At 41.6% G+C, this 71,688-nt stretch overlaps 3 protein-coding genes across 6 annotated transcripts in view; all 3 read right to left on the reverse strand.

The window, feature by feature from the left end:
- Positions 1-7,697: 7,697 nt before the first annotated feature.
- Tysnd1 (trypsin like peroxisomal matrix peptidase 1) lies at positions 7,698-15,883 on the reverse strand. 2 transcript variants are annotated; one of them, XM_047554221.1, is made up of 4 exons: positions 14,580-15,879; positions 12,798-12,928; positions 11,698-11,883; positions 7,698-8,452 (listed from the first exon to the last, which is right to left on the reverse strand). In XM_047554221.1, the coding sequence occupies exons 1-4, from the start codon at positions 15,740-15,742 to the stop codon at positions 8,235-8,237; spliced, it is 1,698 nt and encodes a 565-aa protein (XP_047410177.1). In that variant the 5' UTR covers positions 15,743-15,879; the 3' UTR covers positions 7,698-8,234. The 2 variants fall into 2 exon arrangements, with proteins under 2 accessions (XP_047410177.1, XP_047410178.1); XM_047554222.1 differs by lacking the exons at positions 7,698-8,452; positions 11,698-11,883 and adding an exon at positions 11,961-12,281 and having other exon boundaries at positions 14,580-15,883.
- A 2,883-nt stretch (positions 15,884-18,766) lies between these two features.
- Positions 18,767-35,677, reverse strand: Sar1a (secretion associated Ras related GTPase 1A). Of its 3 annotated transcripts, none has more exons than XM_047553340.1 (7): positions 35,577-35,677; positions 30,432-30,505; positions 30,187-30,306; positions 29,702-29,767; positions 26,173-26,276; positions 22,032-22,163; positions 18,767-21,212 (listed from the first exon to the last, which is right to left on the reverse strand). In XM_047553340.1, exons 2-7 carry the CDS (start codon positions 30,487-30,489, stop codon positions 21,096-21,098), a joined length of 597 nt encoding a protein of 198 aa, XP_047409296.1. In that variant the 5' UTR covers positions 30,490-30,505; positions 35,577-35,677; the 3' UTR covers positions 18,767-21,095. The 3 variants fall into 3 exon arrangements, with proteins under 3 accessions (XP_047409296.1, XP_047409295.1, XP_047409297.1); XM_047553339.1 differs by having other exon boundaries at positions 35,567-35,674; XM_047553341.1 differs by having other exon boundaries at positions 35,581-35,669.
- Positions 35,678-52,826: 17,149 nt separating this feature from the next.
- Ppa1 (inorganic pyrophosphatase 1) overlaps positions 52,827-71,688 on the reverse strand; it is a 25,659-nt gene continuing 6,797 nt past the window's right edge. The window contains exons 3-11 of the mRNA XM_047553963.1: positions 68,664-68,717; positions 67,353-67,472; positions 65,585-65,671; positions 63,459-63,585; positions 59,748-59,875; positions 59,014-59,099; positions 55,766-55,835; positions 54,322-54,364; positions 52,827-53,184 (exon numbers count right to left, since the gene is read on the reverse strand). Of these exons, the coding sequence (XP_047409919.1) occupies positions 53,153-53,184; positions 54,322-54,364; positions 55,766-55,835; positions 59,014-59,099; positions 59,748-59,875; positions 63,459-63,585; positions 65,585-65,671; positions 67,353-67,472; positions 68,664-68,717 (747 nt within the window). The 3' untranslated portion in view covers positions 52,827-53,152. The remainder of the gene's footprint in view (positions 53,185-54,321; positions 54,365-55,765; positions 55,836-59,013; positions 59,100-59,747; positions 59,876-63,458; positions 63,586-65,584; positions 65,672-67,352; positions 67,473-68,663; positions 68,718-71,688) is intronic.

Consider the following 71,688-nt stretch of genomic DNA (forward strand, 5'->3'; position numbering starts at 1 on the left):
GTAGTACTAATTTGCAGTACCACCAGTAATGTGTGAGTGTACCTTTTTCCCTATATCTTCAAGGACACACAATTCTTTGGCAATCTCCTCAATGATAGCCCAACATTCATTTCTCTCTCTCTCTTTCTTCTCTCTCTCTCTCTCTCTCTCTCTCTCTCTCTCTCTCTCTCTCTCTCTCTTTGTCTGGTACTGGAGATTAAACACGGGGATGCTTTATCACTGAGCTACATCCCCAACCCTTTTTTAAATTTTATTTTGAGACAGATTCTTCCTAAATTTTTGAGACTAGCCTTGAACTTGTGATCTTTCTGCTTCAGTCTTTGGAATCACTGAAAACCAGGTGTGCAATACCTTGTGTTACGGTTTGGATGTAACACAAAAGCTCATGTGTGAGACAGTGGAAGAAGGTTCTGAGGAGAAATGACTGGGTTGTAAGAGTCTTAACACAATCAGTGAATTAATCCCTGATGGGATTACCTGAAATTGTAGGGTGTGGCTGGAGGAGGTGGGAATTGGGGTGTGGCTATGGGGTACGTGTTTTTATCTGGGATGGAGTGTCTCTCTTTTCTGATCACCATGTGAACTGCTTCCCTCTGCCACATTCTTCCACCATGATGTTCAGCCTCACCTTGAGCCCCAAGGAGTGGAGATGGCCTTCTATGAACTAAGAGCTCTGAAACTGTGAGCCCTCAACTAAACCTCTCCTCCTCTATAATTGTTCTGATTGACTCTTTTAGTCACCACAGTAAAATAGCTGACTAAAACACCTTGCCTGGCTCCAACGTTCTGAATACCCTCACCTGCCCAGTTTCCATTGACAGTAACACAAAGGTCACCATTTCTCTATCTTTACTAAAAACTGTGGTCAAAAACCTTCATATCCTATACTCCTGACATAGGGAGTGATGAGACCAACTCCACCTAGGAGATGCTGGTGCTGGGAATCATCTCTGTATGGGAAGGAGGTGGGTCTTTCCACCAGCAACTGGTTCTCACAAGCCCAGGCTGCATCGTCCAGTTCTCTGGAATCCCTGCCTCGCTTCCTTTACTGGTTATACCCTGCCTTCTTCTCTAAACCCTGGAGCCACAGAGAAACCAATGGCAAAGTGTGAGTGTAGAGAGCCGTAGGCCTCACCTGTTCTAATGCTGTCTAGTAGGGAATTATCAGGAAGCCGGTGGCTGGATATGGGATTCCACTGGGTGTAGCGAGTCTTGCATTTGTCCTGGACTTTGCTAATTTCCAAAAACATTTTATTTTCCTACTGGGGATTGAACTCAGGGACTTTTTACCACTGAGCTATATCCCCAGCATTTCCAGCCCTTTTTATTTTGAGACAGGATCTCCCTAAATTGTTGAGGCTGGTTTTGAACTTGCAATCCTCCTGTTTCAGCCTCCCAAGTCACTGGAATGACAGGCATGCACCACCACACCCAGTCCAAATCATTTCTATCTCCTTTTTCCTTCCTTAAACTCTGAGGAAATTGTGCAGAAAACAAGAACATCTCAGACTAGCTCTCTAGAGAAGAGTCCTCACTTGGCTGGACTGTGTGTTCCCAGTGTCTGGCATTGACCCCGCCACCTGGTTCCCTAGGCAATCACTGATGTTTGCTAAATGAATGATTTTTTTAAATTAAAATATGATTCACATGCCATGAAATTCACCCTTTCGACAATACAATCATGAGCCTGGCACAGTGGCGCATGCCTATAATCCCAGCGGCTCTGGAGGCTGAGGCAGGAGGATCACAAGTTCAAAGCCAGCTTCAGCAACTTAGTGAGGCCCTAAGCAACTCAGTGAGACCCTGTCTCTAAAATATAAAAAAGGGCCGGGGCGCCCCTGAGTTCAATCCCCAGAGAAATCCCATTCCCATTAGCAGGCACGCCCCATCCTCCCTCCCCTGGCCTCAGCCTCTGACAACCAGAGTGTTTCTGTTGAAACAGTTCAACCAGTACTCTTAGAAAAATAGTGTCTAATGTTAATGGACACAAATGAAGTGCTCTGGATGCCTTTTCAAGTTTATCTTTCACATGGGTTTTGCAAGATATGTCTTATTCATTTCCATTTTACAGATAAGGAAATAGAGGCCCCGTAGGCTAAAAGACATAGGAAAAGTCACTCAGCTAATAAAGCAGAGTAGCTGAGCCTTGAACAATAGGTGGGAATCGTGACCACAAAGCCAGGAAATCTTCTAGTAGGGCAGCATCCCTAAGGGAGCTGGAGGTCACTGAGCCGGCAAAACAGTCTCAACTGTGGCATTAAGCAAGCATGGGAAATTCACTGGGTGCATGCCCAGTAACATGTGACACAGATAATAGAAACTCTGTGGACTTCCCTGGGGCTTAGGAAGGCTTCCTGAAGCGGAGGGGGCTGGGCCTGGATGGAAGAGGATTCCACCCGGCAGGTTGCACAGGAAGTACTCAAAAGCACAGTAGGAAGGTAAAGATGGAAGGGTGCAGAGGGAGGTGGAAGGGTAAGACAGGCGTGGGCACGGCACGGTGGAGCTGGTGTGACCCATCTCTAAGGATCTGCTCAGACCATGGACATCAAGGAGGTGTCCTCTTTGTCACTCAACATCTTGGCATGCAGAAGACACCAGATCCAGGAGAGGGGACAGGTTCTCATGCAACCCCTCTTGTGCCCTTCCCAAGGCAGTTCATGACATACCTCCCTGCTCGTCTAGCAGTGCCAAAGTTTTGAAACTGAAGCTCAGGGCTTGGCCCTAACAAAGACCTTTATCTTTGAAGGTTTGGTGGTTTGGATACCGAAACGCTGGCATTTCCAGTCCACAGAAATTACTTGATGACTGGTGGGGACAGCAGACAAATTGTCTGACATCACAGAATCGAAGAGGAGGAAGAGGTGCTGATCTCAGCGACAGGGAACCTGGGCCTGAGGACCTTCCACCCAGGGTCACAGGAGGTCCAAGACACAGGGTCAACTGAGGAGCCTGGGAAGAGGCAGTAACCCCCCTGGGAAAGAGGCAGCCATCAAGTCTGAGGAACCTGGGAAATGCTCTCCTTTTCTGCCTGTAGTTCCAGCTGAATTGGTGAGACTCGACGGACAGAGGGCTAGGCCCTGCAGCATCACCTTCCCCTCCAGCCTCCTGTCGTCCCCAGTCATGTCCTAGCCCAGAGGGACCCACCCCACCACAGCTCCACAGAAAGGGCAGCCCCAGCGCAGCACGCCACAGGAAGATGAGGAGGCCCAATTAGCTCTTTGTTCTCTTGGGCATTTGTGTGGGACATCTGAGAGGGCTTCCTTCCCTCTTCCTAATGACGAAAAATTGTCACTGGGCAAGCATCAGGTACGGCGGCCCAGGCCTGTAATCTCAGGGACTCTGGAGGCTGAGGCAAGAGGATGGCAAGTTCAAGGCCAGCCTGGGCAACTTAGTGAAAATAAAAAGGGCTGGGGCTACAGTTCAGTGGTGGAGTGGCCCTGGGTTCATCCTAGTCCAGAAAGAAAGAAAAAAACCACCGGGCAGGCTTGGCTGGAGCAGCTAGGGTGGCCCCTGTGAGGTCAGCATTAGAACACGGTGACTGGTACAGCCCAGAGAGGTCAGGTCAGGACATGGCCATGTGCTGGCAATGGCGCAAAGTCAACGGAGAGGACAAGCGAGCCAGGCTCCTCTCCGATGGAGGGAGGTGGAAGTCTGAAAAGCTTCACACACTCAGTAGCCTCCAAACTGAAGCTGTCGGAGTGAGCACATGGCAAACGACAGAGAGAACACAATAGGAAGGAACACAGGTGTCAAGAGGGCCCGGGAGCAGCAACGCCCGTAGAGGAAGCACACCTGGTGCCCAGACTTTGGTTTCCAGATGCCACCCTCCACTAAGACCCCTGCAGGAAAGGACAAAGTGGCCTAGAGCATTTTGTTATGAGGGGTATGCTGAAATAATGATGGGGAGAAGCCAGCTTGAAGGCAGGCCCTCTGGCCAGACAGAGCAATGCAAACCTCAAAATAAAACTGACATTTAACCCACCCAATAAAATATGAATCCCTCAGTCCACACAGATACAGAGAGCAGACAGAATGCCACCTCATACTGCAGGAGGAGAGACAGAATACAAAGTTACCACTTGGCAACCAGCACAGTTAATCGGCAAACGGCAATAGACGAGACACCTAATAGGTGGAATAAGGAAGAGTGTATTTAAATAGTCTCCAAGTACCTCTGCACAAATTTTGGGAGGTGGGGGACTAGGAACTGAACCCAAGGATGTCATGCATGCTAGGCAAGTGCTCTACCCCTGAGCTACCTCACCTGCCCTTTTCATATTATTTTGAGACAGGGTCTCACTAAGTTGCCCAGACTGAACTTGAACTCATGATCCTCCTGCCTCAGCCTCCCAAGTTGCTGGGATGAGGCCTGTGCCTCTATGCCCAGCTCAATTTATTTTTTTTATTAAAATGAAAAATGGGAACTTCACAATGGAGAAAGTTGTAATCAATGTTAATATCATCATTGGGACAAATAAACACTGAGTGCTACCCAAGAGGACACAACGAGAAGATGACACTTCTGTGATTACCCTGCCGAAGATGCTCGGACAAACCCAAGTGAGGAGCCATTCCATGAAATGACAGTTATCTTCAGAAAGGCCAAGGGCATGAAGTTCAAGGAGAGGTCAAGGGGCTGTTCCGATTCGGGGGTGAACAGAAACATGGCAAGTGGGTGCGATCAGTGATCCAAGTTAGACCTTCTTGTTACAAAGAATACCACCCAGGCATGTTGAGATTGGGTGGGGTCTCTGGGCAAAGAATGTATGGGAATTCTGTGACTCTTCTGTGAGTCTGAAGTCATCTCAAAATATAGTATGTATGTTTGACTGTGTGTGTATATATATGATATATATATATATATATATATATGGGGGGGCCTAGGAATTGAACCCAGAATCACTTTACCACTGAGCTACATCCCCAGTCCTTTATAATTTTTCCAATAAAATCTCTTTATTCTTATGTATCAAGATCATAACACAGAATGTCTGTATGATTAAAATATTCTTTCTTCCCATCGACACAGTTGGCAGTTTTAACAGAATGACAGGATACATGTTTTTAGCAATACAAAAAATCAACATTTGGGCTGGGGCTATGGCTCAGTGGCAGAGCACTTGCCTGGCACACGTGAGGCACAGTGTTCCATCCTCAGTACTGCATAAAAATAAGTGAATAAATAAAGGTCCATCAACAACTAAAAATATGTATAAAATATTTTTAAATAAGAAATTGAGGGGCTGGGGAGATAGCTCAGTCAGTAGAGTGCTTGCCTTGTAAGCATAAGGCCTTGGGTTCAATCCCCAGCACCACAAAAAAAAAAAAAAAAAAAAAAAAAAAAAAAGAAAAGAAAAAAGAAATTGATCAGGCTGGGGTTGTGGCTCAGCGGCAGAGCACTTGCCTAGCACCTGTGAGGCACTGGGTTGGATTTTCAGCACCACATAAAAATAAATAAATAAAATAACCATCTACAACTAGAAAAAGTTTTTAAAAATCAACTTTTAACAATAACTATTTGGAGATGGTTTAAAGATGCCTATCACGAGGTTTGCAGGTAGGTGTATTTTCTGGGGTTTTCGAAAGTTCCTTCTGATCCTTGCATGCCTAGAAAAGCTCAGCTAAAGGTAGTTTGATATAAATGAGGCTGTGAACACAGACTTCCAAGGTGGTTACATGTTCAGATGAGGGTCTGGATGCTCGGGGACACCACAGAAGGATGTCAGAAGAAGGACTGAGACAAGATCTCGACCCTAGAAAACTCCCCTTTATAAGACAGGGTCTTGCTGAATTGCTGAGGCTGACCTCAAACTTGTCATCCTCCTGCCTCAGCCTCCTAAGTTTCTGAGATGACTGGTGTGCACCATCATGCCCAGATCAAGATATAATTCTTTAAAAAGCAATAGCAGGGGAAAAGGATAAAAAGAAAAAAAAAAAAAAAAAAAAAAGAAGCAGGGATCCTTTCTCCTCTTTCCCATCCAACAGGTACAGAGGATCTGGTAGAGGACTCTAGGCCCCAGACCCGGTCCCTCCATCACTATTGCACAGGGGCCAACCTTCCCTTCTCGGTCAGGCACTACTTTTATCTTTACACGAACAATAAACTATGAAGCACTGAGATAGGGGTGCATCTTCTGCCTGTCCTACCTCACGTGCTATCCAGCAGCCTGAATTTGGCAGACCCCTATCTGAGGGCTCGGAGCCCTAAACTTGTCAATCACCTTGTCGTTATCCCAGCCAGAAATCCAGGCACCACTGGACCTTCCTCTCTGAGACTCAGTCCCCCATCTGGTCAGTGCCACCTCTTGTGCAGCTTGATCCTCCCATGCCCTGGGAGGACGTCCTGCCTGCCACCTTGCTTTCACCAAGCCATTGTAACGGGTCCTGGCGCCTCAGCCCTTCTCCTTCCCAATTCTCTGTAGGGGGCATTCCCAGAACAAGGCGTGGTTTCACACTTCCGCTTCCCACTCTTCTTGGCTGCAACGCTGTCCCCATTTCCAGTCCACTTGGTACACCCTGAACTCACAGAACAACACCTGAGTCGCCTTGATGAAGTCCCTCTCTGGTCCCCACCCTCTGGTCCCCAGGACATATTCTTCCGTGGACACTGCTCTGCACACTGCACTATGGGCCAACACACATCTCCCAGGAACAGGGCCCACCCTCCCACCCACACGATCATGCTGTTCCCTGCGGGTACTGGGTGCCTGACCTGATGGGCTCCACCTCCTGATGCCAGCAGTATTCGTTAGCCAGCTTGCAGTAGAGCTGACCATTTCCACATTGAACATGTATAAAACTGGCTACTTCTATACCAACTGCCTGGTGCCAATGGTTGGAAACAGTCTCCCAGGAACAGACCGAGTGCCTTGGCACCCATATATGCCCATATAGGTCCTCCCCTCCCACCCCCAGGAAAGTCAGACCCCAGATCCAGCCTCCTGCTACCACTGATCTACTGTAAGACTTCTCATGCTACCTCACCCCCTGAACCTGCTCCTAATCTGTAAAGGCCAGACCAGTCATAGGAATAGCCCATAGTTACCCAGCGTCTGCTCAACAAATAGAAGCAAGGTACTCCCAAGGCACTCTTTCCACTTAGATAGCCCGCTAGCCATCTCCCCAATGGCATTCAACCTGCAAATGAAAATCATTTCTTTTTCTTTCTTACTTTTTTTTTTTTCCGGCACCGGATATTAAACCCAGAGGTGCTTTACTACTATGCTATATTCCTAGCTCTTTTTGAGACAAGGTCTCCCTAAGTTACTTGGGGCCTCATTAAGTTGCTAAAGCTGACTTTGAACTTGCGATCCTCATGTTTCAGCCTCCCCCAAAAAATTCCTTGAGAGCCCTGGGCACACAGCACACAGCCTCAGCTCACAGTTTGTCTCAGCTCCTGGAAGTTGCTGCACATCCTTGGAACTCTCACCCATCCCAGGGTCCCGCCGAGACCTCTGCATATCCTGGGTATTTTGTAAATAGCTGCTGCCAGGCCAAGACCACCAGCGTCCAGGACCCACAAGTCCCAGCCAGCACTGTGCTGGTGCATGACTAGCAACCAGAGACAGACTGGCAGAAGACTCCTTCCTGTGAGATGAAACCCTGCCAGAAGAGCAGCATAGGGAGGGGGCATTTCTTTACCAGGTGCTTGTCTATTTCTGATAGAATTCTTGGGAAAGAGTCAGCTCTAGAGAAGTAGTAGATGGTGTTTATTCCAGGTCCCAACCACACATCCTACCCCCAAGGTCCCTGAGACCCAGGCTGTGGGCTGGAGAATGAAGGCACTGCATGAGTGAAGACCCAGGAGTCCTGGCCCTCAGGGACCTGCCTGCCCACAGGTGTGGCAGAACAGGGACACACTGTATCCCACCCCTTTGTCTCTGGCCTTCAGAGTTAGGCCCTCTGAGCCGAGGTCTTCTGAGCAAGCCCAGAGTCCTCTACAAGCCCCGACCAACGTGGCCAGGAGTCAGCAGGACAGACAGCACCTGACTACCAGGACCAGAGTGCTGTGCAGGTGGGCTGGATCCCCAGGAGGGAAAGAACATGACTGAGTCTATGCTGGGGAAGTAGGAGTCAAGAAAGCACCCCAAAACAGGCTGCAGCTCTGAGGCCCGTGGGACTGGAGTCCGGAGCTGGGTGGGCCCCTGGATCCTAAGGTGGCCACAACCTCAACATCACTTTGTGTGGCACAAAACAGTCACTCTTCTTCTGGGGGCAGGGGGGATGACAAAGCCTCAGAGCTTGCTCCTAGGGGCCTCGGGCAGGGGCCGCTGCAGCCTCCACACCACACTGATGGACTCGGCGGCACGGTCCAGCTCGCGGAAGCCCCCCAGGTCGCCAGTCTGACTGAACCGCTGCAGGGCGGGCTGCAGCACGGTGATGGGAATGCTGAAGTTCAGGTGCGGGTAGGTGGCCCCTGTGTTGTTGTCCCGGGTGTTGCTGGCAACAATGCCTGTTGAGGAGCCAGAAGAGAAAAGAGGACATGAGCCAGGGGGCAGAACGCCAGAGGGGGTTGGAGGACCATCTCTACTCTGGATCCCCGGGGCCATTGTAACAGATGACGCTGAGTTTCCTGTAATAGGCAGCTGTCCTCACACCCTGCCCCTGACCACGATCCTAATCGAACCCACTGTTATCCGGTCATCTCTCTCCCTACTTGCTGAGCGCTTCACTCGTGAAGTTCCCTTAGGACCCGGCAGTTGCTGGCAGAGCAGGCCCTCAGCAAACACTGGCCGAAGGAATCGATGAGTCACGCTGGCAGACACATTTTGTTTGGTCTGCTGTGTCTGTATTTTGTTTAAAGAGAATTTCATGGAGAAGCCTTGTCTAAATAGCTCCTGCATGCCTTTCCTCCAGCTTCCCCCTATGGCAAAAACTTATGTTATCATAAAACATTTATGGAAATTAAGAAATTCACTTTGCTAGCCAGGCACAGTGGTGCACACCTGTAATCCCAGCAGCTCAGGTGGTTGAGCCAGGAGCATCACAAGTTCAAAGGCAACCTCAGCAACTTAGCAAGACCCTGTCTCAAAAGAAAAAATTAAACGGGCTGGGGATGTGGTTAGGTAGTTAAGCCCTCTGGGTTTTATCCCTGGTACCAAAAAAAAAACAAAAAACAAAAAACAAAATTAAGGTTGCTGCTATACTATTGACTAAAATGGAGAACTCGTTTGGATTTCACTAGTTCTTTCACTAATGGTCCCCTTTCTGTTCCAGGATCCAACCCAGGATTCCACATTGCTTTGTCACATCTGCCTAAATCTTGGCAATCTAGTCGGATTTCTCAGCCTTTCCTTATCTTTCATGGCCGTGACATTTTAAAGAGTCTAAGTCAGTTATTTTGTAGAATGGGCCTGAATGTATCTCATGTTTGATGGAATTCTGCATTATTGGGAAGAATCCCAAAGAAGCAATGTGTCTGTCTGTGTGTCAGGAGGCAGCTGTTGGCTTGTGTGCCGGGGACCACAAACCCAGGGCCCTCCACAGGAAGCCGTGCTCCACCAGCCTGCATACATGGTACTTTTGGTGTTAACCTTGACCACTGGCTGAGCCGGCATCTGCCAGGCCTCTCCGCTGTACACAGGATTTCCACCTTTGTGAATTCTAAATATTTGAGGAGCTATGCTGAGGTTATGCAAATATTCTGCCCACTACTTCCAGCATTCATCCATGTAGGTCCTGTCTGCAGCTGCTGCTGTGGTGTCTGACTGTGACTTCCTATTTTCCTCATTTCTCCCCTACATTTATTACTCAGAATTCTGTAGGGAAGAGCTGTTGCTTGTCTCCATTTCTAACATTCGGTTCTTTATATCAGTGTGGACTGGAGGATGTCCACTCTTGCCCTTGGGTATAATCTGACACTACTGACGCTTGCTTTGCTGTTGGAGTTGCTCCCATGGGAGCTCCTGAGGTTGGCCCTGGTCCCCTCAGCACTTGACACGCTCCCACCATTCTTCTTGTTCAGACTTCCTTTTGGGGACAAAATACTCCTAATTCATCTTGGTTTTTCCCTGTTTTAGCCCTGGGATCAGCCGGTTCTTGGTTCCTTTTGTAGGGAAAAGTATTTAGAAACCAAGGTCTGGGTTCTAGATGTGCTTGTTGACAAGTGGAGTCAAAGTGCTCCTACTCCCTCTTGGTGGACAGAGCAGGGATGGGGGGGACTAACTTGTGCACACAAATCTGTTTTCTTTCTGCATCCCCTTATGTGTATATATAGTTTAGAAAGACACCCAGGATATGAGGAAAACATGGAGAAAAGCTGAGAAGGTGACTGTTATTACAAATGAATAGCCACAATGAAGGAAGAGACAGGAGCTGAGCTAAGGACCCTGGGAAAGCATTGTTTCGACAGGATGCTCTAAGGTTAAAGACAAAGCAACTGCACATGAGCACTCTGACACTGAACTCTACTTGCTAAAGTTGCTGCTCACCCCTGTGAGGTGAGTAATTCTAAAACCATTTGTAACTAGAGTTGAACGAACAAGTAAAAATACTGTAGATAGCAAGAGTGAGGTTACTCCCCACAAGAGAAAAAAGTTAAGAAAGAATGAAAAGTAGTGCTGGGCACGGTGGCACACGCCTGTAATCCCAGCAGCTCAGGAGGCTGAGGCAGGAGGATCACAAGTTCAAAGCCAGCCTCAGCAACTCAGCAAGGCCCTAGGCAACCTAGCAAGGCTCTGAAAAAAAATAAAAAGGGCTGGGGATGTGGCTCAGTGGTAAGTACACCTGGGTTCTGGGATCAATCCTGGTACTAACAAAGAAAAAAAAAAAAAAAGAAAGAAAGAAAGAAAAGTAAAAAAAATAAAGGCTAATAACAAACAAGTAGTGCTATACACAGAATCCTAGCAGTTTCTATATGCACTCAAGGTTTGCTTTTTTTTTTTTTTTTTTTTCTTTTTTGCTGTTTGCAGTGTTGGGGATCAAACCCAGGGCCTTATAGTACCTCTGTCTGTCTCTTTTTTAAAATAGCTAAATAGATTAAAAAACAAAACAACAACAACAAAAAAGTCTGATATTACCAAAAGTTTAAAATCAAAAGATTTAACAATCACTAAAAAAAAAAAAAAAGTTCACACGGCCATAGTGTGAACTCCCAGCAGCTTGGGAGGCTGAGGCAGAAGGACATACGTTTAAGGCCAGCCTCAGCAACTTAACAAGATCCTAAGCAACTTAGCAAGACCCTGTCTCAAAAAGTAAAAATAAAAAAATAACAGTAAAAGGGGCTGGGGATGTGGCTTAGTGATTAAGGGTCCCTGGGTTCAATCCCTGGTACCAAAGAAAAAAGAAAAAGTTCCCAGCTTCTAGTGAAATACTATCAGGCCCACACGTCTTCATGGCCACAGTCTGCTGCAGCTGAGCAGTGTTCACCCTAACTGACCCCTAACCTCCCCATCCACCTCCTGTTGTCTTTACTTTACCTGCCTGGCCACTGTAGGCTTGAGACTGACTTTCCTAAGGTCACACAGCAGAGTAGAGGCCGAGAAGGGACCAAGGCCCAGCTCTCTTCCCTTCCAGCCTAGCCCACCTCCCTCTCCTCCCTCAGAGGCAGAATAGCCTGGAAACTCTGGTAAACTAACTCTGGACATAACACTCCACATCTTCCCAGAGGGTCTCCCAGGGATGGACATGGAACATTCCCTGGGCAGGACTGAGGCTCTGGCATGGGGAAGGTTGGGAGAGGGCCTAGGAGCTGGTTACCCAGGAGGTCCCCCGAGTGGGTAGAAAACAGGGGTCCCCCACTGGAGCCACCATGCACAGCACACGTGGTCTGCAGCATCACTGGTGTGTCGTCCACCTGCACCACAGCCGACAGGATGCCTGAGGTCATTGAGGGCCCACAGGCTTGGCCGAAGACACCGAAGCCCACCACACTGACAGCCTCTCCTGCAAGGGAGGGAAGGAGGGTGAAGCAGGGAGGACTCACTCCCATCCCCGTCCCCACCCTCTCCAAAGGTCCCAACCCTCCCCTCCCTTTTGAGTTTCTGCTCAGATACCCGCATCCCAAGGAGTCTTCTTCCCCAGGTCCCCACCGCAGGAAGAACAGGCAGTCACACTTTGGGGCTCCCATCTCCTAGCTAGGTGCTTGGTAAATGTTTGTGGAATACTCATCTCCTCCTGGGATTAAAAAGTCTCTTGGTGAAAAGAAATGGTGATGAGGGCCACAAAGCTGCCACTCCTTCCTCCCCAAGTGCTCCGAAGGCCAGGGCAGGGCTGGGCTTAGGTGCTTTCGAGGCACATCTCCAACAGTCCTCAGCACACCAAGGTAAGGAGCATGGTGTCCACTGTGCAGGGGTGGAAACCCAGGCAGAGGGCAGTGAGGCAGTCCCTTCAAGGACATCAGTGGCCAAGGAGCGGCGGATCCAGAGCATATGCCCTCTTCATCACTACATCAGTCCCCATGAAACAGGACATCTCACACTATGTGAGATGTCTCAAAGCCATCTATCCAGATCATACCGTGGGAGCTTAAAGATACCACACACTCCTCTGACCAGCCTGAAGTGTTAGAAGGAGCCCCTGCAAACCCAGCACCCCAACACCACACTGCTGCAGAGCCTGGGGGTAGGGCCATGCCTTACCCTTCCCAGGGCACACCACCTGCCCCCAGCACCCGGGGCATTCGGGAACAGCCTCCAACAGGAGCCTCACAATGCCACCCTGACTCATCACCTCTGCGGGCCGGGGAAGGGAGCGGCCACCTGGTGTGGCATGGCTAGACTAGTCAACACTGACTCTCCTTCCTGAGGTCCGGCCCAGACCACAGAGCCCACCTCCGGACTGTACCCTTTGTCCTTTACCTTCGTGGAAGTGCTCAGCAGGCACAGGCATAGGGACACCGTCCAGGTCCTCCTCCAGGCTCACCACTGCTATGTCATAAGGAGATGTCTCCTGGGTGGCAAACACCACCTGTCCCCAGATGGCCACACTCCTGGGAACAAGGGAAACAAATGACAGGCTAATTTTGCACTGGGAAGACAGCAAGATGAGAGTGACAATCAAAGTCATGGACTTGGAGTCAGAAGATCTGGGTGTCAGTCCTGACACCTAGTAGCCAGGCAGCTCTGGGCATATCACTTAACCAAACATGCCTTACAAACTGCAGAGTACTCATACGCTAAGCTTCCTGTACCTGCCGTGCTAACCAATACCTGTTACCTACTGAGCACCTCATGCCAGGTCTTGTGGATATCATTTCACTTAGTCCTCATGACCTTGTGACCTAGGCACTGATACAATCTCCATTTTACTTATCCTTCTTTGGCAGTCCTGGGGATTGATGTTATCTCCATTTTAGATGGTATGGCTGAGGTCCAGAGGTTGAGTTCCCAGGGTCACACAAGTGTGGGAGTTGGGCAAACATACCAGAACCATTCTCCGCTGCCTCGTTAATATCCCCAAGTCCCATTAGTGGCACGAAGGCACGATGGGCTTCCACCCCTCTTAGTCCCTGTTCACATAACATGCTAGTGCTTCCTAAGCACACTATGAACCAGCCTCTGGTCCAAGAATCTACATGTCAGCTCACTTAGGGGGTGGCAGGGTGAAGCTCAGACACATTAAGTGACTTGCCCAACACGGCACAGGGACATCCTGCTACACAGTGCAGGGGTATCTTCCCACAAACTCAGTGGTTTTCTTAGGAACAAGAGCGGAGGGCTGAGGAATTGGGGGACACCACCAGGAAAACCTTACTATCAGTTTTCCCTGTGAAATCCTAGTCAGTCACCCATGGGCCCTCTGGTAAAGCTGGGCTGTGCTAACCACACTGGACTAACCTTGGGGATTCAGAAGGGAGATCTGAAAGGGCCTGGGCTTGCAAGGCCTGGTTAAGCCAGGTAAGGCCAGGCATGAACATCAAGGTGCTACACTGCTTAACTTTGACCTGAATTAAGCACCTGGGGCTACAACAGAAACAGAAAGACCTCACCAGAAAAACCAAGCCAGAAAGCCAAGGCCTCTGGCCCAGTCACCAGAGGGAGGGCAAGGCTGCTTTTTGCTACACAAGGAACAAATGACTAATCTGAAGTTGGCCTGGCTGCCCATTAGGGTCACCCAAAAATTGTTCAGAAAGTTATCTATCTGCCTGGGCCTCCACCCTTCGTTTACCTATGGAGAACTATACATTTGTAACTTTCATCCAGAAAGGCAGCTACTGCTAAACTCCAAGAAATTAACTAAGATTAAGAGGTCCATCTCATCACCCAGGAGGGCAGTATCTTGGGTCCCTGAAAGGTTAAGATTAGGGAAAGGGATCAAAGGGTTTAGTGGGGTGTGAGGTCCAGGGCTAGGAGAGAGGCAAGAAATTCAAACTGCGGAGGAGCTCAAAAATGCCCAGTCCTGTATGTAGGGAAGAGACCCATCACAACTCCCAATTCCAAAGTAGCTTGTAGCCTGGCATCTTGACCAAGCTCTATTTAGGTCCTGCCAGTCAAGAATGAGGAGGGAGTCACAGGCATCTTCCCACAGTACATCCCCAAAGCACCGGCATGAGACCAGAAAGGCGCTCACAATCCTGTGTGGAAGGCCTGATCCACACCTGAGACCTGCTGAGGAGAGGGGGATAGTCCTGCGGCCCTTACTTGGGAGTGGCAGAGTGCACCAGGACTCTGGCCGCCTCCCGAGGGGCCACGTGCCGGCAGGTTACCACGAGGCGAGGCGCCACGGCCACTCCAGAGCCCCATACGGTGCCGCACTCCACCAGCACAGCTGCGGCTGCCCACGGGGGTCCCGGGTCTTGAAGGGACAGGCCCCGCGGGGCGCCCACCTCGGGCGGCAAGAGATCAGCCAGAGCAGCGGCCTCCGGCTGGAGGTGGGAGAGCGCCTCGCGGGCGACGCGGAGGAGCGGGGCTGCGGCGCAGAGGAGAGTGAGGCCCACCCACTCGCGGGCCTTCCAGCAGAGCGGCGCCGCCACCAGCGCCACCAAAGATCCAGTGGGCCGCGCAGCAAACACGCCGCCGCCCTCGGTGCCTGGCAGGCAGCGGGCGTCAGTAAGCAGCAGAGGGCCCGCCGCGTTGCTGAGCACCCCGCGGCTCAGCGTGTTGAGGAAGATGTCTGGGCAAAAAGCCCCGAACGGGGAACCGCAGGCCAGCAGCTGGGCGCCCTTGGGCACGACCTCGAAAGGCGCCACCGTTACCATGGGCCCGACCTCCTCCTCTGCCTCCTGGCCCGGCTGCACGCGCAGCAGCGCGAACCAGCCCAACGCTCTCAGCTGATCCTCCTCTTCGTCCTCTGACACCTCGTCCTCAGGCGCGGCGCTCGCGAAGCGCCACTGCTCTGCCACCTCGCCTCCGAAGAGGCGTTCGAAGTGGGTCCGAAAGGTCGGGCAGCTTAGCAGCAGCAGTAACTCGGCCGTGCGCGGCGGTTGCAGGGGTCGTCCGCGGGGCCGCGCGGCCAGGCCGGGATCGAGGCCCGAGCATTGGGGCGTGCACAGCCCCGGGCGGCCCTGCTCCGCGCGGCCGGCAGGACTCGCGGCCGTTGGTCCCCACTGTACGTGCAGGCGCAGGTCGTCGCCACAACTGTCGCCGGACAGGGAGGCGGCGCCGGTCGCGGTCAGGGACCCGCTGCCAGCCCGCAGGAAGGGGGTGAAGATCCCCCCGTGGCACAACACCAGGCCCGGGCTGCGGCTCAGGATCACCCCGCTGCAGCTCCAAGAGCCCGCTTCAGGCTGTCCAGCCCGGGAGGCGCTCACCACGCAGCCCGCCTGCTCGGCCGCCCTCATGGAGGGCCCCCACTGCCGCCCCATGGTTTCCGGGACCGGACTCCCAGGACTTCCCGAGAACAAGGCAGAAGTAAGGTAGGACCCGAGACCCTCAGAGTCAGGAGATTCGACTCGGCGCTACCCGCAACTGCGAGCGAGAAGCGTAAGCACGAACTCAGGTCTTCCTTGTCGAGCCCGATTGGCTAAGCCCCAAATGAACAGACCCGATTGGTTGGACATGAGGCCGAGGCCTGATTGGCTGCTGCTGCCTCCTTTCCCCGCCCTCTTTGGATTATCCAATTTGTGGGATTTCGAAGCAACAGTTCCAAGAGTCCAGCCTCGGTAAAGAGTGACAGGCGTGCGTCACCCGGATATGTGGTGACAAGGCTCGAGGGACCCGCCCTCCGAGCCTAATCTTTGGGAAAGAGAAAACAAATGAGCACTTAAGTAGCTATACATGCCTATGCCTTAAGAGGACCAGATGTGGGCGACGCTTAGTCTCTGACCTGGGATGATGTGGCCAATTCACATGGGGTCTTTTGTTTTGTTTTTGGGTGGAGTGGGGGTTACTGGGGATTGAACTCAGGGGTACTCGACCACTGAGCCACATCTTCAGCCCTATTTCGTATTTTATTTAGAGGCAGGGTCTCACTGAGTTGCTTAGTGCCTCGCTGTTGCTGAGGCTGGCTTTGAACTCACGATCCTCCTTCCTCTGACTCCTCAGCCGCATGGATCACAGGCATGCGCCACCGCGCCGGGCAATTCTAGATTTTCTGTTAGTTTTGTATTTTGAAATTTTAAAGTAAACCTTAAACCAGGTGCGGTGGCGCACACCTGTAATCCCTGCCAACTCGGGAGGCTAAAGCAGGGGGATGGCAAGTTCGAGGCCAGCCTCAGCAATTTAGCAAGACTTGCCTCAAAAAAAAAAAAAAAAAAAGAGGAATGTAGTGCAGTGCTTAATTTCCCTGGGTTTAATCCCCAGTACAAAAAGAAAAAGAAAAAAAAAAAAAAGTAAAATCCTAAGCACCACCAGGGGGCACAAAACTCACAAAATTACTCTAGGACCGTTTGTTGCTAAAGCCTCAACTTGACAAATCTCATGGAAACTAGATTTGCTCAATTGTCCTTTAAATTGATTATGATGAATAGTAGCTAAAGTCAAAAATTTTAATCATACAATTCTAATTTTGCAGTATGCACATCTGACATAACGACATTTATAACCACCACTCAGGATTTATATAGGCCCAGCAATCTTTTCTTCTGTAAAAATCAAGAATGGAAATAGTTCAAGTTTTGCAGGCCATACAATCTTTGTCACAAATACCCAACCCTGAGTTGTATCACACAAAAGCCAAAGAAAGGGCAATGGCTGTGTTCCAATAAAACTTTATGAATTTTGTCATAGTGTAGCACACCTGTAATCCAGCTGCTAGGGAGGCTGAGGTGGGAGTAATGCAAATTCCAGGCCAATCTCCCCAATTTAGCAAGACTATGTCTCAAAATAAAAAAGGGCTGGGAACATAGTGCAGTGGTAAACCACCCCTGAGTTTAATCCCTAGAAATATATACACCAAAAAAAATTACAAATTTGAATTATTTTCATTACACAAAATAGCATTCATAATTTTCAACCATTTGAAAGTGTAATCTTTATTAGCCTAAAGGCCATACAAACACAGCTAGCAGAGTTGGCCCACAAAAAGTTAAGTCTACCATTTCTAATCTAGGCTAACATAAAACTTCCCTACTTTTCCAAAGAAATATCTTGAGGGTAAGTGGGCCTGAGGGGACGTCCTGATACCCCAAAGCAGTCACCACAAGCTAGACATTGTATGAAGGTTGCTTTATCACTGTATCACTAAAATGTTGATCTTTAGTAAGATTACTAGCACATCTAGGTCAGTATTAATGAAAAAGTTACTATTTAAATTACATAAACCTTTAAAAAATTTTTTTTTTAGTTGTGGATGGACATACCTTTATTTTATATGTGGTGCTGAGGATCGAACCCAGTGCCTCACAACATGCTGGGCAAGCACTCTACCACTGAGCCACACCCAGTCCCAAATTACATAAACCTTTTGCCTGACTTCTTTGAATAAAACTAATGCTGCTTGGTGTATCACCAGCACAAGATAAAGCTTTCCGTGTTCCTGGTGACACAAATCTGTTTGAAGAAACAATTGATCATGGTATATGAGGCAGATCTGAAAGTAAGCTGTCTTTCTACAGCAGGCACAGTCTTCTGGTTTTGACACAGAAGACAGCTTGATCACAGCAAAATCTCCCCTAACTCAACTTCTGAGCAATTAAGACTTTTTCTCTAGAGTCCAGTGATTCTCCCCTAATGACGCTCAAGCCGCTGGCATGAACTGTTTGTTATGCGTCAGGTTTTTCTGTTTCTGTGTACAGAAATCCCAAGTCACAGCAAGCAGTAGCCAAGGAGAGACCCAGAGTGCCAGGCTCGTCTTTGATCCTCATGTTCCACTGCCTCACACAAAACAATCCCATTTCCCCACAGAACCCACGGTGTCCTATCATACCAACAGGCACGAGAGCCCATCTCCGGTGGTTTAAATCTTGTTTGTAAAGAACCTGTTGCATTTTGTTTCCCATTCTATTTGTCCTCATTTTATTTTGGAATCTCATTTTTAGTCTTCTAAAAACAAGGCTTCCCACAAGTCCAATAAATGCTCAAAGCGCTCAAGGAGCCTTATCTGCCAAGGGTAGCATTCAACTGATTCTCTGCAAGTCGAGTAAAATGAGCTAAAATGGATGCTTCCCTGCCAGCAGGTAAATAAGTGACTCTGCTTACACATCTGCCATCCCTCTCCCGTTGTACAGATGACAACCACCCTGGGTCCACAAGACTTCAAGGTCCCCAAACAGTACTAAATTTCTATATCTACCAGTCCAGGCTTGTTTGTTTCTTCCTGAAAACAAAATTCAAGACTCTTACATCCACACTAAATGTTTCTTCCTCTGTAAATGAAAGAACTCTGCTTTTCTTCCCCAAAACAGATGATTATATGCTCAAACTCAGAATAAATCAATGAAAAAGAAAAGAAATAGCAAGTTTGTTTTAACTTTTTATTAAAACACTTAGGATACAGATTGACTTTCGTAAATGAATGTCTTACTTTTCCTGAAGTAGAACATATATGCACTGATAAAACAGAATGAAAGGTCTCAGCTCCTGGGAGTTCCTGTACAAGGCTCTGCTCGTCTATCTGGAGCTGAGCTCCTCAGCAGCTTTCTCAGCTATTGTATTATAGGACAGTGTTCTGTGGGGCAAGAAATTGATGGTGCTGCTTGACTTTTCAATGCCCTCTTTCTCCAGTGGCCAAAATAAACCACTTTCACAAAGAGCTGTCCTATGTAGAGCCCACAGTTTTCTAGCTCACTACAAACTGATTAGGGACAAATGGGATGGGGGTGAGGGAACAGAAAACTAACACTGAAGCCATCTTACTTCTCATGTCTTTGGATAGAAAAGTATGGACAATCTTTAAGCCAAAGGGAAAAAACTGTATGCAAGTTATCTATTTAGTCCATTCACGGTTCGCTAGATTTGTTCACTTAAGGCTTTGACCCCTTTCCAAACCAACGATTTTGTCTTACTCCAGCTGTGCTTGCTATGAACACGTTTGCACTTCCCAGACATACTTTATTGAGCCTCTGCATTTGGGACCTGGCAGTGGAAAAGAATGCTTTCCCAACAAGAAGGTATTAAAAACTAAGAATGAGAAATCCAATTGAAGAATGATCCTCTCCCACCCCAGGAGTATGTTACCCCCAGTCTCCCTACCCTCCCACTGAAGTCAGAATCCACTGAACTGAGTTCAATCTTTTGCAAAAAAGTATCATCATCACAATTTTCAATTTTGAAGAAACCATCTCCAATCTTTTATTAAAGAAACGAGTATAGATACCTCCCACTTTAAGACGATTCCCTATCATCTTTCACCACATGGTAGAATATGGGTTAAGATCATGAAAATCCAATGTTACACGTGGCACTATGAAAATGGAATGCTATAAAAATGCTCACTGCCCTCACAGGACGCTGATGCCTTCATACTGATGTCAGTGATGCTGCTGCCACAGGAAGAGCTCGTAGGACGTCCCTGGGTTGGTGTCTCCCCCCAGCTTATTTCTGAACAAAGAAAAGCAATTTCATACCAAAAAACTGGAAAAGCTGCAGATATTAACCTTTACTTTAAACACCAACAAAACAGGTAACTGATGAGAAGAAAAGATGTAAGAGAGAACCTCATAAGAGAGAAGCCAAATTCTGCAAGTGGAAATTTTAAAGCGCACGGAGAAAGTCTTTCCTAAATTCACACAAGTGCTACGATACCAGATGTTTAAGTCCTCAACTCATAGAATTAAGAGCCTTTAAGCTGTTAACTTTGTCCTGTGTCCTCCTATTCAAAATATTTCCTCCTGGAATCCCTGCAAACGCAACTGAGACACACCTGCAGTATCTGACTACATGAGAGATGTTTTCAACTCTCTCTTGAGGCAAAATTCACTTTTTGTAACTGAAAATGAGAAAGGAAGGTGCTACAGAGAGTAATCAAATTTCACAACAGTATAAAAGCAAAGATTGGCTGAAATTTGTAACTTTATAAGTAAAAATAATATAATAATAACCCACTCTATAATTAACTCCTCCACAGTGAACAATCTGTTACCCACTCTGTGATGAGGATGACCCCAGCTGACCACAGTGGAAACCTGCCACACCACAAGGCCAAGTTTCTGCCCTTTTTCAGTTCTGCGTGGTCAAGCTGATGCCACCTCCTACAAGGTAGTTACAGAGACAAGGAAGCTCAGGGGAGCCTCTCTCACCAACCTGCCACCCCAGCAGGAGTAAGTTCACCCTCCTGAACTCTGGTCTCTAATGTGTAACTGTTCATAATTTTATGAAGTATCTAAATGTCACTCACTAATTAAAAAAAAAAAAAAAAAAAGAATAGAAACTCTGGACCAAGGATATTATGAACTCAAAAAATTAGGAGGGATACCAATTACATTAACAACACTTTCTTTAAAAAATAGAATCACTTTCTTTTGAAATCAACCACAGTGGTGAGACGTGTTTTTCTTCTCAGGTGTCCTGTGAGGGCACACAGCCTTACCCAGCAAATCCTGCCAGCTTCCAAGTCCGAGGATACTGACCTGCACCAGCACATGGGGCAGCACTACCTCACAACAGTGTGGAGAAGAGCACATGTCACCACTGGGCGATGAGAGTTGACAGAGACTCTTGGCTTCTCAACGCCAGACATGGTTGGAGAGCTTTCCTTGTTCTATTAGAAAAGTTCATGAGGAAGCTGTAAATAGGATCAGTCCAGAGGAGTAAAACTCTTTTATTTTCACTGTCCAAACATCAGTCAATATACTGGGAAAGCCAGCGGAAACCCTCGCCGTAGCCTTGCCTCTTCAGCACACTGCACATGAACACTTCCATGGGGCGGGCATTCAGTTCCTTCAGAGTCACGTTCCCCTAAGGGAGGCAAAGCCAAGAAAGGGCTGTTAGTATCTCTGTGGTGGAAAAGCTTGAAAGGGTCATCACGAAAGTCTGAAACTCAGTTCCTTAAACACAAACCGAAGTGGTATTAATTACAGAAGTGTGGTCCAGGCCATCGAGGTGCCTTCCCTGGCCTCTTGCTTTCAGGATACAGTAAGTAGTACAGTTCTACTCCCAGCCATTCCCTCCCTCTCTTAAGAGCATCTGCTTTGAACACTAACTTTCATCCAGAAAGTCATAGCAGCGAACCAAGAAACAGACACTGGGAGCCATGGAGCCAGCATGTTTTCTGATGAACAAGAAAGGTCTGGGACTGATTAGAAGTCCCACTTCTCTCAGCAAGGAACACTAAGAATAATCAAGTGCTTTGATTCCAATGCTTGGAATGTGACATAAATGACTGCTTCACTTCCAAACCTGCAAACTCCAGCCCCCAAAACAACAACAAAAACCCCACACTTTCTGGCTAAGAAGTGTTCTTTCAAAAGATTGCTTTTCTACTAATTCTTCAAATTCCTAAGAATTAGGTATCAGAAGGTTAAAAAAGGGGCAGGGGACAGTGCTCAGTAGTACAGCACTTACCTAGCATATGTAAGGCCCTGGGTTTGATCACTAGCAACACACACAAAAAGAAGCTTAAGAACATGCTCCTGCCTTCAGTGAGCTTACAAAATACCCATACTAAAAGAAATCCCAAGCCTTTAAACTTTTGAAAGGAGAATCCAGAGAGCCACACACCAGCATTTCAAGTGTTGTGAACATCCTTTCAATGCCTTCTGAAGACTTCTCCCTTACCTTTCCTGTGGTCTGTCCATAAAGCCCAAATATCTCACGTAGTTTTTCTTCACTGATTGCATCTGTTCTGTCAATTTTGTTTCCCAAGATAAGGATTGGCACATTGGATATTGTTTCATCAGTCATTAAAGCCTAAAGACAGCATTAAAAAAAAAAAAAAAAAGCTAAATGATGGACCAGATAATGAAAACTTTGTCTTCTATTGATCTTATAAAGCATTATATGCAAAGTGAAAAATCTGAACATTTCTATATCTGAATAAAGACTCATCATGACAGTTGGTAAAAATCCCCTAACTACCTCAAAACAATTTCAACTTAAGGTTCCATTTACAGGACAGCAGAACTGCCCCAAACTTAACTTTGAGCTAGTTTGCTAACCATCCTCAGATGGTCCTGTCCATTTGCACAATTCAAAAGAATGAATGCTCTGGCTACAGAGCCTCAGAGATAACTATGGGCACCACCCATGTCTGAGTACCCAGTGTGTAAAAAGCCCCATCTCAGACACAGCAAAGGCTGCAGAATGAAGGGTAAGAGAAGACATCCCAGTCCACATTCTATGTCCACATTTACGTTAACAAACCTAACACATTTATGTTAACAGAACTAAAACACAATGTAGTGGATTGTCACAATGAATGGGGATAAAATAGTAACACTAAAACAAATTCAGGGAAATGAACAATTTGGCTTGGCAAAGATATGAAACCAAAACTGGGCTCTAAAGGAAGGGCAGGACTAAGACTAGTGGCAATAAAAAGGAAGAACATAAGCAATGGTTTTGCAGTAGGATAAGAACTGAGGAAGCTACATGAAGTATTGCCTGGCTACATTAAAGCATTTATGTTGACATGCAGCAACACGGTAAGGATAACCCATGTATGATGCCAGTCTGAAAAATCAGAGCTGCACTACATCTACAGACATAGATCCAAAAGTGAGTGAATAAAATCTATACTCACAGGACAGTGAATTTACAAATAGTATCTAATGTAAATGAGCACATTTACAATGTGGTGCTCATGTAAAAGATGATGATCTGTAATGTGGCAGATTTAATGAACAGTGCAGGAGACATTTTGGAGAAAGAAGTGAAGTGAATTCTAAAAGACATATAAAAAAGGAGTGAAAGCTGGCACAGATTTCAAGACTGGAGATCTAAATTTTAATTGATAAGAAGGCTTGGAAGGAAAGCAGAGTTGAAACGATAAAGGGGGAATATGCTCTGACCACTTTGAATTCCGGGAAATGTTAGACAAAATCAGAGTGAGGATGCTGCTTTGTCATTTAAATACTAATGAGATGCCTAATATGTGTCCCAAGCTTTGCTGGGGGGGTGGGGGTCACAAAGAAATAAGACAAGTCTGTTGTAGTCAGTTTTTGCATCACTGTGACCAAAATATCTGACAAGAACAAATTAGAGGAGAAAAAGTTTATTTGGGGCTCATGGTTTGAGGTCTCAATTCACAGATGCCCAGTCACTTTGGGCCCAAGGTGAGGCAGCACCTAGTGGGAGAAGGGCCCAGTGGAGGAAAGCTGTTCATGGTAGGGTCAGGAAGCAAAGGGAGGGGGAAGAGAAGGGGCCACAGGGGAGATGTACCCTTCCAGACTCACCTCCTCTAGCCACACACCACTGACTAGTTACCACCCAGTTAGACCATTCAAACTAGGATGGACTGATGAGGTTATAAATCTCCCAATCTAATCATTTCACTGCTGAATTAATAAAGAAGCTTTGTGGGACAGTTCATAACCAAACCACAACAAAGTTCCTACACCATATAAGTTCATAGTTGGGTGGGAAGGACCGATGAGGAAACCAATAAAGACAGCTAGGGGGAGACAATGCAGTCTGAGAAGTCAGGGATGGTTTCTCAGAAGTACTCATATCTGAACAATGAGATCTCTTAAAGGATATTTTTAAATTTAATAGAAAAAGGGAGGTGGGCTGGGAATGGGGAGAGAGGAGGGAAAAGTGAGGAAGTTAAGCAGGGAATGGCTACTTATACATATTCAAAGAAGGATGAGTTGTTCTCCATGTTTGGAATGCAGTTTAAGGTAGGCAGCAGGAAAAAAGGAAGCTAAAGAAAGAACAACAAAAAAACAAAACAAAAAAAAAAAAAAAACAGGGAGGATCATGAAAGATCATAAGTTATGCAAAAGATTTACAGACTTGGGGCTGGGGTTGTAGTTCAGTGGTGAAACACTTGCCTAGCATGTGAGAGGCACTGGGTTTGATCCTTAGCACAACATAAAAATAAAACAAACAAATAGAGGCATACTGTCCATCTACATCAACAACAAAATTTTTAAAAATTCATAGGTTTTATCCTGAAAGTGATATAGAACCATTAAGGAATTTCAAGCAGGGCAATGCCAAGTCCGAGATAATTTCTTCTAGCAATTTAGTGGAAGAATCTACAATAATTCAAAGGTTTCTGGACTGTGTATCTAGGAAAGTGGTGGGGAAGATGAATAGGTTCCCCTCTGGGAAAGCAGGATCAGTAGGTGGAACTGTCCAGCAGCAAGCATTGTGCATGAGGCAGAGCTCAGAAGATGTCGGGAAGTCATTGACCTATGGGTGGCAGATGAAGGAATGGGAGGAGATGAAACTAGTCTGGGGGAAAATAGAGACTCTGGGGAACACCCACATTCAAGGGCTAAACAAAGGAATAGCACTTATGAAAGACTGAGATGTATAAGCTGGAGAGAAGGCATCAAAATCAAGAGTGTAAAGGGGAGTTTAGAGAAATGAAAAATGGCCAATGTCAACAAGACAAGTAAGGTGGAGACTGTCTTGTATGCAATTCCACAAGACCAGAGCTATAAACACAAAACACACTTGGAAATCATCAAGCCAAGAAAATGCAATGTTAGTCAGGCACAGTGGCACATGTCTGTAATCCCCTGTAATCCCAGCAACTCAGGAGGCTGAGGCAGAACAACTGCCAGCCCCAGCAACTTAGGGAGACCCTGTCTCAAAATAAAAAAGGATTGGGAATGTAGTTAAGTGTCCTTGGGTTCAATCCCCAGTACCAAAAAAAAAAAGTTGATAAAGAAGAAAACCTGAAGTGAGTCCTTGACAGTTTTGAAGGATGCATGTAATCAAAAAACTGAAGACATACTGTTAAGATCTAGCAAGTCATTCAGTGGGAAGGTGGGTAGGTACAACCTTAAGAAGGCAGATTTTAAAATACAGTTGGGCACAGTGGCTCACACCTATAATCCCAGTGGCTTGGGAGGCTGAAGCAGGAGGATTGCAAATTCAAAGCCAGCCTCAGCAACTCAGCAAGGTCCAAGGCAACTCAGGGAGACCTTGTCTCTAAATAAAATAGAGAAAAGGGCTGGAGATGTGGTCCTGTGGTTAAGTACCCCTGGGTTCAATTCCCAGTACAAAAAAAATTTTTTAAATAAAAAATAAAGAAAGAACTCTGATCTCTCTTCTCAGGTTTCACTATACCAATACTACATAAAGACCGATAACACATGATACGTGAAATGTAAGGTTACTAACTATGCTGGGACAACAGGCATAAACAGACCTTGAGCAAACTGAGTCAAATAGTCACTGCCATGATATAAAGCACAAAGTTAATTTATTCAAGTTCAAGCTGAGGTTCCCAGGACATTGAAAAACAATGCCTTGGGGGTTTGGGGGTTTTTTGGTACCAGAAATTGAACTTGGGGTGCTTTACTACTAAGTTACATCCCCAGCCCTTTTCATTTTTATTCTGAAACAGTCTAAGTTGCTTAGGGCCTTGCTAAGTTGCTGAGGCTGGCTTTGAACTTGCAATCCTCCTACCTCAGCCTTCTGAACCACTGGGATTACAGGTGTGTGCCACTACGCCTGGCACATCTTGGGATTTTTGTATTTTTTAAAATTATTTTTAGTTGTAGATGGACACAATAACTTGATTTTCTTTGTTTATTTTTTTATGTGGTGTTGGGGATAGAACCCAGTGCCTTACACATGCTAACCAAGCACTGTACCACTAAGTCACAACCCCAGTCCATGCCTTGGGTTTTAAAACATATTGTGACTTAGACTTTTACTGTGCTAACTGGAATGATTAAATATTGGCACTACTGAGCTGTATTCTTTAGAACAAAGGCCAAGAAAGAAAAAAATATAAACATACATTAAGCTCAACTTTGGATTCCATGAGGCGAGAATGATCTGCACAGTCCACGAGAAAGACAATCCCATTAATTGCTGGAAGATAATTTTTCCAAACACGACGAGCTAAAAGACAAATTTTATAGCTGCATCAAAAAAACATACTGTAATAACTAATAACCTAAATGATCTATAAAATGAGCACATCTTAGGCACACTGCAGTAACGCTAGACTCCCTATGGAGTCTCTTAGTCCTGGGCAGTACTAAATCAGAACAGAGGATGCAAACTGATGGTTTATGAGTTGAACCTCTTTTTCTAAATTTGAAAATCAGAGCTTCTGCCTTCTTTGAAAACCAGCATCATCTGGCAAACCATGCCTACTTACCTAAATGTCAATAATCAGCTAGAACTGAACAAATGGTACCTTTCTCTTTAGATGAGGTGGGAGTTCTTCAGTTTGCCAAAATCTCTTATTATTCCCTAGTGTCTTATGCTGAGTTAATGTGACTCACTTAAATGACCTGTCTTGTCTTTGGAGTCAATTTTGTTTGCAACCTGAGTTAAAACATTAGTGTACTAATTACTTGTCCATATAACTACTTACTTTGGTATGGGGACTGTACCCAGGGGTGATTTACCATGGAGCCACATCCCCTACCCTTTTTCTTTTATTTTGAAACAAGGTCTAACTAGGTTGCTTAGGGATGCATTAAGTTGCTAATACTGACATCAAACTTGCAATCCTCCTGTCTCAGCCTCCCAAGTCGCTGGGATTACAGGAACACACCACTATGCCCAGTTTATCCATATAACTTTTTCTAATTCCTTACCAACTAGAATATGGGTGTGCTGACATCTCATCTACTCAGCTCTCAGGGGGCACTCACTCAGACTCCCATACTTCAAGTCAGTCCCTGTGTTTTTTGCTTGTTGTTTTGTGACAAGAAGTGAGAAATTTGGGAAGAAGTCCTTTAATTACATTATATTTCTAAACCATCCATGTCAAGTCCTTGAATGGCACGAACAAGGAACCATCTCTACATCCCAAGGATTAATAACAGTTACCTGGATACCTCTGAACATGGGGCAAGGAGAGACTGGAACTTTCCCTTTGACTTTCCATATTTCTATACTGTTTGTTGCATTGAGACTGTACTAAGTTTTGTTTTTCTTTTATGTACATTTTTCGTCACTTTTTCCCCCCTTTTTTAATAGTTCTGGGATTGAACCCAGGGCCTTGTACATGCTAGGTAAGCATTCTACCACTAAGCCACACCACAGCCTAGAAGTTAAAATCCATGCCAATATAAAAGGGAAAACCTCCAGATGTGTATTTTAGTAACTTCTATAAAATGGTGGCTAGATTATTAAAAGGTACTTCTGTTAAATTTTCCTCAGTCTATTAAAAAAAAACAAAAAAACAAAAACAGAACAATATACATCAACACGTTTCCCTTCTTTAACAAAACCTGAAAGCAAAATTTATCACACCAAACAATCTACTATCCCAGTTCAGGTATCTAAAGACATCTGGTATCTATTTCTTCAGCATTCTCCAGATGATCTAGGTTGTCTTATTCTGCTCTGAATTTAAATTTGAAAAGAGTAACAAAGTCTTTTTGGAAGGAGAAAAGACACCGAATACCCAGGATTTTATGTGATTGTGACCATATTATATGTAGAATTATTCAGGATATAAATATTACATGAATAAAATTAATATAATATGCTAATGAACTTACCAACTATAGAATTACTAGGCTAGATGATTAGAAACTAACAATATCCTATTTTTAACTTTTTTAAAAACTATATTAGATTTAACCTAATAAAATGCTCCAAAAACAGACCTCTCAATTCAATAACAATTGAGTAAATCTGACAGAATGTCAGTGGTTTCTTTTCCCTACTTTCCCAGAATATTTATTCCTACAACTTAAATGTTTTACTCCCACACCTACAGTCATGCCAAATGTAAACTGATTCTTGCCAAACGTTATCTGTCCAAGAGATAAAGATGCCCATTTTGTAGATCTTGAAAGTACATAAAAGTCACCTGGTGGGAATCTGTGAACCAAAAAGACACAGCCTGAATAAGGAAAAAGGAACTTATGAGAAGAGCAAAAAATTGGAAAAAACGGTTCCAACTGTCCCAAATGGGTGGAGCATATGAAATATCAGTTTAAAACAGAGTGGTCACAAGTAGTCACTGTATTATTTTGGCAACTTTTGACAAGTTTAAAATTATTTATGAATACTAAGTTAATTTTCTACATACTTACATTCCTTTTGTGTAAGTACACAAAAGAGACAAAAGTTGCTTACATTTAGGATTTACTTTAAGTTGCTTGCATTTAGGATTGGAATGATTTTATTTTTATATTCGTTTATTTTATTTTTTTTGTGGTACTAGGGATTGAACCCAGGGTGCTGTACCACTGAGCTACATCCCTCATCAGTTTTTAGTTTTTGAGACAAGGTCTCACTAAGTTGCTGAGGCTGGTCTTAAATTTGCTATCCTTAGTGCTGGGGTTGTGGCTCAGTGGTATAGTGCCTGCCTAGCATGCACTAATGTGGTCACAATCACATAAAATCCTGGGTATTCGGTGTCTTTTCTCCTTCCAAAAAGACTTTGTGTCTTTCTACATACTTATATTCCTTTGAATGTAAGTACACAAAGAGACTTGACAACTGAATACAATTTGTGATACTGGTCTATTCAAGAGGCACAAATGCTAAAAAGAGAGATTACTGGGGTAATAGACAAAAAAGGAATATATATGATAGAGTAAATAAAAATAAAAATCTTAGATTTTTACAACTATAATGATTATATAAGAGAAAATTCTTTTTCTTTGGTAAAAGGCAAGAAAGTACTAGGGAGTAAAGGAGCATGATGTATTCACAAATTGTTCAGAAAAAATAAATTTTAATGTTATTAGAGAGAGATTAATAAATCTAGACAAATGTTATAAGAGAATAGAATTCCCTGTATCATTTATGCAACTTTTGACAAGTTTGAAGTTACTTAAAAATAGTAAGTAGTTAAAAAAAGCTTCAATGAAGTAGTAAGATCACAATCCTAAAGATGGGCATAGCGGCTCCTGCCTGTAATCCCAACAACCCAGGAAGGTGAGACAGCAGGATAGCAATTTTTTTTTAAGTTGTCAATGAACATTTTATTTATTTATTTATATGTGGTGCTGAGGATCAAACCCAGTGCCTCACACATGCAAGGCAGGCACTATACCACTGAGCCACAACCCCAGCACTAAGGATAGCAAATTTAAGACCAGCCTCAGCAACTTAGTGAGACCTTGTCTCAAAAACTAAAAACTGATGAGGGATGTAGCTCAGTGGTACAGCACTGTGGTTCAATCCCCAGTACCACAAAAAAAATAAAATAAAATAAACGAATATAAAAATAAAATCATTCCAATCCTAAATGCAAGCAACTTAAAAGGTAAAAATGACACACTACTTGTGGGGTGGGAGGTGAGTAAAAAATGAACCATAAATTAATACCATGTTTTTACTAAGTCTCTTACCTTGCTCATGCCCACCAAGATCAAAAGTTGTAAAAGTCATTCCAGCAATTGTCAGCTCTTCTGATGCTGAAAAATTGTCAAGAGGAAATAAATTTTTCCACCCATAAGCCCAACTTCCAATACTGTAAGCCAACACTAATGCAAAACCTAATAAAGTTTTCACTTTGTGAAGAAAAAGATACAGAAGCAAAAACATTCTTAACACATTCTAAAGTCAGAAGTTTACTTTTCTCCAAGATGTTTTGTTTCTTAGGAGATAAGGGAGATATGTCCCATTTCAGAACCACAGAGAAGAGAGAGTGACCAATGTTCCAGAAGTTCAGATCTATGATTATCTGATCTGACTATGTACTAAAGGTAACTTCAAAGTCAGCTGGCTTCTGGGGCCTCATTTAATAAAAGAATGACTTTAACTGGAGATTCATCCTCCAAACCTGACATTGACCTTCAAAGGTCAAAAGGTCACCTAGTATTTTCAAACATACTTGGATGTAGTGTTGGAACATGCTGGCCCAATCTGTCATCTTTGAGCATGTGAAGAAGAGTGGTTTTGCCTGCATTGTCCAAACCCAAGAACACAAGTTTTCCAGATTTCTTGTAGAGTCCTAAAAGAGAAGAAAAGTTTTTAAAGTAAACTTTCTCCCTATATACCAAAGGCTGCTTATATTTAAATTGCTGGAGGAAATGCACAGTATAAAACCTCTAATATATTTAAAGGAAATGGTTTTACCTAGGAACTGGAGCACACTGCTGAAGCCATTGTAGATCCACTCAAAGATGAAAGACATTATTAATGCTTACTACCTGTATAAAATATGAAAGTAGCAAACATTAGCTTTCTGAATACCGTACAGTTCTGGAGAAGTCAATTCTTATTCCCTGACTCAGATGCATGTTCACGTCCCATATTTTCTGGTCTAAGAAAGATTAACTAATCTCCTTTACCTTTAAGACAATGATTTTGAACACTGAAGGGAAGCTTCGAGGATCCTTGCATCTGCATAAATTCATAGTCTCCTAATAGCTATCAACCTATGATACTCAGAGAATTATGAGTTAACGATACACATTCCTCATTTACTGCGTGACTCACTCCTCCAGGCAGCTGCTGCTCATTCACATTCCCTAGATACCCCTGAGGTCTACCATTTAATAACACCTCTAGGAAATCAGTCTCATTCATCACCTGGATCAAAGGACATAGAGATACAATCGGTAGAAAATAAGAATGAAAAGCATATTAACGTATCCTTATGCACAGCTCTAAAAACAAAGTCAAAATCATACTGGCTAGCTTAATTTGCCCTGGTCCATTTTCAACCTCTTCATGCCCTACTGGGGATTGGACCCAGGGCCCTGAGCAAGGTAGGCCCTGTGCTCTAATACCAAGCTGTATTGCCAGTCCTTTCTTAAATTTTATTTTAAGACAGGTTCTCACTAAGTTGCTCAGGTTGGCCTTGAACTTCTGATCCACTTGCCTCAGCCTACTGTGTAGCTGATGGATTTCAGGTATTCACCACTGAACCTGGCTAAATATTATCTCTTCTTAAATAAAATTTGTCTAACCACTTCTACAAATATGTTTCAACTTTTAAAAAGAGAAGACATACTATTTTATAGAAATATAAAGGAATAAGATAATCCTTTCATAATATAAATAATCAAGTTCAAACCCACTTCATAAATTATTTAAATAAGAAAATTCATTCATAAGCCAGGTGTAGGTATGCACCCCTGTAATCCCAGTACTGGAGAGACTGAGGCAGGAGAATCACATTCAAGGCCAGCCTCAGTAAACTTAGCAAAATAAAAAATAAAAAGGACTGGGGATGTGGCTCAGTGGTAAAGTGGCCCTACATTCAATTACCAGTGCCAGAAAAAACAAAAATAAAAAAAAAACCCAACGATTCATTCATAATACAATAGTAGCTTTCTAAGCAAGTACATACATTAATTAGCACTAATTAATATAATGAGCAAGTACATACATTAATTAAGCAAGTACATATATTAATTAGTAATTAATTAACTATTCTTAGTTTCCCACAGGCCTAGACAAAACAATGACCCAAAGCTATAGGTCTAAACACACTGATAATAAACAACAGAACCTCTGAGTGAAGTTAAAAGAATCTAGAGACATTGGTGAGAGTAAGGTGTCTCAGAGTCATTTTCTGGTTACACTAAGTATGTGCCTCAATATCTCAGATTTAGGGCTGGAAAAAAAAAGATCACCACTTTTACTCCTCTCCATTAACAACGAGTTGTGTTAGTACAAGACTTTATTCTAGGTGTGATCAACCGTAATCAAACAAAAAACTTTCACAAATAGTAATTGGTAAAAGGGTTGCACACAAAATATTCTTTTCTATTGCCTAGGCTGGCTTTGAACTCCTGGGCTCAAGTTACCCTCCTGCCTCAGCCTCTCTAGCAGCTGGGACAGCTGGTGCACTCACACAGATCACAACTATGTGCTTCAAAGACTGCTAGATGAAGAGGAAGCTGAAAAATGCAAACAGCGTATGTTTTTCTTTTTCATTCAATTACTGGATTTCTGTCAGGGTGGAGTACTGACTTACAGACTTTAGGGTCTTCCTAATACTTTTCATAGCTCTTATTATAGAGCGACAAATAAAGCATGGAAATTTGGGTGGAGGTACACATTGAGGGAAAAGCTTTTATGAAAATAAACTAAATGAAAGCTTCCACTCCCATTTTCAGTAACATTGAAATTTATTTTAGTAGAAAGATAGATCACATTTGGCATGTTAAATAATAGTTTTGTTTAGAAACTTAGTCTGCACTTTAAGTCCAATAACTTAAATGCACTTACAGGCTGGGCATGATGGCACATACTTGTTAATACTGGTGACTCAGGAGGCTGAGGCAGGAGGATCGCAAGTTCGAGATCAACCCCACCAACTTAGGAATGTCCTAATAATAATAATAATAATAATAATGCCTGTAATCCCTGCTTCTTGGAATCTGAGGCAGGAGGATGGCAAGTTCGAAGTCAGCCTAGGCAACTTAGTGAGATCCTGTCTCAAAATAAAAAATAAAAAGGACTGGGGAGTATCTCAGTGGTTAAATGCACCTGGGTTCAATCCCCGGTACCACAAATAAACTCAAATAATGCACTTACAAAGCTCCCATGCTAAGTGTCTTTTACAATAGGCAAGTAAAAGAACAATGTGCCTTTCTGCATAGTCCCCTCAAAGCAGACATCCTTCCCTATTTTTCCTCAGTCTATTGCTTGGAGAAGCACAAGTCACCTTTATTTATTTATTTCACTGGGATTACAGGAGTGTACTACCACACCTGGCACAACTCACTTTTAGAGAGGGCCTGCTCCTTATTAAGGTACTCTCTGACCACTGCTCCTTTACAACACAACACATCTCTACTAATTTGCACTACATTTGTTTGCAGTCAATAATTGATAGATTCCCCCCCCCCCCGCCCCGCACTGCCCCCACCCCCAACAGTACTGGGGAATGAACTCGAGAGCTCTGTGCACAATAAGCAAGTGCTCTACCACTGGGCTACATCCATAGCTCCTACATTGTTTTGTTTAGTTTTGTTTTTTTTTTGGGGGGGGGTTTAAGGGGGGTGCTGGGGTTTGAACCCAGGGCCTTGTGCATGCAACACAAGCACTCTACCAACTGAGCTGTAGCCCCAGCCCTCCTAGGTTCTTTTACCACATTATTTCAGATACTCCTAACCAGGTGAATTCTGCAAAGGTGACGAGAGGAAAACCCCACACTTCAAGGACTTTTTCACAGTACTCGAACTACTCTGATTTTCCAACTTATTTTCCTTTGACATCACTATAATCTATTATGGGTACAGTGTGGCATGCCTGTAATCCCTGCTTCTTGGAATCTGAGGCAGGAGGATGGCAAGTTCGAAGTCAGCCTAGGCAACTTGGTGAGACTCCGTCTTAAAATAAAAAATAAAAAGGGATGAGGATGTAGTTCAGTGCTATCATGCTGGTCTAGCATGTGCAAGGTCCTGGGTTCTACTCCCAGCACCGCAAACACCAAACAAAACCATCTATGGAGAGTGAAGAAACTTCAGGTGATGTTAAAAAAACAAAACAAAACCACAACCCAAAACTCCAAGCCTTTACTGGACCCAAAGAGTTGGGTTGTACTGCTACCAAAAGTTAAGCAAATGGCCTTCACATCTCCTCCATTCTTGAATTCTCAGAATTTATACCAACTCATCAGTCATTTTAGAGTTTACAGAGTACCTGCATATAGATCTCATTTCATCCTCATACCAACTCCAGAAGCAGGGCTTATAAGCCTCATCATTTAACAAGATGAGGATGCTAACACTTCTAGGTTAGCTGCCTTGTTCAGGACTGCTTAGCTGAAAAAGTAACAGTTCCAGGACTGAAACCCAGGGCCTCACACATAATAGGCAAGTACTCTACCACTGAGCTACATGCCCAGTCCTTCCTATTTTTTGAGTCTAAGTTGCCAAAGCTGGCCTTGAACTTGGAATCCTCCTGTCAGTCTCCCTCACAACTGGGATTACAGGTATGGCCCCCATACTCGACTTTATTATTTTCTGGGATCTTGCTAACTTCCCCAGCCTTGGCTTGAGCTTCTGATCCTCCTGCTTCAGCCTTTGGAATAGAATTACAACCACCCAGCTTAAACCCTCCTTTTATAACACCAAAGCCAAAGCCCTTCCTGTTAATATCACATAAAATTCAAATCCAAATCACAAAACTGATTAAAAGAAAAAAAAATTCCTTAATCCACCAACTACATAGATGATAATTTTTGAAGTCTTTATAATTCTTCATACCTTTTGGATGGTATGTTAATAACTAGTATTCTACTTATTTTCTTGACCCATGATCACATTATGGCAAGTTAAGAGTATTCTAAAATTTAAGGGTTCTAAAGATCAACAAAAAGAATGCTGCATCTAAAACTAAGTTCAGTTCTGAGTCAAACAAATATTGAAAGGAGAAAACACCAGATTTTCTTAAATTCCCATTTTTAAAAATTCTGCGTCAGTTCTTATACATACTCAGAACAACTTTGAGACACCGTGCCAAACAGATCTGAAGTAGTAGACAGTTGGCTTTTAGCTAGGAAACTACTTGGCTGAAGGAGTAAATGTTAACCCATGGCAAATCTCCCTAAACCTCCTCTTTAGGACTCGGGGTAAAGATAAAGAAGAGGAGCAAGAAAGAATATTTATAAAGGCAATTTGGCGCGACTCTCACGATTCTGACCTCCTTGGCTAGAATCGTGAAGAAAATAGAAATCTGTGCTGAACCCACATTAAGAAATTTTTCCATGCACCGAAGAGGTGAAAAGAGGGAGGCGGAAGGAGAAAACATGGGGTCTGACACAAGACATCAGATGACAACAGAGAGCTGATGTGGGGAGGAGCCCTGAACTAGGAGCCTGTAGACCTGGTTCAAGCGCTCCCATTTGCTAGCTGCGGGGACTTGCCGTGCCTCTCAGTTCCTGAGTCTGTACAAAACAAGGATGATCAAAAGCTCCCAACCGCCTCACCGAAGACTGAGGCACCTCCAAGCCCGGAGACACGAAACCGTTCATAAGCTGGAGCGCAAAGTACACACAAGGAAAGTGTTATCCAGCCCAGCAGCTGCAAGACCCCGAAAAGAATGCAAGTGGACTCCAGAGCCCAGAGGCCGGCAAGGGACTGAGCAGACCCGGCCGAGTCGGCCTGTCCCCGCCCAGAAGCAGCCCGGTGGCCCCAAAGAACCGCCTGCGTGTCACTTCCCCCCCCAACCCCGCGGGGGCCGGCCTCCGCCCCGACCCCCTCCGCGGTCCACCCCAGCTCTTTGGACCCCCACCGCCTTCTCCGTCACCGTACCCTGACTTACGAACCAAGGGGCTCCTCCGACGGCGGCGGGCGGCTGAGACCCTCCCTCAGAACACACAGACCAGCAGCACCCGGGACCGCCAGCTACTCACCGGATATACGTCATACGCCTCCCCGGAGTTTCCGGGAGCGTCCTTGCCCCCGCCCCCAGCGTCACGCCGCTCTTACCAAGTACCGCTCTACCAGCGACTCTGGCAGGGGAGGGGCGGGCCTAAGGCGTGACGTGAGCGCTCGGGGGCGGGCCCCGCATAGGCTCCACCTGCTCTCATGGAGACTGCAGGCCGCGCGAGACGTGGCGGCGTCTGGCTTGGCAGGCTGTGGCTGGATCCCGGAGTCCAGCGGCGTCTTTGCTCGCTCAGCTCCCGGGTTTCCTATCCTGTGCTCCTAGATGCACCGGGAAAATCAAAAGGGGCATCCGACGGGTAGGTAGGTAGGTGGGTGGGTTCTACTAACAAGAGTTGACCTTGGGGCCGGCGACCTCAGGTGGATGCCACCAAGCTTTTGCTTTAAGTCACATTTTCCCTGTCCTGGGATAGTCTATTTAGTGGAACAGCTAATATCTGTTGAGCACTTATGCCCCAAGCAGTCTGCTAGGTACTTGCACGCTTCATCTCATTTTACCCTCCTTACAGTTTTATGAAGCAGATACCATTATCAACGCCGTAGTGCAAATGAGAACCGAAGTTCAGTTTAGTCAAGTAACCGAACTTAAATTCAGATAGCTAAAAAAATAGCAAAGCATCATGTCGCCCCCACTGTACTGTACTGTGCTTCACATACATTTTCTCATTTGATTCTGAGGGCAACCCTATGAGGTTTTTTTTTTTTTTTTTTTTTTTTTTTTTTTTTGCAGTGCTGGGGATTGAACCCAGGACCTTGTGCTTGTGAGGCAGGCACTCTACCAACTGAGCTATCTCCCCAGCCCTGAGGTTGTTATTATTAGCCCCATTTTGCAGATAAAACAGTAGAATGCAAAGATGATGCTCTGGGATAGGAAGACTTCAGTATTATAAAGATGTTAATTCTCCTTAAGTAAAATTAAAAATTTAACGTAATCCCAGTAAAAGTACTAGTAAGATTAATAGGTCTTGTGTTTGTGTTGAACTACCCTGTTCCTAAAATTCATATGGAAAAATAAACAAGACTAGTCGAGAAACAGGCTCTGGAAAACAGCTAGGAAGAAGAAACTACCACTATCAGATATTACAACATTATAGATCTGAGCAGGTGGTACGTGCCTTTAATTCCAGTAGCTCTGGAGGCTGAGACAGGATAAACAGTAGTTCAAAGCCAGCCTCAGCAACCTAGCAAGACCCTATCTCAAAAAAAAAAAGTAAAAAGGGCTGGGGGTGTAGCTCAGTGGTAGAGCGCCCCTGGATTCAATCCTCAGTACCAAAAAAAAAAAAAAAAAACCAACAACAACATAGCTAGGCTTGGTGGCCCAGAAGGATGAGTCAGGAGATTCACAAAGTCCAGGCCAGCCTCAGCAATTTAGAGAGGCCCTAAGCCACTTAGTGAGACAGTCTCAAAATAAAAAAGGGCTGGGGATATGACTCAGTGGTTAAACGCCCCTGGATTCAATCCCCAGTACCAAGGGAAAAAAATTATAGAGCCTCCTTAATTATTTAAAACTGGTACAAACCAGTTGAAGTGGCACATGCCTGTAATCCAGCTACATGGGGGACTCAGACAAGAGGATCACAAGTTCTAGGCCAACCTGGGCAACTTAAAGAGACCCTATCTCAAAAATAAAAAAGGGTTGGGGATGTGGTTCAGTGGTAGAGCACTTGCCTACCATGTGCAAGGTCCTGGGTTCAGCACAACAAAAACAAAAAACAAAAGAACTGGTGCCAAAGCAATGAGACAGAACAAAGTACAGAAATCGATCCAAGTGTACTTGGAGAAATAAAGTGGCCTATGGCACTCCAGCAGCCACATCCCCATTTTCTCCCCCGCTTCATCCTGTGGGTCTTGGGTATTGAGTTTGAATCTTGCTGAGACAACAAAAAAAGATCAGGTGATGTTCTGAGGCTTCTTGCTTACTAGCTTTGTTGAAACCAAGGGTCTATGCCCCTGGGGCTTGCAACTGCAATGTGTGCAACCTGGATTAAATCCCCAGAGTGCAAAAAAAACAAACCCTGAGTAGCCAAAAACCCAAATTGCATCCATAAATAACATATACCAAGTAAGTTCCAGGTGATTCAAAGATTTGCATATGTTTGGCTGGGTGGTAGAGCATGTGCTTAGTGTGTCCAAGGCACTACATTCACCAGCACTAAAAAAAGTTTGCGTATTTTAAATGACACTATAAAAGTACTAGAAAAATAGAAGAAAGCGTGGATTCCTTATCATCTTGAAATGAGGAAGACCTTTCCAACTATGACTGAAAATCCAGAAGCAATTAAAGGAAAGATTGACAAATTCAACTGCATAAAAATAAAAACTGAAATGTAAAGGTGCAAAAAAATAAGGACATCATAAGTAAACTCAAAGGCAGATAAGTTGAGGAAAATATTTATAAGTGAAAAATAAGCATGAAAAAGATGAACTTTGGAAAAATAGGCAAGGAATAGGAACAGATAATTCATAGGAAAGGAAATACAAATGGCTCTTACACTTCATAAAATAATAACATACTATAAGCTGAGTACAGAGTGGTACATGCCTGTAATCCCAGCCACCTGGGAGACTGAGGCTAGAGGATCATAAACTAAAGGCCAACCTAAGCAACTTGGGTTTTAAAACATATTGTGACTTAGACTTTTACCATGTTAACTGGAATGATTAAATATTGGCACTACTGAGCTGTATTCTTTAGAACAAAGGCCAAGAAAGAAAAAAATATAAACATACATTAAGCTTAACTTTGGATTCCATGAGGTGATAATGATCTCACAGTCCACGAGAAAGAATCCCATTAATTGCTGGAAGATAATTTTTCCAAACACAATGAGCTAAAAGACAAATTTTACAGCTACATCAAAAAAACATATACTGTAATAACTAATAACCTAAATGATCTATAAAATGAGCACATCTTAGGCACACTGCAGTAACACTAGACTCCCTATCTCAAAAATAAAAAGGTCTTGAGGTATAGCTCAGTGGTAGAGCCCCCTAGATTCCATTCCCAGTACTACCAAAAACAACAAAAACAAAAATTAGACTATATAGACACTCTATATTAGAGGACATATATGTATATAGGTAGAAGAGCTACTATAAAATATATATATCTGTTTATATAGGTATATAGTTACAGTTGTTCCCTTAGTGTTCAGGACACCCCTCAGATACCAAAACCCAATGATGCTCAATCCTTTATATAAAATGGCATTATATTTGTTTATAACCTTCTATATGACTTTTTTTTTTTTTCAGTGCTGGGGATCAAATCCAGGCCTGTGGGCTGGGCAAGTGCTCTATCACTGAACTGAACCCTCAGTCACTTCCTGTATACTTTAAACCACCTCTATAAATACAAAATAAATGATGTGCATACATTTGTTTTGTTTTGCTTTTGTAGTGCTGAGATTGAACCCAAGGCCTCACGCATGTTAGGCTCGTGTTCTACCACTGAGCTGTATCTCCAGCCCTGTGTATATAATTGTTATATTGCATTGTTTAGGAAATAATGACAAGGAAAAAATCTCTGCATGCTCCATACAGATGCAGTTTTCCCCCAAAATAGTTTCAACTTGCTGCTGTTGAATTATTCTGTCAAAGGGCTGATTGCATAAGGACAGACACTAATTGGGTAAGGTTTGTTTGCAGATTCCTCTGGTACCATCTTTGAGCTGGTAAGAGTTACATGCTTATCTTGGTATGGTGGAAGGCACCTCTCTCAGGAATTTTATGGCTTGCTGCAAGCAGGAGCTGCTGAAGGGCAGTTCAGATGGTCATTTCTGTAACTCCTATTTCTCAAGTGCCTTCTGCTCTAAGTAATTGGTATACCAAATTGGGATGGCATATTCTGGTTTCCTTCATGACTGTTTATGGGAATGTATAAGGTGATGATGTTTTTTTGAAAAAGTAGGTTCTAAAGACAATCTGGGTTTGAATCCTGGCTCTTCCACTTACTAGCATAACAAGCATTTAGAAGCTGTTTCTGCTGAAAACACTGACTCTTTACTTAGGCCCGCAAATGTCCAGTGGGGTAACTAAACTCAGGATAAAGCTTGGCATCTCTGCCTTTCTTTTGTATCCGTCTTCTTTATTACCTTAAACTTTGGGTCAGATTCTTTTTTAGCTTTGCACACAGGCATGTTAATCATTTAAGAAGTGTTAATCTAAAGCTGGCAATCCTACCCCAAGATAGAATAACTAAAGCATTTGCAGGATTTTCAGGGACATCATAATCAATTGATTGTCAACTGCCAGCTTTTACAATATCCTGTTCCAGAATACCAAGTAGCACCTGAATGACCAACAGTCATTGCCGTACACCTGAAGGAACTAACACCATCTTGCTTTTCTAACCTGTCCTTTTCTCTGAGTCATGCTCTCCTGCCGTCACCTTGGATTCCAGGAACAACAGGTCTGATCATTAAATATTTTGTGATGAATCCAAACTACCCCCAGGCAACAGCAACTTTCTTATAGCTACTGAAGAGGCTCCACATGGCCAATCCTGAGATAATGATCAACCAGACCAGTTTGACCAAGCCTGCTTGACTATGCATACTTGTGGCTCCCCTTTCTCTGTATAATCTGGAAGTTCATTGTCAGTATCCCCAAAGAAAGGGCCGAAGACAACTGATCCCCCTTATCTTTCCTATACAACTATATTGAATAAATTCCTTTCCTGCCTTTCACCATTACCTCTTCCATTTAATTTCTGGGGTGAGTGGCTGGACCAGATTGTTGGGACTCCTGGAAGTCAGGCCCCACATAGTCTAGGACTCTGGTCATCTGACATTTGCTGCCGAATTTGGGGTAATTTATTTAACCTTTATGTACATAGAAAGGATAATATTGTTGATTTTATGATAGTGTCCCCAATGGTTAGCATATTTCCTAGTGTATAGTAGATACTCAATGAAGTTGAATAATTGATTGAGTGAATGAATGAGTAAATTGGTGGTGTGTGTTTGTTTCTTTGGTTTTTTGTTTTTTTGTTTTGTTTTGTTTTGTTTTTGAACCGGGGATTGAACCCATTGGTGCTTTATCACTGATCTGAGCTACATCCTCAGTCCTTTTTATTTTATTGGTACTAAGGATTGAACCCGGGTGCGCTTTGCCACTGAGCTACATCCTCATCCATTTTTATTTTTTTTTTTATTTTGAGACAGGGTCTTTCTGCCTTAGCTTCCCAAGTCACTGGGACTTGCAGGTGTGCACCAAAGCACCCAGCACGATTTGTTGTTGTTGTTGTTGTTGTTGTTTTGTACCAGGAATTGAATCTGGGGCACTTAAATCACTGAGCCACATTCCCAGTCCTGTTTTTTTTTTTTTTTTTTATGTTGAGACAGGGTCTCACTAAGTTGCTTAGGGCCTTGCTAAATTGCTGAGGCTGGCTTTGAACTTGTGACCCTCCTGTCTCAGTCTTCCAAGTCTCCATGATAAGTCTGGCATTGAATGGTTCTTATGGAGATTAATATTACATAATTTTAGGACTGGACCTGGGGCTCAGTGGTAGAGCACTTGCCTCCCATGCGTGAGGCACTGGGTTCCATCCTCAGCACCATATACAAATAAGTAAATAAAATAAAGGTTTAAAACATGTATCAAAGATTATTAAATTTTAGTTTCTAGCACACACATTCAATAAATATCAAGTGTTACCATCAATATCTCTTTTAGCCTGGGAATTCCTTCTTTCCTGTGTATATTTGCATGAGCTCTTCAGTCTGGAGGGCCCTTCAACTCCTTCACGTTGTTGTTCAGGTCAAGCAAAATCTCTATAAGCCACCTTTTCCAGGTGGTCGTTCCCCACATCGCAGGTTGACTTCCTAAAGTTCACATACAATGATTTTTTGGGGGTAATAGCTTTATTGAGATATTATTCATATACTCTAAAATTCACCCATTTAAAATACACAATTCAGTGGGTGTTAGTTTATTCACAAGATTGTGCAACCACAACTACAATTGATTCATTATATTTTCACCATCCTCTTAACCCATTAGAGCCTGGCACAGTGGCTCACACTTGTAATCCCAGATATGCAGGAGGCTGAGACAAGAGGATCACAAGTTTGAGGTCAGCCTCTGCTACTTAGACCCTGTCTCTCTGAAAATTAAAAAAAAATTAAAAGGGGTGGGGATGTAACTCAATGGTTGAGTGCCCCTGGGTTCAAATCCTGGTACTGGAAGAAAAAAAAAAAAAAAATGAGCAGTTACTCCAAATTTATAGAGGCAAAAAGTAGGGTAGTGGTTGCCAGAGGCTAGGGTAGGAGGCCAAACCAGAACTTTCCAGAAGGCAGTTCAGGTCATAGAATCTTTGTAAAGGTGCATACTCATCTACCTGCAGTCCACTTCTAGGAATTTATCCTCAGGGGAAAAGTTTAGAGAGATCTTCTGATTTTTTTTAAATAAATATGTTCATTCATTTCAGCATTCTTTAAAACCAGAAAAAACTGGAATATAAACCAAAAGGCAAATCATAGGAGATTGGTTAAATAAACTGTTACATATTTTCTTTAAATAATTAATTGAGTCATTTTATATAGTATTATTTTTCTACAAGAAGAACAGTTCCCATATTAAGTTAAAATAACAGGTTACAAAGCTGCAATTGAGTTTCTCACTTTACCTACCTAAGTGTACATGTGTACGGACACACACGTTGATTCTGGTTACTTGCAGGAGTTGGGTTCTTTAAAGTCGCCCCAAATGCTGAATCTGCTTCCTTCCACTGTTGCTTTGTTAAGGGAATTTGCTCAGAAAGATGGGAGCTCGCTCCTCTGGTTATGTGCTTCCCTACTCGTATCTTTCCAGGAGATTTCTTCATGGTCCTTCTGGAAGAGACTTGCATGTATCTTGTAGCTGAGGACTCTGAGGTGCCCTCCTCTGTCCACTTCCAATAACTTCCAACCACTGCCTTTTAGCTTTTTATCACTGCAGACACTCCTGAGGAAGCGAGGAGGCAAAGCTAAAGTGACTGTAGCACGCCATCACATTTAGGTTGCACCTCAGGCCCCACCTTGCTGGGACACATCCTCTGGGAGGAGCTATGAATATATCCTGACACAGCAAAGGGTCACACCACTCTTTCTGTTCTGAAATTCAAAAATCATGCAAATATGACTGGGCATGATGGTTCAGGCCTATAATCCTAGTGGCCCTGGAGGCTGAAGCTGGAGGATCACAAGTCTGAGGCTAGCCTTCGAAACTTAGTGAGACCTTGTCTCAAAACCAAAAATACAGGGGCTGGGGTTATAGCTCAGTGGTAGAGCACTTGCTTCACATGTGTGAGGCACTGGGTTCAATTCTCAGCACCACATAAATAAATGAATAAAATCAAGTTCCATCAACAACTAAAAAAAGTACTTAAAAAAATAAAAAATACAGAGGGTTGGAATGTAGCTCAGCGGTAAAGTGCCCCTGGGTTCAATCCTTCATACCAAAAAAAAAAAAAAAAGAGAGAGAGAAAGAGAGAAAAAATCATGCAAATGTGAATTGAATCTTAATTATCAGTTTCCAAATCACTCACCTCTTCAGATCCTGCTCCCTGATTATATCAAAATCAGACACAACATCTTTCATGTTAAAATGTATGATCAATGCAGGAGTCAACTATCTCATTATACAAAATAGGAAACTCAAGCCCAGAAATGCGAGAGAATCTGCTTAATGTCACAAGGGGCCGAGCCAACACAGAACTCTTCAACTTTGACTTGAACAGTCTGGTGTCACAGCCATGAGACAATAGTCACAAATAGCAATTTGCCCAGAAATGGCACATTTTCCCTTCAAAATTCATGAAGATTGGCATTCAAAGCCATAACACATCTGTGTCATATAACCGTGGCAGGACCTTGCATTTATTCCCTTCCTGGTGAAATCGAAGCCCCAGGGCTTTGTCTATGTTTGCTCTGTGGCTTTAGTATCACTTGGCACAGGCTGTGTCCCACGTGGAAAGCCACACTTCACTCCACCTTGACACCCACACAGAACCTCTGAGTGCAAGCAGGCAGGCTGCCGGCTCTGCCATCTTGAGGAGCCCAGTGAAGTCCTATTTGAAAAGCCACTCTGAACAATCTGAAGGCATTAACTGACTCCTACTGTGGACTGTACTGTGCTGGACAGCAGGGATCACAGTGACAGGGCGCCAGCATGTGAGGAGTGCAGCAGCAGGAAGCCGCATGTCACACTGGAACACACACACTATGAAAAAGAACAACAAAGCTGCTTTAAGACAGAGGCATGGAGTGTTGGGGTTGGGTAGGCCTTCCAGGACACCTCACTAGCCCCTCAGAGTGTAGGTGTGGAAGTTGTGGGGTTTGGGGGTTTTGTTTTTCCAGTACTTTACCACTGAGCTACACATCCCCAGCCCTTTTAATTTTTTGAGACAGGGCTTGCTAAATTGCTCAGGCAGGCCTCAAACGAACAATATTATACAAAAGAGCAGAGATTGGCAAACATTCTCTTTTCTTTTTCTTTTACATGCATGAGACCGTGGTGCAGGTACTGGGGATTGAACCCAGGGCCACACACATGCTGGCAAATGCTCAGTTGTAGAGCATTTTGAATAAACACCTAGGGAGTAGATATCTCTCACTAAATTGCCCAGGTTGGCCTCAAACCCACCATTCTCCTGAGCAGCCAGGATTAAAGGCATATGCCACCATGGCTGGTGGTGAATATTTTCTGTAAAGGATCAAATAACAAATATTTTCAGCCTTTTGGGCCATGTGTATTCTGTCCCAGTTACTGAACTCTCCATTGCAGCATTAAGGTGGCCACAGACGGTTGTGAAACGAATGGACATGGCAGCCTTCCAGTAAAATTCTATTTACAAAACAGGTAGCAGGCTGAGTTTGGGCCAAGGGCTTTGTTTCCTCCTATAGAGTACTGCCACTTCCTCTTTTCTCTTACATAACTGGACTTTTCCATGCCAGTCGTGCATCTAGTTCAATCCAACCGCTACATGCTATGGGTGACATATTCAGCCATTCCTTTATTGGACATTTCTTATTCCTGTTTTGCCACTATAAACAAAGCTGCTGCATACTGTTGGGTCATTGTTTTGCAGAATGAATTCTCAGAATTGTGCAAAGGAAAACTACAAATTAAAGAAAAGAAATTTTTTCTTTGTTGGCAGTACGGGGGCGCGAGGGGGGAGTTTGAACCAGGGACTCATGAGCGCTAGGCAAGTACTCTACCCCTGAGATGCATCTCTCCTGCTTTGTTTTTGTTTTGAGATAGGGTCTCCCTAAGTTTCCCAGGCTGGCCTTGAACTTGCCATCCTTCCCCCTTAGCCATCCAAGTATCTGGATTTCAGGTATATACCCTGGTACCTAGACTGAATTTAAAATTTTGATAGATGGTGCCAAATAGCTGTGAGGCTTTTATTGAAATTCAGTTTGTCATGTCACCTTGTCATTCTCATTACTTAGTCCTGTTTCCAGTGAGTATTTTCTGTTAAAGTTTTGGAGATAACTAAGGGAAAGATCGTAGAGACCAACAGGCAGCAATGAATCAAATGGTTATGGATTCAACTCTGAAATACTTTTCCAACATGAAACAATTCTTTTTTTTTATTAAAATCTTTTTTATTTTCACAGACTGTATTTTGATTCATTGTACACAAATGGGGTACAACTTTTCAACTCTATAGTTGTACACAATGTAGATTCACATCATTCATCATTCATGTAATCATACATATACATAGGGTAATACTGTCTGTTTCGTTCTACTATCTTTCTGTCCCCCCACCCCATTTTCCTCTATACCATCCAAGGTTTCTTCATTCTTCTCTTCCCCCTGCCACCCCCACCTTATTATATACTGTTATGCACTTATCAGAGAAAACATTCAGCCTTTTGTTTTTTGGGCTTGGCCTATTTTCTCTTAGCATGATATTTTCCAACTTCACCCCATTTACCAGCAAATGCCATAATTTTATTCTTAATTATAGCTAATATTCCATTGTGCATATAAACCACAATTTCCTTATCCATTCGTCAATTGAAGGGCATCTAGGTTGGTTCCACAATCCAGCTATTGTGAATTGAGCTGCTATGAACATTGATGTGGCTCTATCTCTGTAGTATGCTGATTTTAAGTCCTTTGGGTATAAGCTGAGGAGTGGGATAGCTGGGTCAAATGGTGGGTCCATTCCAAGTTTTCTGAGGAGTCTCCACACTGCTTTCCAGAGTGGCTGCACTAATTTGCAACTCCACCAGCAATGTATGTGTGCCTTTTTCCCCATATCCATGCCAATGCTTGTGTTCTTGATAATAGCCATTCTTTTTTTTTTTTTTTTTTTTTTGATAATAGCCATTCTAATTGGAGTTAGATAAAATCTTAGGGTGGTTTTAATTTGCATTACTCTAATTACTAGGGATTATGAGTACTTTTTCATGTATTTTTTGATCACCTGTATATCTTCTGTGAAGTGTCTGCCCATTTCCTTAGCCCATTTATTGATTGGGTTCTTTGTATTTTGGGTGTAAAATTTTTTAAGTTCTTTATAAACTTTGGAGATGAGTGCTCTGTCTGAAGTGTGTGTGGAAAAGATTTTCTCCCACTCTGTAGGCTCTTTTCACATTATTGTTTCCTGTGCTGAGAAAAAAATTTTTAGTTTGAATCTATCCCATTTATTGATTCTTGCTTTTATTTCTTGCGCTATGGGCATCTTGTTAAGGAAGTCTGGTCCTAAGCCAGCATGATGGAGATTCAGGCCTACTTTTTCTTCTGTTTGGTGAAGGGTCTTGGGCCTAATTCCTAGATCCTTGATCCATTTTGAGTTTTGTACAGGGTGAGAGATAGGGGTTTAATTTCATCTTACTGCATATGGATTTCCAGTTTTGCCAGCACCATTTGTTGAAGAGGCTATCTTTTCTCCATTATAAGTTTTTGGCACCTTTGTCTAGTATAAGATAACAGTACTTATGTGGGTATGTCTCCATGTCTTCTATCCTGTACCATTGGTCTACCTGTCTATTTTGGTGCCAATACCATGCTGTTTTTGTTACTATTGCTCTATAGTAGAGTTTAAGGTCTGGTATTGTGATACCTCCTGCATCACTCTTCCTGCCCAGGATTGCTTTGACTATTCTGGGTCTCTGTTCTTCCAGATGAATTTCATGATTGCATTTGTTTCTATGAGAAATGTCATAGGGATTTTAATTGAAATTGTGTTAAATCTGTATAATGCTTTTGGAAGTATGGCCATTTTGATAATATTAATTCTGCCTATCCAAGAACATGGGAGATCTTTCCATCTTCTAAGGTCTTCTTCAATTTCTTTCTTTAATGTTCTGTAGTTTTCATTGTAGAGATCTTTCACCTCTTTGGTTAGTTTGATTCCCAAGTATTATATTTTATTTTTTTGAGGCTATTGCAAATGGAGTTGTTTTCCTCATTTCCCTTTCAGATGTTTCATTGCTTGTGTATAAAAATGCTTTAGATTTATGTGTGTTGATTCTATATCCTGCTATTTTGCTGAATTCATTTATGAGGTCTAGAAGTTTTCTGGTGGAGTTTTTTGGATCCTCTAAATATAGAATCATGTCATCAGCAAATAGTAATAGCTTGAGTTCCTCTTTTCCTATTCATATCCCTTTAATTTCTTTAGTCTGTCTAATTGCTCTGGCTAGTATTTCAAGCACAATGTTGAATAGAAGTGGTGAAAGAGGGCATCCTTGTCGTGTTCCAGTTTTTAAAGGGAATGCTTTCAGTTTTTCTCCATTAAGAATGATTCTGGCCATGGGCTTAGCATAGATAGCCTTTACAATGTTGAGGTATGTTCCTACTATCCCTTTTTTTCCTAGTGTTTTGAGCATGAAGAGGTGTTGTATTTTGTTGGACACTTTTTCTGCGTCAATTGAAATAACCATACAATTCTTAACCTTAAGTCTATTGATGTGATTGAAAGCACCCAGAAACCACTCCGGGCGCAGGAACTCACACAAGAGATTTTATTAAGCAGACAAGCAGAGTGTCTCCCTGCAGGGTGAGAGAGAGAAAATGAGAGAGAGAGAGAGAGAGAGAGAGAGAGAGAGAGAGAGAGAGAGAGAGAGAGCGCGCGCTAGAGAGTGAAAGCCAGGAGGAGAGAGCATGAAAGCGAGGAGGAGTGAGAGAGAAATGGTGGGGGAGCTATTCATAAGTAGTTCACAGGCTAATAACAGACCAATGGCTGACATGTATGTTCACAGGCTGACAATCTGGACCAGTGACTGCCGAGAATGTTCACAGGCTGACGAGCAGACCAATAGCTGGCTTGGATGTTCACAGACTGACAATCTAGGTTGTAAAATGGTGTGTGGAGGGAGAATAATGGCAGCAGCAGAATAGCAGATCTGATGCCAACAGTGATGAATTACATTTATTGATTTCCAGATGTTGAACCAACCTTGCATTCCCGATGAAACAATTTTCACTGTACTACATTCTTTTTTTTTTTTTTGGTACCAGGGCTTGAACCCAGGGGTACTTAACCACTGAGCCACATCCCCAGCCATTTTTCATATTTTGTTTAAAGACAGGGTCTCACTGAGTTGCCTAGGGCCTCACTAAATTGCTGAAGGTGGCTTTGAACTCACGATTCTCCTGCCTCAGTCTCTCCAGCGCTGGGATCATAAGCATGCACCACCACACCCAGCTGTACTGCATTCTTATCAATGTAAAAGTAAATTTCATTCTGCCCAGAGAATCCCAGAAAGCAGCAGAAGCAGCTTTTTCTAAATGTGAAAAACCTGATGTGCAAAACTTAGGGAGCCAGTGTGCTTACAGATAGGACATTATTGCAGTTTGAGCTGTAGTCTTTGTAGGCCTGAGCTCGGTAATGATGAAATGAATTTTGAATTTCCAATTTAGAGTTCTGAATTCGATCCTTTACACAATCAGGCCAATGCTTCAGGCTTCCTTGTCTGAAAAATGCACTGATCACACTCAGTGTTGTTGAGGTTACAACTAGCTCTTACTGAGCACCTGTGAGGACACTGGCAGTGAGTGAGGTCCTTCATGTACATCCCCCGAACCCTGTGATGGTGGCATCACTGTTGTACAGATGGGAAAAGTAAGGCTCAGATAGGTGAAGTAACTTAACCAGGTAATACAGTCTGGTCGGTGAGGAAAACTACAGTCATGCTACACTGAAAGTTGGCCAAACCCTGGCAGAAAACCCTAAGAGTAATGAAACCCTTATTTCCCATGACCTGGCAATCTACTCCATAGAAATCTATTCTTAAAAAATAATCCCAAAGGAAAAAAGTTATGCCACAGATAAAGAACCAGAACTTAGAAGTAGAAATAACAAGAGGTGCAGTGGCATGTGTCTGTGATCCCAGTGGCTGGGGAGGCTGAGGCAGGAGGGTCGCAAGTTCAAAGCCATCACAGCAACTTAGCAAGGCCCTAAGCAACTTACTGAGACCCTGTCTCAAAATTAAAACACAGGGCTAGGGATATAGCTCAGTTGGTAGAATACTTGTCTTGCGAGCCCAGGGCCCTGGGTTCAATCCCCAGCACCAAAAAAAAAAAAAACAACAAAAAAGGGCTTGGGATATAGCTCAGTGGTTAAGTGCCCCTGGGTTCAATTCCTGGTACCAAAAGAAACAAAAGGAAATGACACCAGGCCTGATGGTGCACACCCCAGTGACCTAGGAGGCTGAGGCAGGAGGAATGCCAAGATCCAGGTCAGGCTGGGCAACTCAAAGAAATCCTGCTTCAAAATAAAAGACTGGTGATAAAGTTCCCCTGGGTTCAATCCCCAGTACCTAAATAAATACATAACAGCCTACAGACCTGTGGAACAATAACAAAAGATCCAACATTCGTATTAGGAGAGAGAATAGGGCAGAAAAAGTATTAAGAAATGGCTAAAAAAGAAAAAAAATTGGTGAAAGACACAAACCTACAGGATCCAAGATGAATAAACCCAAACAGGATAAAGTACTAATATCTTGATAATTACTTAAATGTAAATGCTGTATATACACCAAATGACAGATTGGTCAGATATAGTGGCATACTCCTGTAATCCTAGCCACTCACGAGGCTGAGGAAGGATTTCAAGGTCCAACCAGGTTCAGCAAGTTGGTGAGCCCGTCTCAAAATAAAAAATAAAAAGGGCCAGTAATTTAGTACAGTGAAAGTGCCCTTGGGCTTAATTCCTGTAACCACCCCCAAACATGTCTATTACTGAACAATATGTTGCTCATAAGAAACTGATTTAAACATAGGTAGGTTGGAAGTAAAAGAACAGAAAAAAATACATACCTTGCAAACATTAATTTTTTTAAAAGAAGTAACTAATAGCTGATAAAGTAGTCTTCAGAGTAAAGAAATGACTAAAGATTAGTGAGAGACATTATATAAGGATAGCAGGGTCAATCTATCAGGAAGACATAAAGATCTTAGGTGTATACTCATCAAACAACAGAGACTGGAAACAAAAACTGGTAGAATAAACAAAATGGACAAATTCAGTTATAATTTGGGACTTCCATACCTCCCATTTAGCAACTGCTAGAACTACAGAGAAAAATACCAAGGCTGTAGAAGATCTGAACAGCACTACCAACTGAGAGGATGGGCTCAGTGTCAATAAAGGGAACGTTCCACCCCACAATAGAAAACACTTTTTCTAGCTATGGTGGTAATTAAACCCAAGGTGCTTTACCACTGAGCCACATTCCCCAGACTTTTTTTTTTTTTTTTTTTTTTTTTTTTGAGATGGGGTCTTGTGAATTTGCTTTAGGGCCTAAGTTGCTGAGGCTTTGAACTTGTAATCCTGCCTCAGCCTCCTGAGTTGCTGGGATTACAGGGGTGCACTACTGGGCCAGACTTCAAAATTCATTTTAAAATACCCATGTAACATTTCCCAAGACAGACTAAAATAACCTCAATAAGCTGGATGCAGTGAGTAGGACCCACCTATAATCCCAGAGATTCTGGGAGGCTGGGGCACAAGAATTGCAGGTTTGAGGCCAGACTCAGCAACGTAGAAAGACCCTGTCTCAACAGAAAAAATAAAAAGGGCTGGTAGAGCACTGCCCTGAGTTCAATCCCCTGTACCACACATGCACACTGAGGATAAACTCAACAAATTTAAAAAGTCTTGAAATTAAAATATGTTCTTTGACTATTATAGAACCAAGCTAGAAATTAGTAATAGAAATGCATTACTCTCTAAACACATAACTAAAATTGATTTATAAGCTTAATGCAATGCCTATTAAAATTTCAGTGAGCCAGCCATGGTGGCACACATCTGTAATTCCAGCAACTCTGGAAGCTGAGGCAGGAGCATCACAAGTTCAAGGTCAGCCTCAGTAATTTAGAAAGGCTCTAAACAGCTTAGCAAGACCCTGTCTCAAAATAAAAGACAGGGTGTGGGTGCACATCTGTAATCCCAGCAGCTCAGAAGGCTGAGGCAGGGGGATCATAAGTTCAAAGCCATTCTCAGCAACTTAGTGAGACCCTGTCTCCAAATAAAATATAAAAAGGGCTGGGGATGTGGCTCAGTGGTTAAGCGCCCCTGGTTTCAAATTCTAGTACCAAAAATTTTTTAAATAAGTAAAAATCCAAGTGAAACTGGGCATGGTGGCACATGTATATAACCCCAGCAATTTGGGAGGCTGAAGCAGGATTCAAAGTTCAAGGACAGCCTCAGGGAGTTAGCAAGACACTGCAATTTAGCAATACCCTGTCAAAATAAAGAATAAAGGACTGGAGATGTAGTTCAATGGTTAAGTGCTCCAGTTTCAATCCCTAGTAGAAAAAAAAAAAAAATTCCAGCAAGTTTTTTTAATAGGCATGGATAATAGACATGGCAAAATTTACTCTGAAAAGTCATAGGCCCTTGAATAAATAATCTTCATAAGAAAGTGGGAAGAATTTAGTACTACTTTAATATTAAGGCTTACCATGTAACTAATCAAGAGAATATAATATTGGCAAAAGGACAGACAGATCAGTGGAAGACATGACCCAGAAAAGGGTCCATGTAAATGTGCTCAACTGCTATTTGACAAAAGTGCCAACTAATTCAGCAAGAATAACCTTTGAACATACGATGCTGGAGCAACTGGACCAATTAAGGCTGTGGTTGAGGTCAGGGTTTATGACCTCAACCACAGCCTTCAACAGAAAAAAAACTCAAAATGGATTGTAGACTCAAATGTCAAACTTTAGACTTATAAGTTGGACTTTATAAAAAAATCAAAAGATTTTGGTTTGTGAAACCTTGTGTGATAAGGATGAATAAACAAGATATAGACTAGGAGAAAATATTTGCAAACCACACATCAAAACTGAACAGCAAGAACACACAATCCAACTAAAAAATGGATAAAAGACAGGATCAGACATTTTACCAAAGAAGATATACAGATGGCCTAAAACAAGCACATGAAAGATGGTCAACATCATTAGCCACTAGAGAAATGCAAATTTAAACTATAGGGACATAGGACCAGGGATATAGCTCAGCTGGTAGAGTGCTTGCCTCGCATGCACAAGGCCCTGGGTTCAATCCCCAGCACCACAAACAAACAAACAAAAAACAACAACTACAGTGACATAATATCATTACACACCCAATAGAATGACTAAGACAGTGACAGATCAAATGCTGGCCAGGATGTGAATAAACCAAATTACTCATACATTGCTACTGGGGATGTAAAATAGTAGAGCTACTCTGAAAAACAATTCCCCAGCTTCTTATAAAACTGAACATGAACCAGGTGTGGCAGCACATGCCTGTAATCTGTGACACAGCAGGTTGAAACAGGAGACTCATAGTTCCAGGCCAGCCTCAGCAACTTAGCAAGACCCTGTCTCAAAATAAAAAAATAAAATAAAAAGGTCTGGGAACATAGCTTAGTGGTAAAGTATTCCTGGATGCAATCCCCAGTACTCAGGGGCATGGGAGGCCAGGAATTAGGTAATTGAGCACAGAATCAAGACCGACGTAAGTATAAGGGACTTCACTGTCAGGTTCCCAAGAATGAGCACTCACTTATCATCTAATAATCACACAATTCAATTATAAGATCACTGACAGAATACAAACACCAAAAAGTAACCATGCCTGCTTGGTAACACTGACTTCAGAATAAAATAAAAATATTTTGAACAAGTTTCATCAAAATAATTTTATTTCCTAACAACATGGTAAACATATACATCCAATATGTGTTCATCTTGCACATCTATTCACAAATGACTTCCAAACCACAACTGCTTTGACATTTAAGCATGTACTAAAGTTGTCTTAGCTGAAATATGAAAAATGCTTTTGGACAGATAACATTCTGAATATATTGAATTGGTCACAGAAGAATTTGCTTTAGTTAGATGCGTTCTATAAATTTAAAGCTTTGAAAAGCTACTACTTTTGCATCTAATACTTCCAGATGAATAGGATGCAGCAGTATCAGCTTGTATTCCAGAGAAATCCCATCAGTTTTTCTGGTGATGGAACCACTTATCCACTGTATTCAGAAAAAAGAAAAACAAATCAGAATCCCTGTTGAGAATCAAAATTACACAACATATAGCAATACTATACTTGCTTTAATGGATCCCAGTACAGATTATCTCAAAACATAAATATAGCAATCCTCCTGCCTCAGCCTCCTGAGCCACTGGGATTATAGGTGTGCACCACTGCACCCAGCTGGGCTTCCTTACTCTTGATGCTAATGGTACAATGTGATTTTCAAATTCGTTTAAATGGCAGAAGCATTTTCTTATCAGAAGAAACAGGTTTCTAAGATCTAAAGAGGGAGAGAGCTATTTTCCAGATGAAGGAGTTGGTGACCAGATGGGGATGTGGAGCCCAGCCCACTCAGGGTCCCTTCCACATTGTCCATGAGGCATGTACATGATCTCGGAGGAATACTGGGTCACAGTTTAGAAACCAGAGTGGCACTGAAGGTGCTATGTAGCATCCTTCTTCACATACGCTAGGAAACTCTAAAAATGTTTATCTTTTCCTTCTCCTTCCATGTGTTATTTGGTATACTAAATATGTATTTATACATAACATGGATGAACCTGGTGCACATAATGCCAAGTGAAGTAAGCAAAGCACAGAAAGACAAATACAGCATGATCTCACTTATATGTAGAATCCAAAAAAGTTGAATTCATAGAAGCTGAGAGTGGAACGAACGGTGGTTGCTACGGGCAGGAGAGTGGAGAGAGTAGATAGGGAAAGGGGAGATATTGATCCAAGGATACAAAATTGCGGCTAGACAGGAGGAACAAGATACATGGATGTGCTCCACAGTATGGCAGCTGTACTGAATAACACACTGCCCCTTCCTTGCTTTCACGCTAGGGACTGAACCCCAGCCTTGAGCAGTTTACGCTCTACCACTAAGCTACACACCCAGCCTCGCTATGTATTTCAAAACGGATCAGTGCTATTTTAAACGTTTCCACCCCACAAAAAAGGTATGTGAGGTGACATATTTAAAGCTGATCTAATCATTCTATATTATAACATATCAAAACATCACACTGTGCCCCATAAATATATACATCTGTCAGTGAAAAATAAAATATATGATTTAGCATATATATACATAATTTTTAATGTAATTTTACTGGAATGTAGACCTTACCATCTGTTGGTATTGTGCAGGCAGATTCACATGGTGGTGGTAACTAAAATAAAATATTAAAATGTAATATTAAACAACCTCAAAGTATACTGGCAAAATTTAAAAGAATCTTGACAAAAGGCTACCCTAATTTTTAGGTTCTAAAAATAATTTACAATAGGAACAGTGCAAGTTTTAAAACTAACATATTCAAGACTCTTCAATTTTAGTGACACAAAGGAGAATAAAATTTTTTAAACAAAGAACAAAAACATTTGCATATAGAATAATTTTATATATATGCACACATATAACGTATAGATACAGTGTTTGAAAAGTCAAGTTATAATAATCAATCAATGGTTTTTCTCTTCCAGTTTTTCTTATTTATCTCAAATGTTGTCAGGATTCATAATTGACAAAGATGAGTCCTAATATAATAGGCTAATATTAAGTTGTACTGCAAGACAGTCACAGAGATTTATTTGTTTATTCATTCATTCATTCATTCATTCATTTGCAATTCTGGGGATTGAACCCAGGGCTTTGACCATGTGAGGCAAGTGCTCTGCCACTGAGCTACACACATCTCCAGCCCTTTTTTTATTTTGAGGAAGAATCTTACAAGTTGCCCGGGAAACTGATCTGGAACTTGCCATCCTCCTACCTCAGACTCCTGAGTAGCAAGGACTAAAAGAATGTACCACTATATAACTAATTAAAACTAAATAAACAAAAATCAAAAATGGTGGTCAGCAACTTGCTAAGAGGAAAAAAAGCATGTACCACTATGCCTGGCTATTTGCCTTTTTAAATACTATAAATGATAAGATTTTTAAGATGACTGGTTCAGTACAAACCAAATAATTAAAAATCCAAAAACAAAATTACTGTTTTGATGGATGGTTTGCTATCTCACATGACAGTCTTCTCTAGTATTACAATCTGCAATGGTACCTAAAATTAAGTAACTCCCTCAGTCCTTGCTATAATGAAGACAAGTAAATTCCCATTGGTTCTCTTGTGCAAAATGGGTTGATAGGTTAACATGTACTTGGGTTACCTGGCACATTCTGGAGTCATTCTGATTTTTATAATTGTACTACTTTGCTATCTGTCCAACTTATGGTTCACTAGGATCATTCCTCAGCTTCTCACTTGGTCAAATGTCTACTTATGGGTTCTAATTTCCAGACTTCACACAATACTTTGCATACAGGAGGTACTCAAATTATTTGTTAAAGAAGCACTTTCTCTCCCTATTTGACAACATATCTTTTATCACTCAACCTTTTTTTTTTTTTTAATATTCTTAGTTGTAGATGGACATAATACCTTTGTTTTATTTATTTTTATGCAGTGCTGAGGATCAAACACAGTGCCTCACATGTGCCAGGCAAGCACTCTACCACTGAGCTACAACCCCAGCCCATCCATCCTCTTTTTAAAGAAAACTTTTACATACAGCATCCACAATGGCTTTGGCAGCATCAGGATCACACTTGAAGGGGCTCTCAGACACTGTTGTATTCATGCTATTGAGAAAACAAAAGTAGTCAAAAGACAAAACAACAACAACAACAAAATCCTCTCTTTTAAGAGTTAAAAGATAAGTTGAAGATGGTAGACTTTATGATATTCAAGTTTGGTTAGCTGAAAGCTTTCTCACCTATATTAAACATTTTAATTATTTATTTTGTCAAGGTAAAATTTCTTGTGGTTAATTTTACTCAAATATTCAGATTTAAGATTTAAGTTCAGATTTAAGAATCTGAAGATTGGATACTTTTAGTTCTCACTGAAATAGCTGAGAAATACCAACTGAAATGAGAAACATTTTTCCTAATTGAAAAAAATGAAACAAAAATATCCCGTCTCTATCAGTGCTATGGGACATCTGAAACAAGACACTCCTGGCAAGAGTAACACCTGGCTTGACATTTCTGAAAAATAATTCTTTAAAATGTAATCAAAATTCAAAAGTTCATAAGCTTTGATAGAGAAATTTCAACTCTGAGAACCCAATACAGATTGAATGGTGATCTACAAAGATGCTCCAATACTAGTGTATGGTAAACCAGTGTATTATTGATAATAGCAAAAAATTGGAAGTAACCAAAATGCCTAATAAGGGATGATGAAAAATGGTTTATCTACAAGATGGAATATTATACAGATAGAATGTTATACAATATTATAATGGGAAAATGCTTATAGTATGGTGTTAAATTTAAAAAGCATAAATGAATTGTGCATGCAATATAATTATAACTATTTTAAAAAGCATTATGTACTTACATAAAGGACTAGGGGAAAAACCCTCTAAATATTAAGAGAAATCTGGAAAGTGTGATTATGGGTGATTTTTTAAAAATACATAAAAAATACATGATCTTTTTACTTACCTGTAGTTCCAACTTTCTTATTATAGTATTAATATATAATATATGCATAACAAAAAATATTTTATTAAAATGAGAAATGAAATGTCTTCATTCCATTTCCGTTACCTGTTACCACTGATCTACATCCCCAGTCCTTTTTACTTTTTATTTTGAGACAGGGTCTTGCTAAGTTGCGTAGGGTCTTACTGAAGATGCTGAACTTGTAATCCTCCTGCCTCAGCCTCCAGAGGTGCTGGGATTATAGGCATGTACCACCACAACCTGACTATATTTTCACACAAATGTGTTAACTTTTCTTGTTTTTGGAATGATGCTGTTTTCATTTTATAGGACATTATCCTGATACAGAATAGAAGATTCTTAGGAGAATTATTTTTATACATTAGGATTTTCTTACACTTGAGAAAAATGTAAGCCATGTCTAAGATATATTCACTGTGTACCCCCCCAAAAAAACGCATTTAACTGCATTTTAAGCAATGAATAAGACCATATATTCTCTTATAAATAAACTTTGTTTCCCTACCTTTTTCCCTTCACCTATTAAGTCTTTTTTCTCATCAACTTCAATAAGATATTTATAAGTTAAGGAATCAGGCCTTTGTTATGCATTATTTAAAAAAGGAAAGTGTTCCAGCATCTTTTAATATATAAAAGATAATATCATTTATAAAACTTTAAAAAAATGGATCGAGTTTTACATTGTGTTTAGAAAGGTTATACCTACTACAAGCAAAATACCTATGCTTGTTTTTAGAAATTTTTAATGAATTTTTCTGTCTGGAATTAGATACTGATATAAGACGGGTTATAAATGCAAATGCTGGCAGAGAGAACCTAATTAACCTGAGTATAAAATTGGTTGGATGTAAGAAAATTGGTGCTGGGATGTTGTCCACAGGGCACACACTGAGCACCTGCCTAGTTATAGCATCTTTTAAAAACAAAACAGCTGGATCAGGATGGTGGTTACCAGTATGCACACTTGGTTTTAGGATTATAAGGAGAGAGAAATCTAGCTTTCTTTTCTTCCTTAAGCCAGCTGGTCCAAAACCATTAATTCAAAATACATTCTTTATTATGAACTAAATTCCCAGGTCTACCAACTGTAACCAAACACAATCATTTGATTTTTTTTTTCTTCAGTACCAAACATTAAACAACATGAAACTACCATAATAATTAACACTCCTTTCTACCTCTACTACCTTTGTTTTTTCTTTTCCCTGAGTTTTCCTGGTTATTCACACATGTAAATCGTTTCTAGATGAAACTGAACATCATTCTTGAAGTTTATCTTTCTATTTAACATCTTTTATATTCCTCAACAGAATCTTAAAAAGTTCCTTTTCTTGGGTCTTGCAGATTTACTGTTTAACCTTGGTGTTTTTAAATTTGTGCATGGGGAACAGGTTACTAGAATTGAACCCAAGGGTACTCTACCACTGAGCTATATACGTCCCTGATTATTTTTAGTTATGATTTTGAGATAGGGTCTCACTAAGGAAACTGCCAAGGCTGCCCTTGAACTTAGGTTCCTCCTGCCTCAGTCTTCTAGGTAGCTGGGATTACAAGGGTGTACCACCATACCCAGGCTTTTTCTTTATCTTTTTCTTTTTTTACGGTTTTCTGGATATACAATATCAACTGTATCAACTTGCTCTGCCCTTTCCAATTTTTCTACAGCTCATGTCTTTCTGTTATCTATTTCACTGACTAGTATTTTCAGAAAACAATAGTTAAGTGATTATAGTGGGCATCCTCTTGAGGAAGTCCACAGTACATTAAGAACACAGGTTTGGGGGCCAGACATGGGTGTGAGTTCTTGCTCTAACACTTATTCTGGAGTAACTGTGATTATGTTCAATTTCCCCCACATCTCTGTTATAGGCTTGGCAGATATTAACTGCTTCATAAACATTAGCTATTATTAGTGATAATAAATTCAGTGTGCACGGTAGATACTGGTGTAGTTGTGATGCATCTTACATTTTTACATCAGAGGATACTAACCCTTGCACTGTCCTTATTTTTTACATTCTGAACTCCCTGATGCTAGGAGCCTTTCCCAATACCCTCACACAGATCTGACCTCACTGTCCCCTTTAAGTTTTAGTTTCTACTTGTTCAGAGTGCTTATGAACACTTTCAGTTATCTAGGTATTTAGATTCCCATTCACTTGAGCACTGACAAAAGTGGTTCTTTACCATGTGAATGTAACAGTACAATGTTTTATGGTTACAAAAACCTTTGGAGCAAACTGGTTTGCTCTGTGTATTAAACATGCAGGAGAGAGGGAACACTTACCAACTGATTCCTTTTCCATCCGTTTTCTTAGTCACTAGTGCTTTCCAATAGTCATGAGTGCTTTTAATAATATCAATTGCAAAGTCCTATAATTTGAAGAGATATGCATTACAATGTAGAAGTGGGTTTTTTTCTATTATCATATTTCACAGCATAATTGTCATGGATTTTGTCAAATTTTGTAAACAATCATTATGATGTGAAGGTTTTTTTAGTTGTATTTTATAATTAGGGATTTAACTCAGGGTTAACCACTGAGCCATATCCCCAGCCCTTTTTACTTTTTATTTTCAGACAGGGAGTCACTAAGGTCCTGAGGGTCTCTCTTAGGTTATTGAGGCGGGTCTTGAAGTTGCAATCCTCCTATCTCAGTCTCCCAAGTCACAGGGATTAGAGGCATGCACCACCATGCCCAATATGATATGAAGTTTTTATTTTAAAAAAATCATGCTGACACTATGTAAAAATCATTTATTACTAAATGCCTTTGGTGTAAGATTAGGAGCTAGGAGGCACAGAAATATGATAGACATTTCCCCAAACCCTTATACTTTCTTCATTTTGAATCACTTCTTGTTAAAGAGAACATCTGAACAAAGGTTTATAAACAAGACACCAAGATTATCTTATATCTTTAGTCTTTTGTTTTATGAATCTTAAATGGGAATGATATGGTTAAGTTATAAGTCTCAATACAAACAGGTCTAAAGCTACAGTTCTGAATGACATATCACCTTATCTTTAAATTCAGCATTGAAAGCAAATTCATTTTCTGGTTTTCCATCCGGAACCTTGTACCTTCTAAACCAGTCCACAGTAGCTTCTAGGTAGCCGGGTTTCAGCCGTTTGACATCATTGATATCTATAAAGAGTGTAAGCAATTTGCAAGATGTGTTATTATTTATGCATTCAACAAAAATATCAAATATGTACTTTGACAGACCTCCCCATTATTGTTTTTTGGGGGCAGTTCTTTACTTCCTCACACTATAAGATGCTCAGGCTCATCTTTTCATTCCCTACTGTAGTCACAGAATCTGCCATTTCTCCAAGGACTCTTGGATCCTCTTCATTGTAGCATCTGTATGCCAGGGGTGCTCATCATTACTGATTCTCCTAAGCCCTCCCAGCTGATACAGAAAAGAAACAGATATGTGCATACCAAGTCATGTATATACACACATCTAAAAATTTTTTCTTTTTTGATATTGGGGATTGAACCCAGGGGTGCTTTACCACTGAGCTACATCCCTAGCCCTTTTTATTTTTCACTTTGACGACAGGGTCTAAGTTGCTGAGATTGGCCTTGATCTTGCAATCCTCCTGTCTTGGTCACTAGAATCACTGGGATTACAGGTATGCGCCACTGCACCCTGCTCTAAAGTATTTCTCTATGTCTCCATCTATTCCTATATTGTAATAAATTTGAGTTCATACTGGTATCTCCAACTCTAATCCATTAATACTTGCACAGTTCTAGCCACACCTCCTTGCTTATCTATAACTCCCACTCCAACAGTGGGTGGTTCATCATCTTCCATCCATTTAATTGCTCAGGTCCAGTAAATGTGTTTAATGACTCCAGGACTGAACCAGTACTGCAATGAGAAACAACTTTACCAGCTAAAGTACAATGCTACGTGCAGTTCTTTCTGCCTTTGGTCTTACTAACTCCACTCATTTCTAAAGTGATTAAGGTCAACACCTTTTCTCCTCCTTGCCTCAGGGAGGTTATTTCACACATTTGTATTAAAGTTAAGATTATTTTGTCATAATCTGCATTTCATCCTAGAGTAGCCCTTGTAAATGATTCTTTTAAAATTTAACATCTAAGGTTCACTCCTATATTGTGTATTAGCTAATCTATTGCTATTAAAAAAAAAATCACAAACTTAGATGCTTAAAATGACATAGATTTATCATCTCAGAGTTCTGTGGTTCAGAAGTTCCATAGTGCCACTAGGTGTCAGCAGAGCTGTGTGCCCTTCTAAGGACTCTGGGAGAATCTGTTTCCTAGGGTTTGTCAGCTTTCACAGGCTGCCCTCTCCTCACCCCTCGACATTTTCAAGCCAGCAATGTGGCACCTCCTGAGCTTTATCTTGCCATCACATCTCTGTCAACACAGCTGGGAAAGGTCTGTTTACAAGGACTTGTGTGATGGACTGGGCCCACTTGGATACTCCGGGATACTTTTCCCATCATGCCAGAAAGCCCACTGGCCAAGGGTGACATCTTTCCAGTTCAGGGTTAAGAGTTGGGTATTTCTGGAGGGGGCATTATTCTGCCACTGTGAAGATCTATACACATTATCATGTATCCATCATACAGTGCCATTATGAAATAATTTTACTGCTATGGTACAGAGATGTCCATCTCTCAATTCCCAGGTCTGTGAATGTGCTGTTCCATAGCAAGGAGGAATAAATATAGCAGATGGAATTAAGGTTGTTAATCATCTGACCTTAACACTGGGGTATTATCCTTGGTCATCTGGGTGTGCCTAATGTAATCACAGAGGTCCTTACACTGTGAAAGGACACAGATGAGTCAGAGGAGCTTTAACAAGGAACTCAAGTTTGCAGTGATAAAAGTGGATTTTCCCTGAGAGCCTACAGAGGAATACAGCCCTGCTGACACTTTGATTGCAGCCCAGGGAGACCCATTTGGATTATAAGACTAATTCAATAAGTATATAAATGGATTAGAAGTAGAAGCAAGGTTAATTACTGACACACAGTACACACACGAATGAACTAGAAAATGTACGGTAAGTGAGAGCAGCTAGACACAAAAGGCTGCATATTATACAAGTCTGTTTTTTCACAGCATATGGAAAAATTAACTCAAAATAAATCTAAGACTACAATGCAAAAGCTAAATTTATAAAATTCATAGAAGAAAACATAAGCTCAAATCTTTATGACCTTGGTTTCTTAGATACAACACCAAAAACACAAACAAGAAAAGGAAAACAACTGATGAACTGGACTTCCATCAAAATTTGAAACTTGAGTACTTCAAAGTATATTGTTAAGAAAATAAAAGAACCATCCACAGAATGGAATATGGGCAACTCTTATGTCTGATAAAGGTGTAGTATTCAGAATATCTAAAAATCACAACTCAACACTAAAGACACCCCCAACTAGGATGGGTATAATGGAAAAGATAACAAGTACTGGTGAGGATATGCGAAAACTGAAACCTTCGTGCCCTGCTGGCCAAAATGTGAAATAGTGCAACTTTTTGGAAAGTTTAACAGCTCCTCAAAAGGTCAAACATGCAGTTTCACCAACTCAGTAACTCCAATCCTAGGTATAAACTCACAAGAATTAAAAACATGTCCACACAGTAACACACGCAGGATTATTAGCATTGTTCATAATAGCTAAAACAATCCAAATGTCTACACCTGATGGCCACATAAACAAAATGTTATTATCCACACAATGGAATAAAATTCAGTTCTAAAAAGGAGTGAGTACTGATACAGGCTACATGAAAGAACCTAGAAAATGCACGGTAAGTGAAAGCAGCCAGGCAAAAGAGACAGCACATTAGAAATGCATGTATATGAAATATCTAGAGACAAAAGCAGACCCAGTGGTTGCCAGCACCTGGGAGAAGGGGGGAAAGGAAGTAAACCGAACTAGTGGTGGTGGTGTTGGTCGCACAACCTTGTAAATGTGTTAAATACCAATGAATTATACACTTAAAAATGGTAAAATCAGTCAGATGTGATGGCCAACGCCTGTAATCTCAGCAACAACAAAAGTTGAAGCAGGAGGATGGCAAATTTGAGGCCAGCCTCAGCAACTTCGCAAAGTTCTGTCTCAAAATAAAAAATAGGGCTGGGGATGTAGCTCAGTGGTAGAGCACCCTTGGGTTCAACCCCCAGTGCCCACCCCACCAACACACAAAAAGATTAAAATCTAAATTTTAATGTTGTATGCATTTTACACCAAAAAAGGGGGAATGAAATGCTACAACAAGTGAGATAAGTCAGCCACAGAGGTGGCCTAAATTATGATTCCATTCATAACAGGCAAATGTTCAAAATAGGCAAATTTCTAAGGACAAAGTATATTAATGGTAGCCAGGGACTCAGTTAAATGGGGCAGGGTATGAGTGCCAATAATACAGGACGTCCTTTTAGGGCAAAGGAAATGATCTGGAATTAAGACAGTGGGAGTGATTGCACAACTTAGTAAATATATTAAAGGAAAAACCAATAAATCCAAACTACCAGATTTTTTTCTTTCCTGGAACAAAGGAGAAGCTTGCTTTTAGTTAACTGCCCAAAGTTCAGTAGTACAAATAACAATACTTTGTTCCTCCATTCTTTAACAATGTGAAGTCAGTGGCTTACAATTCCAATTATAATTATGGGTTACGTTTGGTGGTGCCCAAGAAAGTAAGAAAGACTTCACACTTAATTTTCTTACCATTATAATTTGCTGCATCAGGATCATCCACGTTAATGGCAATGACTTTCCAGTCGGTTTCTCCTTCATCAATCATAGCCAATATGCCCAGAACTTTCACCCTGATTATTTCACCTCTTGAACATACCTGAGGGTCAACAATCACGGTCAGAACATCATTACAGAATAAAACTGTGAAACAAAGTTTTATTTGGTGGATAATAGGAAATAAGAAAGAAGCCAAATTACTTCAAATTTACCTAAACATTGTTCCTTGAAGCAAACTTTTATTATTTATTTAGGCACTGGGGATTGAAACCAGAGGTGCTTTACCACTGTACCCCAGCCATTTTTATTTTTACTTTGAGATGGTCTTGCTAAGTTGCCAAGGCTGGCCTTGAACTTGCAATCCTCCTGCCTCAGGCTTTTGAGTTGCTGGGATTATAGGTGTGTACCACCTTGCCCATCTTAAAGCAAATTTTTAAAAGCTATAAATGCATCTTTATTAATCTTATTAGGGTTGAAAATAGGACCTGTAAGTCCTATCTTCTTATAGGTAATAAGAAAATCAGTAACATAATTCAGGGTAATTAATAATACTTTTCATACTGTTTTTGTGCTAAAGAGTAAATTCATAATTTGTATCAGAAACAATTTTCTTTTCTTTTTTCTTATTTTTTATTTTTAAGGCAGAGTCTTGGTTTTGTTCCCAGGCTGATCTTGAACTTGTAGATCCTCCCACTTTAGCTTCCCTATAGCTGGGATTACAGGCATATACCACATTGCACCTGATTCAGATTGGTTTTCTTTCTTTTCATTTTTTTTTTTTTTTCTTTTTTTCGTTTTGAGGTAGTGTAGTTTGAACCAAGGGCCTCTTGCATGCTAGGCAAGTGCTCTACCACTGAGCTACATCCCCTTTTGAATTTTTTTTTTTTTTTTTTTTTTTTTGGTGCTGGGGATTGAACTCTGGGTCTTGTGTATGCAATGCACACACTCTACCAACTGAACTATATCCCCAGCCCTGAAAAAAATTTTATTTTGAGACAGGGCTATTGCCAAGGCTGGCCCTGAACCTGTGATTCTCTTGCCTCAACCTCCAGAATTGCTGGGATTACAGGCATGCACCACCACACCTAGCTTCAGATACATCTCTTAATGTGGTTACTTACTTTCTATTTTATAGAGGCCACTGAGTTAAGCAAGTCATACAGTATATCTCAAAAAGTTTGAGGCTGAGGATGTAGCTCAATGGTAGAGCACTTGCCTAGCACATGAAGGCCCTGAGTTTCAATTCCCAGCACTACAAAAAAACAAAAGACGAAAAAACCCAAAAAGACAAAACAAACAAACAAACCACACTCTCTCTCTCTCTCTCTCTCACACACGTACACACACACACACACACACACACACACACAGAAACTTTGATTTAAAAAACATAATGACAACTTTGTTTTTAGTTGTTTACTATTCTATGGCCAGAAAGGGATCATTAAAAAACTATAATCAGTCAGGCACAGTGGCACACACCTGTAATCCCAGCACTTCAGGAGGCTGAGGCAGGAGGATCACAAGTTCAAGGTCAGACTCAGCAACTTAGCAAGGGCTTAAGTAGCTTGGTAAGCCCATCTCAATAAAATGGTAGGGGATGTAGCTCAGTGGTAAAGGATCCCTATGTTCAATCCCCAGTACCAATTTAAAAAAGGAAAGAAAGAAATAACTACAATCAGAATTTCAGAGCAACCCTACTTGATAGAAGAATCACTATTAGAAGCATACATGGTCCATTTGCCTTGAGTCATTTCACTGATCTCCAAATCATCAGGCCCTCTGAGTGAGATAACATGTGCCTCCTGGTGCCCTTCACCTATTCACTAGCTATCCATCTCCTAGGACACCGCAGAATATCCCCTTCTTCTACATGTATGTTTAGTCATATACATGTAAATACACATTTTTTTCCCAGACTAGGTTTAAATGTACAATTGAGGATGTATAAATGCTTGGAAGGAAACAGAAGTTTTGATCACCAAAGAAACATCATTATTTCACTAATATTCATATATTCACAATATTTTTTAAAGCATGAACTTTGATACATTTCATTAACGTTCATCTTAACACAAGAAAATGTCCAATTTCATTACCTTGCTTCCGATTTCACAAACATCAATTGGGTCATTGTCACCACAACAGCCAGTATGTTTATCACTGTGTCCCGGGTCTTCCCAAGTCTTAAAAAAAAGGACTAGGGTATATCATTCCTGTATACACTGCTGACAAAAGTCGATTACGTTGACATTAACAGATAACATCCCATGACTTTTCTGCAAAAACATGAATCTCCAGCTACTTTTTCTCATTTTTGAAATTCTTTATTCACATTTAAGTGTCTTATTTACAGATACTAAAACAGACATGGGTAGGCAGCAATATGAAAATGGAAATGATATATTCTTATGTTAAAAGCATCACTGCTGACCAGGAATCAAAACTAAACAAGTTCAATCAGGATTTTCTGAAGCTTAAAATTACTGGCTTGCTTTCCTTGCTAAAAGGCAAGCCAGAACCCTTGCAGAGCAGCACACAAAAGAACTGAAGCCTGTGCTTGCCAAGGAAGTTAGATTTAAAATGCAACTGCCGTTTGAGTTCTTTTCTTCCTCTACCAGATCATATTTATGACTTGGATTTGTTTGCCTATTCAGCTGGAGTGAAAGCAAAAAGATAAAAATGAAGAGGGATAAAGAAGACCACATCCAACAAAATCAACATAAGAAAGCAAAGGCCAACACACAAAGAAGAATAAGCATGTTTTACTTCTTATTTACTAATGTTCAGCAATGTTTTCCTAAAGGGACCATACTTCAGTGCTAACTGAAGTGCAAGGTGAAGTGCTATAGTTAGGGCCGACAACTTTGTGATTACCCAACAAGTTAGATGAGTTTGATTTATGTTCTAGTAACTTAAAATTGTTTCACAGATTTCATGTAATAGACTTAATGGTGAATAGAATTATCAAAAGGGAAAACTAAAACTGAACATTGAATAAGTGCCACAGCAATAGCCTAGCCAAACCAGAATTAAATAAATGTTGTTTACGCATAATAGACACGACTCTAGTGACTCTTCATTCAAACATTAAATAAGATCTGTGTACTGGCATTCTGGTAGATAAATCAGTAAACAATGCAGATAATCTCCCTTCTCCAAGGGCTAACTGCTTAAGAAAACAGAAACCCCATCATTACTTTACCACAAAGAGCTTGACCCAAAGGAGGAATCAGGTCCTTAAACATAAAGATCAATGGCAATGAAAACTGGTGCGTGAAAGTACACATGCTATATCCCTCCCAATAAACTTCATGAACTGAATGTTATTTATGTCTCAGGGAGAGAGAAAGGGAGACAAGGCCGGTGATAAAAATCAGTGCTTTTATCCATTTCCTTACATTCTCTCTTTACTAATAGACTTGGGCTGAGGATATAGCTCAGTGATAGAATATGTCTGCCTTGTAAGGATGAGGCCCTAAGTTTGATCCCCAGTAACACCCCCCCAAAAGAGAAATCTCTTTACTAGTAGACTTGCCACTTAATCTGGAAAGAATGTATATGTCTTATAACCAGTCCATTAAAAAAAAAAAAAAAAAAAAAAAAAAAAAAAAGAAATATTTTGGAAAAGAATAAACTTTCAAATCTGAGTTTAAATGTTGTAAATATTTAAATTTCAGTTATTTGTGAAATAAGGCATTCAAGGAAACATTAAAATGATCACTACCTCTCCCTGAATTCTTTAAATCTACTATAGCAAACATTTTCTGAAGGTATTTAAAAGAATATATATATATTTTTTAACCAACCAGTTAGGTTTTTAGTAAGTTAAAATAGTACATTTTCAGGAAGTACGTGGAGACATACCTGAGGGATGGCACCGTAGTTCCAGATATACCCCTTGTAGGGGAACAAATTCGCAACATAACGGAGTTTCCCTTTTTTCACATCTTGCTTAATTGGGTTTAAAGGGTCCTTTGTAGCAATCTGAAAGATTCAAATAGATGTTTATGTGGATTTGAAATATTATTCAAATAGGGATCTGAGGAAATAAATTATGGCATGTATGTCTCCTAATTCCACTTTAACAATTAACTTTATCACTCACATTTTTATAATTTGTACTAATATGTTTTCACAATCAGCCTTTAAGTGGAAAGTTTACTTGGGCAATTATCAAGGAAAAGAATATTTACCAATTCCAGAAAGCAACAAATAAAATTGGCTGAAATAAGTTCTAACATTTGGAAAAAATACCAAGATTTTTATTAAAAAGGCAAAATAAATCTAATCCAATTTCATGCTTAAGGCCTTTAAAATTATTAAAATATCTGAGTGTGCTGGGTGTGGTGGTGCACGCCTGTAATCCCAGTAGCTCAGAGGCTGAGGCAGGAGGATCTCAAGTTCAAAGCCAGCCTCAGCAATGTAGCAAGATCCTGTCTCAAAATAAAAAAAATAAATAAATAAAAATACACAGGGCTGCATATATGACTCAGTGATTAAGTACCCCTAGGTTCAATACCTGGTACAAAAAAAAAAAAAAAAAAAGATACCCGATTGTATATAACATGTAAATGTGGTTACTGCCAAAAAATTCAAAAACATCAAAAAGGCAACTATGTTAGGAATCATCAGAAATAAATTAACAAAATACCTCAAAAATTCCAATGAGATTACTTATGGCTAGGATGGCTAAGGAGGAGCCAAGGAAGAATTTAAGAGTAAAAGAGTAAGAGGAGGAAGTTGGGTGTGGAGGCACATGTCTGAAATTCTACCAATTTGGAAGGCTGAGGAAGAAGACCATAAATTTGAGGCCAGCCTGGGCAACTCAGTGAGACCCTGGCCAAAATGAAAAAGAGCTAAGGGTATAGCTCATTGGAGAGTGCCCTGGGTTCATCCCTTAGTACCAGAAAAAAAACAAAGAATAAGAGGAGGAAAAGTAATGCTAGGTTTTGAGGACATCAGGAGCAAGGTGTGGGGAAGGAAAGTTTGGAACATGTTTACAAACAGTAAATGGCTAAGTGTAGTGGGAGCACAGAGGAAAGACTGGCAGGCAGAGAAATAGGGCAGGGACTAGACAGAAGAAACACTTGGAGTACAGAAGTTTCATCCTCAATCAAATCAGTATGGCTAGATCAGAACTAATATCGAAGTCTGACACTGAAGGTAAAACTTTACCTCCATTTTTGCATTAGACCAGCGTGGAACTTCAACTACCATGTGGAAGACATCCTGGAAAAACAAAGAGAAAGTAAGATGAGCACAGGAGTTAATTTGTCTCTTATTTTGGGAAGCATGCTTGCTTCTTCTAAAATTAAACTGGTGTTTTTTAAAAATATTTTTTAGATGTAAATAGGTCTTTATTTTTATTCATTTATTTATATGTGGTGCTAAGAATTGAATCCAGTGCTTTACACATGCTAGGCAAGCGCTCTACCACTGAGCCACAACTCCAGGCCCCCAAAGTTAAATTGTTAATTTGAGGTCAGTTTTAGCAACTTAGTGAAACCTTATATTAAAAAAAAAAAAAGGGGGGGGGATTTTGGGGGGCTGGAGGATGTAGCTCAATAAGAGAGCATTCCTGGACTCAATCCCCAGTACTGGGTTGGGGAGAGAAACCCCTAAATCAGCCCAATTACTTGATAATACTTTAACAAAATTATACAGGTAGATTACTCACATCATTCTCCAAATTTGACTGCTTTAGAAAATAAAAAGGCCTAGAAGTCTGTTTGACATTAAAGAAAAACATATTCCAAAAATATCAGGCAAAGACAATTCTATTGTAATTAGCTTAGAGTCTTAAATTGTGTTGTGTGTTGTTTAACTTTATTCCCCCCTAAATTGTTTACTATAAAGTAGATGAGGGCTGGGGAGATAGCACAGTCAGTAGAGTGCTTGCCTTGCATGCACAAGGCCCTGGGTTCGAACTCCAGCACCGCAAAAAAAAAAAAGTAGATGATACATTTGGGGAAAATTCCTAGATACTTCAAGCATCATACTTTGTCATCTCATTTTGCACATCAAGTTAAATATGGACTTGGCATTGGTTTTCTAATTAAAACTGAGTTTTAAATAGACTACACAATTTTTACCAAGGAATAAAACTTGTAGAGAGTTTTTCTGTTTATAGCCCCTACAAGGGTACAGATGGAACTTAATCTGCAATCATTCTTTTATCAAAAATATATCTTTAAGCTGGGTGTGGTGGTGCACACCTGTAATCCCAGCGATTTGGGAGGCTGATGCAGGAGAATCACAAGTTTGAGATTGACTCTGCAATTCTGTGTAGACCCTGTCTCAAAATCAAAGATGAAAAGGGCTAGGGATGTAGCTCAATGGTAGAGCACCCCTGGGTTCAATTCCCAGTACCCCCACCCCTCCCACACAAATATCTATCTTGAGGGAACTGGGGATATAGCTCAGGAACAGAACACTTTCCTAGCATGTAGAAGGCCCTGGGTTCAATCCCCAGCCCTACCAAAAGGAAAAAGAAAAAGAAAATTAGAGCAAGGTGGTAGTCCTAGCTACTCAGGAGACTGAGGCAAACGGATCACTTGTATTGCAGAATTTGAGACCAATCTGGGCAACATAGTGATATTCCATCTAAAAATAAATAGGGCTGGCACTGTAGCTCAGTGGTAGAGCATTTGCCTAGTATACATGAGACGCGGGGCTCAATCAATGAATGAATAAAATAAAATGAAAATTACTTAGTTACACAACTTTTTAAAAGTACACCTTTGCTATTTTGCATGAAAAAACAGGGGCTGATAAACTATGAGGGAATATGTCAAAGGTTTCAAGTCAGTAATCACCTTGCTGTTGTTTTTAACCAAGCAGAAAAGCTACACAGGTGTATATTCAAAACTATAAACTTCTGTCACTTATTTAAGTTCTGAATTTGTGGGAGACTAAAGTATTCTATGGGTTTCTGACAAGCCTCCTGATGCCTATGGAATACAACATAAAACCAATATAACAGAGATTTTACTTAAATCTGGGACTGAATAAACCACTCTCTTCCTGTATTCCTGTTAAGTACTAACTAGATGGTTTAGAAAATGTAACAAATGTTGTAGTATCATTTCCCAGGTATGAAAACAAAAGATCTGCAAACAAGGTCAGGGCTTTAAAAGTTTTCAGCAGCAATATCCTAAAGGTTCACAAGAGGGAGCTGTTACTACATGAAAGATCAACTAAGCAGCGAAAACCAAAGTTAATTTTTGGGGCGGGGGTCTGGGGGCCGCACAGGGGATTGAACCCAGGAATGATATATTCCTCATGACTTGTGATCTGTTTCCAACACTGGATCTAAAGCCTACTGAACATGACATGTTATATCACAGAATCATACAAGTGGCTGAAATTAGCATTTTTAAGTTGATTCTTCATGTATTTCTCTAGATAACTTCAGAAAGAAATAAGTAAAGGCCAGCCTAGAAAGAAACAAAAAAATCACCCTCTGAAACCATCCATTTTTAAGTTAACTGTTTTCAAAAGACAGTGGTGGTTGTAGAAAGAATTTTCTTCTAACATCATCTAGGGATTAGACATAATGAAGCTAATACCAAACAAAAATAGCTTTACCCTTTTTTTTGAACTTCAGGTTTACAAAATCCCATCAGAAGAGCTCACATAGGGGCTGGGATTATAGCTCAGTGATAGAGCACTTGCCTAGCATGTGTGTGGCACTGGGTTCGAATTTCAGAACCACATATAAATAAAGGATCATCAACAACTAAAAAATTTTTAGAGTTCACATAATTAATAAGGAAATGCTCCAGCCCATAATGGTGCTTTTAAAAAGGTATTCCAGAATTTCCATCATTCCAAGAATATTTTACTTTATTCAGTGCTCACTGAGCAAAAATGGCTCTTAACACTGATTTTTCAGTTTAGGCTTCAAAGTTGGTTTTATGATTATAGAAAGATATTCTCTCCAGTTGTTAAAAGTAAATGGATTCCTGAGCTGGGGTTGTGGCTCAGTGGTAGAGCACTTGCCTAGCACGTGTGAGGCACTGGGTTCGATTCTCAGAGCTGCATATAAATAAATGAATAAAATAAAGGTCTATCAACATCTGAAAATTTTATTTTTAAATAATGGAAAGGAAATATGATGAACAAAGTTTATACCATTGTGCCCCATTTAGAACTGTAAAAGCAAAGGAAAACATGACTTATGTCAACCAAAAAAAGAAAT

This window comes from Sciurus carolinensis, chromosome 5 (assembly GCF_902686445.1).
Source record: "Sciurus carolinensis chromosome 5, mSciCar1.2, whole genome shotgun sequence".
NCBI classification, from domain to species: domain Eukaryota; kingdom Metazoa; phylum Chordata; class Mammalia; order Rodentia; family Sciuridae; genus Sciurus; species Sciurus carolinensis.

Coding starts and splice junctions, on each gene's coding strand:
- Sar1a (XM_047553340.1), bottom strand. CDS start 30,489: ATGTCTTTCATCTTTGAGTGGATCTACAATGGCTTCAGCAGTGTGCTC. Junction 22,164..26,172: donor AATCCAAAGTTGAGCTTAAT/GTATGTTTATAT, acceptor TGCTGTCTTTAG/GCTTTAATGACTGATGAAAC. Junction 21,213..22,031: donor ATGGACAGACCACAGGAAAG/GTAAGGGAGAAG, acceptor TGCCTCCCTTAG/GGGAACGTGACTCTGAAGGA.
- Tysnd1 (XM_047554221.1), bottom strand. CDS start 15,742: ATGGGGCGGCAGTGGGGGCCCTCCATGAGGGCGGCCGAGCAGGCGGGC. Junction 12,929..14,579: donor GTGCACTCTGCCACTCCCAA/GTAAGGGCCGCA, acceptor CCTTGTTCCCAG/GAGTGTGGCCATCTGGGGAC. Junction 8,453..11,697: donor CCACTCGGGGGACCTCCTGG/GTAACCAGCTCC, acceptor GCTCCTCAACAG/GCATTGTTGCCAGCAACACC.